This window comes from Amblyomma mixtum, chromosome 3 (assembly GCF_055824585.1).
Source record: "Amblyomma mixtum isolate Tamu chromosome 3, ASM5582458v1, whole genome shotgun sequence".
In the NCBI taxonomy this organism is placed as follows: Eukaryota; Metazoa; Arthropoda; class Arachnida; order Ixodida; family Ixodidae; genus Amblyomma; species Amblyomma mixtum.
The window spans coordinates 147772607-147833554 of NC_143014.1; the positions used below are offsets into that span (position 1 = coordinate 147772607).

The 60948-nt window shown below is 45.0% G+C and overlaps 1 protein-coding gene and 1 pseudogene across 2 annotated transcripts; one reads left to right on the plus strand and one right to left on the minus strand.

Moving 5' to 3' along the window:
* The first annotated feature begins 6024 nt into the window (after positions 1–6024).
* LOC149352335 (tRNA methyltransferase 10 homolog B-like) lies at positions 6025–43149 on the plus strand (annotated as a pseudogene). The gene is made up of 9 exons (XR_016290771.1): positions 6025–6058; positions 6578–6686; positions 8710–8851; positions 16699–16826; positions 26026–26178; positions 29172–29324; positions 33134–33248; positions 37642–37747; positions 41055–43149. The product of XR_016290771.1 is annotated as a tRNA methyltransferase 10 homolog B-like (transcript).
* Positions 43150–44743: 1594 nt separating this feature from the next.
* LOC149352336 (uncharacterized) lies at positions 44744–59166 on the minus strand. The gene is made up of 5 exons (XM_089581502.1): positions 58998–59166; positions 55303–55364; positions 54440–54523; positions 44920–44952; positions 44744–44825 (listed from the first exon to the last, which is right to left on the minus strand). The coding sequence occupies exons 1-5, from the start codon at positions 59158–59160 to the stop codon at positions 44760–44762; spliced, it is 408 nt and encodes a 135-aa protein (XP_089437628.1). The 5' UTR covers positions 59161–59166; the 3' UTR covers positions 44744–44759.
* Between the last annotated feature and the right edge of the window lie 1782 nt (positions 59167–60948).

Genomic DNA, 60948 nt, shown 5'->3' on the forward strand with positions numbered 1-60948 from the left:
AAAATGACGTCAGCAGCCGGGGGTTATCGTTGGTTCGCCGCGCCTAATTCTTTCAGACGCCACGCATCTACCACGGCCTTTGGCATTACCAAGGAGGATATATAAAACTTGGGCAGTACCAACACCCTCTAGTACCCGCGCGCCGGCAGGCGGCAGCCGGCGGAGTCTCGAGAGAGGTCGAGCGGGTGGGGCCGGCGGAGGAGCGCCATTGTTTTGGCGTGCGAAAATTGACGAAAGAGGTAAGGTGCGAAGACACGGAAGTTCGAATTTTGACTGCATGTAACTCAGCTTCCACAAAACGCATTTATAAAAATTCTTGCTGGAGTATATTTGTGAAGCGGCGCCCTTTAGTATCCAAGACATACCACAACTTTATTGAGAGCCCCTTTCTGGGACCCTTTAAGCTCCGCTGTAAGGGTATGACTCCAGAGCGTAATGTGTAAATTCCCATATATGCAAAAGATCATTCCCCACTTTACATTCATAGATCTCTGGGAGTCCTCGTACCCCTATTGGTGCAGGAGTGCAGCGATTAAGCGATCCGCCACTACCCTGCGATGGCAGGTGCTCCCAGTGCATGGTGGGCGCCCAAGTTGCTCTTCCCGAGCGAGCACTAGCTATGATGGGCAGTTTGCTCACTATCCGGTGGGCAGGTTGTGATGACGCCGCAAGGTCACGTGACCTGGACGGCCCACCTACCTCCTAGGTTGCTCTCAGGGGACCACCTACCAGAGTCATGCTCGTGATTTTTCGCTCACAACGCCGACGCAGGATTTTGTGTGTAGCGGGGCCTTTAACGCTATTGCGTTAAAAGCTTCTGATAAGGTGCGTCCCGATGTTTTCTTTGCACTCTTGGAGAGTGCAAACATTGACGATGTTTTGCCTATGGGCATAGAACTTTGTTACAAAGCGTTCGCTACAAGACTGATCGGTAATCAAAAGCTTACCAAAACTATTCCACTTAAATAATCGGTTCGACAGGGCTGCCTGCGATCGCCTTTGTTATTCGCTTTATATCCTGAGCACATATGCCTTAATATCATAAAAAACACAGCGGTTCGTGGCTTCTCCCAATCGAAATGTGAAATTAAATTTTTGGATTCTGCTGATGACGTTGCCCTTTTCTATTCTGATGAAAAGACTATGCTCGAGGTTTTGCGTGTGGCTGAGCAGTTTTGTGAGAGTTCGGACGCCGCTCTTAACCTCGATAAATCAAAGGGGTTATGGCTAGAACAGCGGGATACAAAATCAAGCCTTTTTGGAGGCATCAGGCATGACATTATCTGGTGGTTCATTTGCATCGGTATCACAATAGTGGGCGTCACTAGTATTTTCAAATCTCCTTCAGGCGACGAATCCAGGCTTGCATTGGTAGCGAGCTGTCTTTGTTTGCACGAGCACAGGTATGCAATATGTTCTTGTTTTCGAACCTCATCTACGTAATGCAAGTGTGGCACTGCGTAAGGGGAAAAAGTGCAGGCGATGCATATAATTTTTGCGACTTTTGTTTGGCGCCCTCAGTGGGTGCCTATGCGTCGAGACAATTTGTTTCTCCCTCTGGAGTGTGGTGGAGATAGCCTTCAGCACTTGTTTGTCACCAGCTTGCTTCAAGGTTTTCTTTTTTTAAAACGACAAACCATCCGTTCCTCATAGCTTTGCTTAACAGACGGTTAGTGCCTATTTGCCTATTCTGTCTGCGCCCACTGGTCATATAGATGTGAGGGGCCTTTGGGGTTTTTTTTTAAGGAAGCTGCTGACAAATTCCATTTCCTCGCTGTACGTTTTTCTTTACAGTATATATAAAGTCTCTCCAGGAAACAGGTGACAAAAGTTCTGATTGAGACGTTGTGTCCTGTACCGATGTGTCGGCAGCCTTACCTCGCCTTTTTAGGTAACTGTGCATAAAGCGGGTGCAACGAATGTGTGTTCTGTAGGCCGCAAAAACTTTCTTTAAACTTCACACGTCGACCTTACCTATCAGAATCTCTCTTCGTGCTAAGGGGACGTTTGTGGTATGGTCAGTGAACTGCCGCGTGCGTCATGCCGTGTTTTTTTTTTTTTCAGACATTCTTCAATGGACTTTCAAAAAGGACATTGAGATGACGCCCTATACTACAAGATTTTTGCCTACAGTGGAAGGATCGAAGTCTCTGTTCAGAGAGCAGTGTGCTTTGGTGCGGTTGAAGGGGGGGGGGGGGGGGGGGGGGAGGGAGGGGATTATGTATGCTGCGAAGATCGATCTCCTGTCTAGCTGCCTTTATTCGATGCATGTCTGTGTCTCCCGGAATTTTGATGTGTGGGCAGAGGCGCATTCTGGAAATAAACAGTAAAAACCAGCGACGTGCAGCGTCCGAAACAGCACGCAGCTATTTATAGGTTCCGCGTGCAGGCTGATACGCGGCCGATAGCCGGCGTTGCCAAGGGCTGGCGGTTAAAACGAAACTATATGGTCGGAGTGGTCAGAACGCAGTTTTCGTTTTTTGTTTAAGTGAATATTATTTCGTATGAATGAATTAGCTGTCTTTTTCGGTGATAAACATTGGCTTTTTTGTCAGCCTGATCATTCGGTTTACCAGTCATTAATATACAAATCGTCGCTAATTACTGGTAATGCAGTTATAGCTGCGCTTGCAGAAGGAAATGTTATCGCCAATAAAGAAAGTAACTGAAGTGAAATGATAGAACCGTTAGACAAAATCGCAAGTGGAAGTTGATTTGTAAAAGGTATATTTCCGATTATCGCGGCGTCATTTTGCTATAGTAGAACTTTTTGACGGGTTAGTTGGTACATCGATGTACATCATGAGATGGCGGGACAGCACGTGGTCTGTGTTGACTAAAGCCATGGACAGCCGCTAGACCGGCGCAATATCCAGAACATGACTCTTGTGCATGTTTCCGAGTGTCCTTACATGCAGTGGAGGAACCTGCTGTACCAAGAACTGCCCTAAGGGGGTGCTGACAGTGAACAGTGCTACGCTAGCAGACGACGTTTGGCGACGACGTCTAGCCTTCCAGTCCGCTGAGGCGTGTAGGGTAGCCGAGCAATACCTCAAAATGCGCAACTGCGCTATCTCATGCAACGGAACACCTCACCATGGATTCCCCTGGCCTTCGCACTAGGTTGGCTTTCTCCTTTGATTGAGTGTCACTCCTATACTCGTCAGCCAGCTAGTTTCTAAAAATGGATCCGGCGTACTGTTGCCGTTTTTTTATTTGGTTTAAAATTTTAAGTCCAATCTCTACACATCGCGTAGCGACCGAAGGAAGCAACTTTGAGGCGGCTTCATAAGGTGTTTCAAGTCGTTGCATAGGCGCTTTTTCTGCGGAGAACGCGTCGGTTCATCTAAAGCAGTGAGGGACGCACAAGTCACGGAGTGCGCATCTGCGTCTGGGTTATTATAGTAGCTATAAGGAGATAAAAGACCCAGCAGCAGTCTACTATAGGGTGGACACCTAGACTGTGCCGTGAAGGAAGGAGTTAAAGGGGCAGAACATCATGCAGAACAACGCTATAAATTAGGCGCGTCTCTCGTCGGCTCGCTTAATTATCGCGTCCTGTACCCCAGCCGGTCGCAACGCTGTAGGTCAGTCCCGGTAGCGGCGGCCGCGTTTCGCGAAATGCAAAAAGATGCATGTGCTGTGCGATGTCAGTGCATGTTAAACAACCTCAAGTGGTCAAAATTCACCCGGAGCCCTCCACACGACGTCTCTTTCTCTCTTCCTTCTTTTATTTCCTCTCTCTTCGCTTCTTTCACGGCGCTGTTGAAGTCCGAACACTTGATGTTGACAGTCCCGATTCACATAGGCCGGGAACCTTCGCTTGAGAAGATAGCCCTTAAAAAAAAAATTAAATAGGGAAGCGCGTTTTAGCGACGCCAAAGTTAGCAAAGCTTGCGCTACAGTGGAGATAGTGTTCTGCTGTGACACGCGTCCACGGCGTTCATTTAGGAAAGCAGGAGCGATAACGACACGACGTTTTGTCTGCGGCAAGGAAACAAAGGGCACAGCATGCATCGTAAAAGGCGGCAAAAAAAAAAGGAACAGGCAGCCAGTCCCCGTGACCCGACCACCTATAATTAGCCGTACCATACACGCAGCTGCGCCATAGAGTAACATGCTGCGCTATAAAGCGCCATCGAGCGACGCAACGAGAATCTTCGCCGCGGCTCCCGTTACTCCTTGGAGGGGCCAGACTGGCGGCGCACTGCCGTGTACACGACGATTGCGTTGCACGCGGCGCCTTTTACAGGTAGGCGCTCCTCTAATGAAGCGCAGAACAAAGACGGCCGGCGGACAAAGGGTCTTCCGACAGCTCGGGGAAAAGAAAACGGCGCCCGCGGGGTGCTGTGAGCCCTGCTCTTGCGAAGTCTATTACGCGTCGGCGGCCGAGGCAGCCGCCGATAATGCCGCGCGGCCCAGCACCACGGGTGCCCAGCGTGTGCGGCACCACCACCTCGGCCACGTTGCGCAGGCTGTGGGCTGCAGCGGCGGCAGACTGACTCTTCCGCTGGTTGCATCGTGCGGCCTTGCAACATGTGCGCCGGGCGATGCGCGCTCCCGGCTGGGCTCCGCGCGGACCTCATACGGCCGGCCGCGTGCAGGGTCGCGGAACACAATGACACGAACGCACTGGCGCAAGGCATCCTATCGATGACTGCCTAAGGAGGATGGAGACGCCTGATTGGTTCCGCACAAGGCCGCGTGGTGTCATAAGCAGCTCTTCTGGGCATCTTCCTCAAGGCGGCCGCTTATAATGCAAGCGCAGCGAATCTGTTGACAATGGCGAAAACTCTGTCTGCCACCGTCTGGTGGCCACACGCTGTGCGTGCGAAAGGAAGGAGCGGCACAACGGAATATAGTCGGAAACATTGTTCACGACCGCGAAGTTTCCGCGCTCGATCGTTCTTCTCACATCACGCATACTATTTTCCGCGCACGAGTAAGAAGCAGCTATCCCCTGAATGGTGATGAAGCAAGGCGCCGTCACTCTTTCAGCAGCTGTCCTAACACCATAATTGCAGAGTACGACATAAATGGTCGGCAGGATGTTTCCGCCCCCTTGAGGGTGTCTGAGTGACAATTTAGGTGTTAAGACTCAGACTGACTGCGTAAGATTGAGACCTGATGACTATTAAATGCAGTACGTGCTCGCCCACGCAGCAGCTTCAGTTCAATCAAGGGAGTTACTGGCATCCACTCGAGCGCAGCTATACATCGACAAACTAAAGCTACGCGGTTTTTTCAGGACCTTAGCTAACATACAAAATACTGTCCTGGGCTCGAACTTGGATCCACCACCCGACCGGGGCGCCAGTCTGGACGCCCGTCTCTGAAACGTTTGTGAAGACTGTATGCGTGATTTGTGCATTTATGCGCGTATTGTGCCTTGGGAACGTCACGTGCAGCCCTTTCCGTCATGAGATCGTCATTTCCAATCTTCGCTCCCCTTCCTCTGCCGCGGCGGCCGCGTTTCGATGGAGGCGAAATGCAAAAGATGCCCATGTGCTGTGCGATGTCAGTGCTTTTCTAAGATCTTCCGGTTACTAAAATTATTCTGGAGCCCTCCACTGCGGCACCTCTTGCTTCATTCACTCCCACTGTCCTCCCTTCCCTTCATTTACTCAATACCATTTTTCCTTGCCCATTATGGAGTTGCACTAGAGAGATGCATTTTATCCTTGCCGAAAAAAAAATGAAAATTCGTTTTGAGGAAAGGAAATGGCACAGTACTTGTCTCACACATCTCAGTGGACACCTGAACCGCGCCGTAAGGGAAGGGATAAAGGAGGGAGTAAAAGAAGAAAGGAAGAAAGAGGTGCCGTAGTGGAGGTCTTAGGTTAATTTCGACCACCTGGGGTTCTTTAACATGCACTGACATCGCACAGCACACGGGCGCCTTTTGCGTTTCGCTTCCACCGAAACAACCATAAAACGAATTTCGCAACCAGAAACCGAAACCGTCTAGAAAAATCAAGATTTAGCAAAGCCGTAGTGAACCAAGGCGATCCAATCCAGTTTCCTTTCAAAACAAGAAGAGGCGTGCGCGGCGTGGTCGGTGCGTCTTATAGCTTGTCTGCTGTGCTGTTCTTGTGCAGTGCCTAACCGCAGAAATTGCATTTGCTTCTCAGCATGTTCGCACACTTTATCTATCTTGCCCGGTCATTGTACTGGACCTTGCTCGCATTATCGATGAGCTCCTGTTTCTGTTCATACCCCCGCCCAGCTTGGTAGAGATGAACTGTGTCTAAATGTAGCTTCAGATGGTTCAGCTTTGAATGTCGTTTTGTTTAAAGTAGTCGCAGACTTTTGTTGACTTTGATGCATTGGTTTTGTACGTAGATAACTCTCATGTTTCCTTGTGTGAAGTTCAGGCAACTGTAAAAGGGCTGGAAACAGGAGACCTAACTTTTACTTCAAACACTTCAGTGAATTTGCCTGTAACCAACTAGGAAAATTAAGAAATGCATTTATATTTATTACCAGAAATGTGCTGCATGGAAGTACGCTGCCGAGAAACAGCGTATTGCCTTCGTTCACGCTTTGGTCAAGGAGTTCGCTTTCCTCTTTATTACAGCAAAATTATGGACGCCGCATCTTCGGCCCTCGAAGAAAAAACTTTGCCTGCCTGTGTTAGCGAGGCACAGAATCAGATCGTGCCAGTTACTGTTCTACAGACATTGTCGGTAAGCATTTTTGCGCGCGCAAGAAACATTTAGCAGTGATATCTTGCCGAAATCTGCTTTTCAGGGGTGTGAGTAATTTTTTTGTGAACGCAAGCAATTTTTAGAAGGCAGTGGCTAGAGTTCCGTCCTAACGAAATGGCGCCTGCCACTGAACTTCCGTCCAGACGTGGCAAAGCTGCTTTCAGAGTTGCGTCCGGGCAGAATAGGAACTGCCACCTGAGTTTCATGATGGCAGTGAACCTAACTTACCCTACTCAGCTACTCGAGGCATAGTGACAACGAAAACAAAACCATGCAGCAGTAAATCTACATACATTCCATGAGAATGTGCTCTGTTATGTCTGGTTGTACTGCTAACCACTCCGAAAATAACCTGCTCTTAGAGTTATAGTCAGACGGAACTGTAACTTCCACTTGAGTCCTGTAAAAACAATAAACTTGGCGTGGCCTAACCGCATCAGACACAATGAAGATGAGAGAAACACTACACAGCATGAAATTTTTGTATACATATCATAGTGGCATGTGCTACCACTGGTCAGGTAAAAATCTAATGGAGATTGTTTCTACCTTCCCAAAGAGACCCATGGCTCTGGGCATACTGTATGGACTGAATTTAGTAGCAGTAATTGTTATATCTAGATAAAACTATAGCAGCAGTTATTGATCTATGTGGATGAAACCGTAAACAGTATATTTAGAGAATGTGTTGTTCTGTATTCCCAGGTCATAACTGAGAGACGAAATTCAAAAGCGAACCCAACACAACATGAAATTCAGAAGTGCGCAGTGCATGAACCAAGTGTACCATAATTACTGTTGTGTGTATTTTTCTTTCTTATCATGCTTTTTCTCACAAAAGGCAGAAGCAGGCTAGCTGAATTAATTTTTTTCTAACTTCAGTATGAATCCCTGCAAAGGAATTGTTGAAATATTTTTTATGGTGCATTCACTCGCCGCAGTGGCCTAGTGTCTTTGGTATTTGGCTGCTGAACCCAAGGTTGCTGGATTGAATCCCTTCCTCGACAGGCGCATTTCGATAGAGGCAAAATGCATGTGCTGTGCGTTGTCGGTACACATTAAGAACCCCAAGTGTTCTAAGTTAATCTGGAGCCCTCCACTATGGCGTCCCTTGCAGCACATGTGTCACTTCAGGATGCCAAACCCCACTTACCACATACCACTTCATGATGCATTCATTCTGGGGGGCAGATGTGTGGTAAAGCAGTGTAGCAGTACATGGGTGCATCAGGAAGTGTACTGGGTTTGCAGCTGGTGTTCTATGCTGTTGAAGATAGTTTTCAGCCCAGATTCCTTGATTTGTTAGTCTAGTTCAAAAGGCATTTTTTATGCACACTGCACAATAGCCTTGCTGTCTTTGAATGTTTTTAGTTGTAGTTTGGGGTACGTGGGCAGCATAGTTTTTTCTTTTTTCTGTGCCATATAGGGTAACAGAGGTAAGTTCCATATTAACATACATGTAAATGCCTCTTTTTTTTTTTTTCAGATTGTGGGCCTTTGAACTAGGAAGCATGTATAAAGTGAAGTGTGCTTAGATTCAGACCTCTTTTTTCTGAAATGCACTTACCTAAAATTGAGGGTTGTTATTATTGTGGTCTGCTCTAATTACTGTTTGTGCATTTAGACGCACATACAGCTAGTTACTATTTTGAATATGGAGGGCTAGGAGTAACTTTCTTGCTGGCTTAAGTCATTTGATTTTATTACAAGGAGCAGATATTTGTTTATTGGAATGTTTCTGTGCCGGCTTAGTGTCAATGGTGAGCTAGGGAAAAGCAGAGCAACACATGGATTGAGGAAAAAAACGACACCACCGCCATCCTTGTCTTTCGTGCTGCCTTTTCCTTGTGGAAAATTAACCAACTAGCCCCGGCTGCTACTCTCACTCGGTGATTGGTCATGTTACTCCGTCGGCCAATTACAGAGGGCACTATTTTTCTGTAAGTTACCTTCTCACATGTGTACTCTATGGTCACAGTTAAATTTGTTTTGTGTCTTTCAGAAAAATGCAGCCAGGAAATTAGCCCGTTATGAGAGGGTGGTTACTGCACGGAGAGCGAAGCGCCGGGAGAAGAAATTAGCTCGCAAAACCAGGATAGCTGAAGCTAAAAAACTGGAGCAGTCTGATGCCGAGTCAATTTCTGGTACGTATAGCAGAATATTCTAATTTTTCCACTGGTAGTTGCAATAGCTAAGAATGATAGATTGCACTGATATCATGATGGCTGCTGTCTTGGAGACCATGAACCTTGTGAAAATCTGTTCATTTTTATAATCCACTCACTGCTACCTGCTGTGACTACCACTGCTGAAGCTGTGCCCATCATGAGGCCCTATGACGAAACTTCGAGCTGTGTATTTACTGCTTTAATTTTCATTCTTTAGCACATTCGTGGTGCAGACTTGAACTGATGAGAGAGTTCTAAATATATTTTAGGCTACTTGCTGCTTGTATTGTTATCAACTTAAGCAAGGGAGATGCACAAAAAAAAGACACGGACAAGGAGATCACAAGGACGGGCGCATACCCACTTTGTCTTTTTTTTGTGCATTTTCCTTGCTTAAGTATGTACGAACGACTCGTCCAACAATGTGCACTCTTAAATATTGTTATCAGCTTCTAAATGAACACTGAAGGAAACTTCTTTTGTGACTGTACATAGTAGTAGAATAAGCTGTATGAAACATTACTAGCTTATTCAGCTTTGGTCCTGAGCTTTTCCTTACTTTAATTTGTTTACGAAACACAGGAGGGGATAAAATCCCTGGTGTCTCTATCGACATTTGTGTGTACTACTTTTGTGGCACAGTTATAGATTGTATGTTTTTGTTCTGTTGGCTCAGGTATGTTGCTGTAACCAGCGAGCTATGCCGTGAGCTAAGCTTCCATGGCTAAGTTGGCCCAGACAGCTTCTTTAACAAAAAAATGCTGTCCAAAACTCACTCTTCAGGGCTTTTACAGGGACGTTACGGATGACGTCACCAGCTATGTTGAGAGCATGGGAAGCACAAATGGTTTTATTTGTATTTTTTGTGATCAGAATAGTTCATCTAAATGCACCTGAAATAATTTGACCCTGAGCTCCATTTTGTGAAAGTAAATGGATGGTGTGCACAGTCTGTTTAAGTATTAATTGACTAGTCTTTGAATAAAATATTAATAGTCTTGCAGTTTTTATTCAGAGAAAATTTTACAGCCAAAATATTGCTTTTGTAACCCTTCTGTTTGGTATTGCTAGAGCAGCAGTACTTGCTGAAATGGCTAGATGATAAGTTGGAATTTTGCAAAAGAGCAGTCAGTTTTGCAATGCCTGAATGGAAGTGCATGCATGTGAAAGAAAAATTTGATGTTACAGGGAGATATGTACAAAAAAGTGTCCATGGCCATCATGTCCCCTGGTGTTTGTGGGAAAAATTGCGCGTAAGAGTATGCATGGCATGCTTTTGTTGCATAGACACTACATACATGTAGCAGTATTATGCTTTTACATTTGTTTGCAACAGGATAATTGACTTATCTTGTAGGCTGAAAAAATGAACAAGCCTGACTGTGCTTGGTTATGATTAGACCGTGGACTTTCCTGTGTTTATTTCTGATAAAAATCTGCTCATGTTTTTTGGTATTTATTTGTTCTTGAAAAACTGATGGTTTTCGGCTAGTTGTATGGTGCAATCGCTAAATGTGGTGGTTGTTGGTGAAAATTATCCCTGATGTTTACTAACGGTGTGATAGAAACCAAAAGCACACTTTTTTTTGCCTGATCTTTGCATACGCAATGCATAGATGGCTGTAGTAGCAGGCTTGTAGTTGTAGGCTTGTTGGCCTTGCTTATTTAAATGGACTAGGATGCTTGTGTTCACAGCACCCAACTTCAAAAATGTGTGTTCAGCATTAGTACTTGAGATTTTAAAAGGTGCTTGGGACAATGCGGGCTTGTCGCGTGCATGTATTTCCCAGAATAACTGAGCTACGGCGCCAGCTCTCACCCCTAAAGAGCAGCTTTGGTGTGTTTTGTATCTGAATGGATTTTGCTGAAACTTTCAGGGTAAATTCTCCAGTTTTCTGGTCATTTGTGCAAGATGTCGCAGCCAGGTGATGTCTTGTTGCAGCACAAATTAATTTCAAAATTTTCCATTTCACGGCCTCAGCCAAGGTGATTTCTGTAGGCAACCTTGCGTCTGTGACGTCACAGTTTGGCACGCTCATTGATAGCTCTGCGTTTGCTGAAGGACACAATTTAGTTAGCTCTTGTTTTTGGTCACTTCGAAAAAATAATGACCCAAGCTTTCGCTTAAAGTCACCAATTTAGCTAGTCAAAGCGCACAATAAGTTCTAGGACAGTATCCGTGATGTCATAAGTTGGTATGTCGTGACATAGGTTGGTCCGAAGCACGGGTTTGGTTTCTTGGTTTCCGTGGTTTTAAAATACTTCCACTATGTAGTTTTCTGAAAAACGGTGTTTGTTCCGACGAGATGGGACTCTAAAGAATGTGATGTGATTGTAAACTCAAAATGTTCAAAAAATCCCTGGGGTAGCCCTTTAAAGGCGCAAGTTCAGGGCTGTGGCTGAAGCTTCTATAGGCTGCATTTGTCGCGCGCTACGAGTCTATAGGTCTGTTCGTGGTGCGCGAAATTCATCTAGCTACTCCGTTTTCAAAAGGGCTTGCAGTTTAGACGTTGGTCTAAGGGACAACTGGGAACTGCAAGTTATAGTGAGGGTTCGGCTTGTTGTTCTGAAGCAAATTGTCTGAACACCTTGTACCATGCTGTAAAAGGGCTGCTAGTTGCATTTTTAGGTCCTCGTCTACCATGTTCATTAGGCTGCCCACGCTTCGGGGGCCTTCTGCTGGTGCCTGATTTCTCTACTTTGGCAGGTCAACAAGTTTCACACCAAGTGAAAGGCACATCTCATATATGAGGTTCTTCTTTGCTTCGAGATTCTTCATAACCTCGAGTAATGATGCAGTTACGTCACAAAAAAAGGCCATTACCATTTTGCAAATAATCTAGAGCTTGGACAAGCGCTTTAAGTTGTGGCTCCCCTGTCAAATGTGGCAGTGCTCTTAATAAGAAAAGGCAAAATTGAGTGCCGATGCTTAACAACATTGGCGAGAGCTTATTGTAAACCAAGATGGGAGCTCGCTATGGAAGGGTGTTTTTGTTCAAGACCTAATAAATGTTAGAGAATGCTGAACTGAACGCTGCAGTTCCTGGCAGCTCTTGGCGAGAGGTATGATCCAGTACTCTCGATAGATATGGCTAATACTATTTGCAATATGTCTATCATATCTGAGCTTCCTTTGCCACAGATAAAAAAAACATGTTCCGCGGGAATACTAATAACGTACATACTAGTAATGACAAAAATGTTCCTACAGTAGAGTTGCCTGAGCATTTAGGTGCTCAGCCATGCCCACTGCACTCTTTGGAGGACGAAACAGTTAATTGTGTTGATGTTCTCATTGACAGGAGTTTAAAATATCAGTGGTACTGTTGTGAGTGCGTCCTAGAATTTCTGCACTTTGAAAAGGAAAGGAGCAGGAAAGTTTGTTTGCGAAAACGTTTTCGGCTAACCTAAGTATGCCCAGAAAGCGGTGCTTTTCGGTTTTTACTGATTTCAAACTTTTTTTGCTGACATATGTTTCTTGGCACTTTTGGGTGAAATTCGGAAAATACGTGGCCTAGTTATAGTATACTATCTGTACTTTCATTGCCTACATATTTTGCCTCAGTTTCTTACGTTAGCCATTATCATGGTGAAAAGTTTGGTTGTGCTTGGAAACATTATGGGCTGTAATGCATATTTATATCTTCAGGATTGTCTTCATTGCTTGTAAGAAAAGGCGTGATCTACGAGGATATAGTATTTTCAACCACAGCAGCTTTTGGCAGCACAGAACTCTCTGTTTATTGACTTGAACCACCGCATGCATGTTCGTTTTCTTACTGTACTGGCTTTGTTTTATTGCCTTAGCCAGCTGTTAGTGCAGTGTTCCGAGAATTAAAACATCCTGAAAGGAAGGTATGCTTCCTTGTTGTTATTTATTGCATAAATGCATTTTCGATTGTTGTAAGTGTTCTGTAGAAGAGTTAAATGTTTGCTTTACCCTCGGATCAATTGATTATTTTTTGCAAAGGTGTTCCTCTGGAATGTATGCGTGAGGAGCATTGGCTTTCTATGTGCTATAGAATGAAAAAGTGCTCAAAGGATAAGGACACAGAAAGATGGACAAACGGTGCACTTGCCGTCATTCAGTGTCCTTGTCTTTTGAGCGCCTTGTCATGCTACAGTGCATTACCAGACAGCCCGAACCGAGCCACTTCCTATGTGCACTATACCTGATAACTGCACGCACAGGTAATGGGCTTTTAATGTGGCAAACAGCATTGTTCTAATGACTTTATTCACAGTGCAAAGCTGCTGAAGTTATGGTTTGTATGCGGCCCATCACAGTTTATTTCTGTTCATGGTTGGAAATTCTGAATTAAATTAACAAAAAATGCAACTCTGTACATTATCTTCATGCAGTGTGAGTGGGTAAACTCTTGCTTTTGCTTCCCTAGTTAAAGGAGTATAGGCACCTAACTTTTGGGCGCATGTTTTCTTCATTGCAATGAGCCGTAAGGCATTATTATACACGGATTACCACATGGTATCCTCCAACGACCACTAAATAATTGACAACAGCCGTAAGGCATTATTATACACGGATTACCACATGGTATCCTCCAACGACCACTAAATAATTGACAACAGCCGTAAGACATTATTATACATGGATTACCACTTGGTATCCTCCTACGACCGCTAAATAATTTATAATCGAATTTCTTTCTCGTGCGGTATTGGTTTTAGGCTTCAACAGCCGAACGATGGCTGTGACATCTAAGAGAGGTTATAGGTCACGTGAGGCGTGAAGAACTGCAGTTTAATCGGTGCTTCTACATACGTTGCCATTCCGGCTCTTGAGGAAGGCTGGCTTCAGCACTGTAGTGAATTTAAACAATGAAGCAGCGATTATATCGCAGTTTTTCCATGTCTCACGTGACCTATAACCTCTCTTTCATGTCACAGCCACCGTTCAGCTGTTGAAACCGAAACAGCATGACAGAAAAATCCGATTATAAATTATTTACTGGTCGTAGGCAAATACCACATGGTGATGCATGCATAGTAGTGTTTTCCACATCATTATAGAGAAAAAAACATGCCACCAAAATTAGGTGTCTATACTCCTTTAAGCATTTATAGTGGAGATCATTGAGCTTGGGATGGTAATGCAAGCAGTGTATAAAGTACAAGGATACCAGAAAAAAAAATTGGCACAACACTGACTCGAAATTGATTTCAGTGCCTGCATACATCGTACACATGTGGTCATTAATATGTACTATATTATACTGAGACAGCTTCCATTGCAGTATACATTTGCTCAACTGCCCTTTCTCGAAGAATGCAGGATGACTAGTATTGTGTGCTGGAGATTTCTGCGCTTCTCTTTAATTTCATATTTCATCTTATGGTGGCTCTGGCATGCAGTTGCGCTAAATGCCATAAACTTGTTTATTTGTTGTGCTTTTCAAACGGAATCTTTGACTTGTTTCACAGGGGAGGACAGGTGCAGTTACAAGAGGTAACTTAAAGCTTATAATGGTGTAGTACTTGCTCAGGCTGTGGTTGAGGCAGTAGCCAGCTTTTCCTGCATCTATAATGTTGCCAGATGGAAGGATACACTCAAGTTCCTTTCGGTGTTGATTCGGTGGTCCGTACCGCAAAATGGTACTGGTGCGTTTCCTTGCAGGCATGTCTTTCATTTCTTGCAGGCATGTCTTTGCCTTTCTGAAGGTGCTAAGCACTGTGCAAGGGGTAATATTAACAGTGTCAGTGTTGGCAGGTTTGGTCAACTGTGTGAATTATGTGAAACCTTATAACCATGCCACTGTTGTGTTCTGTCTGGTAGAGCTAATGCTTTCAAATTTTCTTGATTTTTGCCGGCAGGCTTTCCGAAAGAAATGTGAATGAAAAAATGGTATTGGTGCTTTTCCTTGCAGGCATTTCTGTTAGTCTGCCTTTCTGAGGATGCTAAGCACTGGCAAGGGGTGATATGAACAGTGTCAGTGTTGGCTGGTTTGGTCAACCATGCGTGAATTACATGAAACCTTATAAGCATGGCACAGTTGTGTTCTATCTGGTAGAGCTAATGCTTTCAAATTTTCTTGATTTTTGCCGGCAGGCTTTCCCAAAGAAATGTGAATGAAAAAATGGTATTGGTGCTTTTCCATGCAGGCATTTCTGTTAGTCTGCCTTTCTGAGGATGCTAAGCACTGGCAAGGGGTGATATGAACAGTGCCAGTGTTGGCAGGTTTGGTCAACCATGCGTGAATTACATGAAACCTTATAAGCATGGCACAGTTGTGTTCTATCTGGTAGAGCTAATGCTTTCAAATTTTCTTGATTTTTGCCGGCAGGCTTTCCCAAAGAAATGTGAATGAAAAAATGGTATTGGTGCTTTTCCTTGCAGGCATTTCTGTTAGTCTGCCTTTCTGAGGATGCTAAGCACTGGCAAGGGGTGATATGAACAGTGTCAGTGTTGGCTGGTTTGGTCAACCATGCGTGAATTACATGAAACCTTATAAGCATGGCACAGTTGTGTTCTATCTGGTAGAGCTAATGCTTTCAAATTTTCTTGATTTTTGCCGGCAGGCTTTCCCAAAGAAATGTGAATGAAAAAATGGTATTGGTGCTTTTCCATGCAGGCATTTCTGTTAGTCTGCCTTTCTGAGGATGCTAAGCACTGGCAAGGGGTGATATGAGCAGTGTCAGTGTTGGCAGGTTTGGTCAACCATGCGTGAATTACATGAAACCTTATAAGCATGGCACAGTTGTCTAATGCTTTCAAATTTTCTTGATTTTTGCCGGCAGGCTTTCCCAAAGAAATGTGAATGAAAAAATGGTATTGGTGCTTTTCCTTGCAGGCATTTCTGTTAGTCTGCCTTTCTGAGGATGCTAAGCACTGGCAAGGGGTGATATGAACAGTGTCAGTGTTGGCAGGTTTGGTCAACCATGCGTGAATTACATGAAACCTTATAAGCATGGCACAGTTGTGTTCTATCTGGTAGAGCTAATGCTTTCAAATGTTCTTGATTTTTGCCAGCAGACTTTCCCAAAGAAATGTGATTAAGTGCATAGTGTAGCTTACTAGCAAAAGGTACAGTATTTCCTGCTTATGAGTGTTTTCTAGCTCGCAGATACATCATTTCACAAGTCCATGCTCGGATTTGTACACAGTGCCAGGGTTGCATTAAAATCTGGTGATATTGCTGTGTCTGTCTGTTTTTTCCTCTCCTATGTGATGCAAGTTTTTTTGTGCTGCCTGTGCCATCATATCGCACCAACTTGCCCAAGTTTCCTCATTGGTCAGTAAACAGGGCTGAGTGTGGATGTCGATTTGACAACTTTTTAAAGCCTTATTTCATTATGAACTTTCAAAAATGTAAAAGTGGTCTTAAACTCTGGTAGTAACTCAGGGAGGTTTCAAGTAGTGGGGTAATCCTGAAAGAGGGGCATTTGCATAATTTTTATGCTCTACCAATGACTGCTATGCATGAATATGATGATCTGATTGCTTATGTCATGCATTGCATTCATGAAGATTAAAATTGGTACTAAACCATGAGGTCTGAAATTGCACCTTGATGTGAGTACTCTTGGCTGACGATGTGACTATTTAGGGCAACTCAAAGAGCTCAGAGTTTGGTTGACTAAGATTAAACTAGATTCTGTGTGGAGAGCCTGCTATTTGCAACTATTTTGGTTTTAGTTGGTGCATGGTGTTCACAGTCATATACAGCTATACTGATGGCAGGTGTCTTGAAAAGCTAATGCTCTAACGAATGCAGCTTTATTTGTCATTCAGTACATCAAGATGTGTTGAGGGTTTTGTACTGTGCATTATGCTTCTCGGGCTGATTTCTGTTCCATCATTCCAGGTACGGAGCAAAGGTCTGATGGACAACTTCGGGAACAGGAACTGAACCACAATTCTTCAGCAGGTCGGGACGTGCCAGCGCCATGTGTCTGCATTGACATGGGGCACACAGATCACATGACTGATAAGGTACGTTCATGTTCTTTTTTCTAGAACTGCCTCTGATGCTGCAGGCCATTTTTGCCATGTTTGCAACATTCATTTTGACAGCGTTATCTTCTAGTTAATTTCACTGCATACATTTTTTTTGTAGGTAACTTCATAGCTACTGTACGATGTGTTGATGTTGGAATCTTGGTTCACTTGCTTATTATTACCTGTCTCCTGTAAGAGAAATGCTTAGCTTCTTGGACTGTGGTCCAACCATAAAGTGTGTTCTTATGAATATGCTCCTTGTGCTTAGACAGGCCTACTGGCCAGAGAGAGAAGCAAGCATGGTTGACTGAGAAGTTTCAATCTTTTACAACAGCCCAAGAATCCAGCATTCTTTGCAGAATTTTGTCGCATAGTCCTGTTGCACAAACCACTACCAGTGTTCATATGAGTCGGACTAGTTCACCATTTTGCCAATAATTTCTTCACCCTTAGGACTGTTTGATTGTTTCAGCCATTGCTTAAGGGGGGACAGGGCTTTGTATTCCCCAAAAATGGCCAAAAATATATATTTCTGAACAGTTGTTGTATTCACTTGTATGCTTTGTTTTTTTTTTATATTGTCCTTAAAGGTGCACTGAAGAGGATTCTGAACTTGTCTTTTTGCCGCGGGAACTCGATCTACACGTTCCTAGCATTCTTAGAAACTGCGACTTATTGCCCTCTGTGGCCGATTTCCCTAATTAAATCGAATTAACGTCCGGCTCCCGCCTTTATTTTTTGAATTCTCCGCGTACGGTGGGCGGAGTCGACCAACGCGTGAAGTGCCTTTCAGCCAGCTCCGTGGAGGCTTTGCTTTCGCTTTATTTTGTTTTTTAGGTTTCCATGAATAAATAGTTTAATTTGCAGATAATATAGCCACAAAATAAGCCCGCAGAAATAAAAATATGCGCGGACTATTTGCTGCTACGGACTACTACGTATTACTCCGCCGATGGCAGAGCGGCAAGCCGCCACGGGACTGGGTGAAAGGCACTCCACGCGTTGGTCGACTCCGCCCACCATACGCGGGAGAATTTAAAAAAAAATCTGCCTTTCCCGTAATCGAGAGTAGAGTACGCATGAAATGTTTACGGACATAACACATTGGTTGTAGATGGTACTAGTGAAAATCTTAAAAGGGGTCTAGTGTTCACCACACCAGACCACACTCTTCTTGTTGCGTCGAAGCGATCGCCTGCAATAGTGCAGCTTAGGTAGGCAGCCACGAACCGTGGCGGCCTGGTCGCTTTCGGGAGTGGCCGCATAATCATGGCGTGGTCGGCAGCGGCGAGCAGTCTTCTGCTATGGCGTATCACTCGCAAAGCGATGGCTTTCCGCGAGACGCTTCCTCCCTCCCCTTCATCTGGCTCCATTGCTCGGCTTAAACAGCTATGACGGTGGCGGCATTGAAATGTAGGACGATGCAGAAGCGTACGCGGACATGACGAGATGCAGGCTTGACAAGAATGTATGAGCAGCGCGTTCTAATACTCCGCGAGCGTGTATACATCTGCCTGCCAAAGAGGCAAACGTCATGAGCTGAAGGCCCAGCGGCCGGTCTTTTACATGCGTGAGTGTGGGACCGCAGCGCCATCCTTGGGGACGGCGCGGAAGCGGCCCCCCACGGCCCTCTCTCGTAGAGTCTCGTTAAATCTCGTACGGTGCCCGGATGCTCTCGTTTCAGTGCCCGGATGTTGTCTCTCGGTCTCGGCGTGACGTCACCACACTGCCGACAACGGGAGCTAAAAGCATTTCATGCTTAAAAAAGGCGGGAGCCGGACGTTAATTCGATTTAATTACGGAAATCGGCCACACAGGGCAATAAATCGCAGTTTCTAAGAAAGCTCGGAACGTGTAGATCGAGTTCCCGCGGCAAAAAGACAAGTTCAGATTCCTCTTCAGTGCACCTTTAAGTATCATTGCTGAAGTTGACCGGAAAGTACTGTAAAAAAATTTTTGTTCACTGTGGCGGCTGTGCATAGTGGGGAAACGCTTGAGCAACGGGCATTTTTCTCCATTATTTCTGCCTAGATACTCACCTTGCAGAACAGATTTCTTTTTGGCTGTTTTATCTATTTTGACCCAATTTGTTTTGTTGCTCACATAGGACCATTGTGCAGGTCAAGGGAAACCAAGGGAAGGTCAAGGGAAGGGTTAGGGGAAACTCCACCTTAGGGGTTTCCCCTAAATATTTGACCAAAATTATTTTTAATATGCTCAAAAATTGTCTTGTGAATAACAAGAAATAAAATCTTTTTTTGAAAGAGAAGTCAAACAAGAAGTGGACTACACAGTGTTGAAATTACTACCAGCTTTTATTTTGAAAAGAAAAAAAAGGGGGGGGGGGCATCTTAATGAAAATCCAGGCATAAACACACTCTTTAAGCCAGCTCTCCCTTGCTGCCCTGATGCACACGTCAGCACCACTTGGTGAGAGGCAGAGACAGTGTTCTGAAAAGCGAAGGTGTACTTGATGTTTGCCGCTGACACGTGCGTCAGGCAGGGAGCGAAAGCTGGCTTTGCATGTGTGTTCATTCCTGCTTTTTATTGTAAGATGCACATTTTTTTCCAAATAAAAGCTAGTAATAAGTTAGCGCTGTGTAGTCTGCCTTTCGATTTTCTTCTCTGTTGCACGTTGGTTGAAATAACTGAACTGCACCAACTGGCTTAGCCTGCAGTTTTATTTTCGCATTGTCTTTTGGGGGGGGGGAGGGAATTGAATTATTAAGCTGTGAAAGTATATAGTAGTAGTAGTAGTGAAAACATTTATTTTTTTTATTTTTTCAAAAGGAAGAGTTAGGGAGTAGGGGGATGGGGATAGATAGATGTGGAGCTTCAGTGGTCGGTATTCCCTAGTCCAGGATCCCGTTGGCCTCCGCCGCTGCCTTGGCCCTCGTCACCAGCATAAGCTGTGTGCTCGGGTCGGAGTCAGCCAGGAGGGCCTCCCACTGCTCTAGACTAGGGCTATTTACCTTTGGTAGTAAAGGGCTTTTTTCCGCAGCCCCAGGTGGCGTGGTACGTTGTGGCGTAGCCCCCACACCACACGCACTCTTTCGCGTATCTGTTCGGCCACATTTTGTGATACATGGCTCTGCTTGGGTAGGTGTCTGTTTGTAGTCGTCTGAGCGTGGTGGCCTGCTCTCTGTCGAGGATATCCGCCGGAGCCGAGTACTTCTTGCGCGCTCCCAACAACGCCTTCATTGCTTCCCCGTAAGATTCTGGCGTGCTGAAGGGTTCGACCGGCAAACCCGCCCTCCGGTTCGTGAACCCTCGGACAACGGTGTCTGCCATGAGATTTCCCTCAACCCCAGTGTCAGGGACCCAAATGATGGTGTGTTGAATGCTTGTGTTGTTTGATCCATGTCTGTGTTGTTTTTGTTCGAAGAGGATACTCGCGGCTTTTCGGCCGATCCTTCCATCTCTGTATGCCCTTGCTGCAGCCTGAGAATCCGTCGCTATCCAGTAACTCAGTCCCTGCCGATTGGCTTCAGTCAGGGCTAGAGCTATGGCGATCTCTTCCGCTGCTTGTGTTGTCCTTGTGCGCACTGATGCACCAGTAACTATATTCCCATTGGCGTTCACTACTGCTACCGCCCTAGCGTTTTCCTTCGTTCTGTACTTGGACGCGTCAACATACAGAACCATCTGTTTTTTCTTTAGGAACCTGTCCAACTCCAATGATCTCGCCGCCCGTCTTCCTTCGTGGTTCTTGGGGTCCATGTTTCTGGGCACTGGTTTAACCAAGAAAGTGCTCCTAATTTGGCTGTCAATGTCTGTCTTGTCTTCGCCCTCGTCTTCTGCCGGGTATCCTAGCTTGACCAGTAGTGCGCGGCCAGCGGCTGTTCTTTTAAGTCTTTCCATTTGAAATCTGAGCATGGTTTCGCTGTGCTCCTCATACGTGCCGTACACCCCCATGTTCATCAGCTTCTCTGTCGAGGCGCAGGTCATGACGCCTAAAGCTTGCTTATACGCCCTTCTGATGCATGTTTCCATTTTGTTCTTTTCCCCTTTGTTAGGTTGTAGGTACGGAAGCGCGTACGTCATCCTCGGTATGATGAGCGCAGAAGTGATCCGTAACGCATCTCGCTCCTTCACCCCTTTTCTCTTGTTCGTAATCCGGCTTAACATCCTGCATATCTGTTTCGTGGAGTGTTCCAAGAGCTGGATGGTATGGTCCCGTTTGCCTTTCTCCTGCAGCCACATTCCCAAGATGCGAAGCTTATTTGTCCTCCTTACGGGTTGTCCATCTATCTCTAATTCTATCGTTCCCCTGTCCTCTTTATTTTTGTGAAGTCTAATAAATTCTGATTTTTCTGGGGAGCACTGCATGCCGCTAAAGAAAGCAAATTGACCGATCTCATCCGCCGCTCTTTGCAATATTTCTTGCTTGTTTCCCGTCGATCCTTTTGTCGTCCACACTGTGATGTCGTCCGCATAAACTGAATGTTCGACATCTTTGATGTTTTTCAGTCTCCTAGTTAATCCAATCATTGCTATGTTAAAGAGCAAAGGTGAGATGATGGATCCTTGTGGCGTCCCTCTGTTTGGCGTCGTCTTCTTTTCTGACCTTATGTTGTTGATGCCGATCGTTGCTGTTCTGTTAGACAGGAAGGCCTTTACGTATGCGAAGATCCTCTCCCCACAGTTTGTTGCCGAGAGTTCTGTGAGAATGGCATTGTGGCCGATGTTGTCGAAGGCCCCCTTGAGGTCTACGGCCAAGATTACGCCTTCTCGAGTGCCCGATATTTGTTTTAGTGCCGTGTCTCTTAACTGGAGCATCACGTCTTGCGTGGAGAGCCCCGTTCTGAACCCGAACATGGTATCCGGAAACAGACCGTTGTCCTCCATGTAAATGCTCAGTCTAGTCTTGACCACTTTCTCATATAGTTTACCGAGGCATGAAGTTAGGGAAATGGGCCTAAGGTTCTCCAAACTGGGTGTTTTCCCTGGTTTAGGTATCACGATAATCTCAGCGTGTTTCCACTCCGCCGGGACCGTGCCCCTTTCCCAGTGCTCGTTGATTAGTCCAGTCAGGCTTTCGATTTGGTCATCACTGAGGTTTCTGATCATTGCATTTGTTACTTGATCTTTTCCCGGTGTTGTGTTACTTGTGAATGACCTGGCAGCCGCGTATACCTCGTAGTCTTTTATCGGTTCATCCAGCTTCGAGTTCCTTGTCCCTGAATATACCATGGTGCAGGGTGGCACCTGCGTGCTTCCGACGTACCTGGACCAAAGAAAATCTGTAATCTGGGCGTCCGTTCCCTGAAAATTGTGCGTGATACGTTCTATCGTTTTGCTGTTTTCTCTTTTCGATTTTGTCGGGTCTATGAGGTGCCTGAGCAGCGCCCATGTTTTAGCGCTACCCAAGTTGCCGTTTAGTTCATTGCAAATTTGGTGCCAATTATCTCTAAGTAAGTTTGCAGTGTGGTCTTCTATCTCCTTATTGATTTGAGCTATTCTGAGTCTCAATTTCCTGTTATGTTTTTGTTTCTTCCATCTTTTCGTCAGCCCCCTACGAGCCTCCCAAAGATGTAGCAATCGTTTATCCGCACGTGGAAATTCATCGGTGACCTCTAGCTCCGTAGTATTGTCTCTGTGGACCTCCCGTAGTCGTTTGGTCCACTTTTCGATGTCCGTTATCGCAGTTCTTCCGGCTTCATTCTCCAACTGTTCACGGAATTTTTTCCAATCTGTGATTTTTGTCTTTCTCTGGATTGTGCTGAACCTTGTAAGTTTAATTTGAGTTTGAATTACGTAGTGGTCACTTCCGAACTGCTCCCCGGTGTTAGACCATTCGTAGTCTAGGATATTTCCTATGATGGTCAAATCAGGGCTAGTGTCTCTTGAAACGCTGTTTCCGACCCTAGTAGGGTATCTGCTATCGGTAACGATTTCCAGCCCGTGCGTGTCCACTCCATCTAGGATGGTTTTTCCTTTCTTTGTATTCATCTTGTAGCCCCACTCTTTGTGCGGAGCATTGAAATCTCCCGCAATCACAAGGTGGTTTTGTTTTACCAGGCCGATCACCGCTCTAATGATTTCTCTGAAGTCATGTCTCTTCTTGCGCGGTGGTGAATATATGTTAAGTACGAATAGGCTCTTCTCCCCGCGCTTCTTAGGTATTACCTCTATTAAAAGGTGTTCTATATCTTCTTCTGGTGTCGTGTGCTTGTGCGTGTATATAGATCAGGTCACAACTTAATAGATTTTTTTCAATACTGTCACAATTCTGTCAGTTCAGTACTGTCACAATGATTTTGGTGGGAGCTCATCTTCAAGTGGAGCTGCAGAAATGTGGATGAACTCTATAGTTTTCCCACAGAAATGGTCAATTTTCTTGTGACCATATGGAATGTCTTGGTAGGAATTAGCTTCTATAGTTGCTAACAACTTGCATTCTTGGACTGTTAATATACATTAGTAAGTGGACATCTTTGTCTTTTATCACCAGCATTTGTTATTGAGGTCAGGTATTGGTTGTGCAGTCAAACCCGATTATATCGAATTTGGTTAGATCGAATTGCCCGCTATATCGAATAATTTCTGGCACTGTAATGCTACAACATGAACTTATAGGAAAATTTACGGCTGCATTGTACAAAAATTAGCAGTCACATCCGATAGATCGAACTTCGGGCAATGCCGGGCAACTCAAGAAACTGTCTTTCCTTCAGCACATCTCAGAAGGTTAGCTTGCCTGCAGAGACCTGCGGGTGCTGTATGTAGCACGCACAGACCAATGATTATGCAAATTTTCCATGACGTAAGCAGCAGGCGCATAGCCAGCCAGCCAGAGTATGCGTTCTCAGCGCGTCGTGCTAATTGTGCCCACATTGTCAGGCAGTTTACACACACGGTGCGTTGTGCTACCATCGTTGATTTTGCGTGGTTTTCGTTCTTTCTCTGTGCGCGCAATGGCTGCCGCGAAATAGCATAACCTCCCCTTTTTCATGAAACTGGAAATTATCAGGCAAGTTGAATGAGGTGAGAAGAAATGCGAAGTCGTCGCAGCGTACAAGATTCTGAGAAGCATGCTGAGCACCATTTGGAAGAACAGGGCTGATGTTCGGTCTAAAGCGAAGAAGTGAGCCAGCACTCGGGGTGCCAGACATGTACACACAGCTGCGTATGAAGATGTTGAGGCAGAAGTGTACAAATGGTTCCTCGACATCTGCCTCACCATAGACAACGGGTGTGCCTACCTCTGCAGTGCTAGTTTCAGCAACATTGTACTTTGGTTCCTGCTGCCACACATTCCGTTGGTGCTTCAACCCTTGGACCAAGGGATAATCCGTGCCGTGAAGGTTAGTTGCAGGAAGCATCTGACTGAACAGCTCCTGCAGAACCTGAGGACTGGAAGAGACTTAAAAATAGACCTCTTAGGTGCCTTGTTGGTGTTGAGTGGGTCGTGGAATGATGTCAAAAAACGAAACTATACAGAACTGCTTCCAACATTCTGCTCTCTGCTTTGCCGGAGAAGACGGAGCAAATTCTTTGACGGGTGAGCTCAGCAAAGCTGTCGCGGATGTTTATGATTTGTAGAACTAATTGTCCGAATTTCCTGGTGCTATTTGTGATGGGGTAGCCATGGGCGACTTTGTTTCCACAGACGACAACATTGACACTGCAGGAGAGTTTGCGGATAAAGACGTGTTTGCCGACGTCGGGGATAATTAGGACGCCACTGATGCGAATTGTGACGATGACTTGAGATAACCTGTGCCCACATGATGTGCTCCGTGTGCTCAGCTGTTTTGTTGCTATTGCATATCAGTAGAAGGCTACATTCTTAGCTTTTTGGAGTCTGTTAGTGACATTGGAAGGTATGTTCTCTCTGAGGCAATAAAGATGGAGAAGCATGAAAAATTCATGACTATTTCGCACTGTAATCTGCATGCAGTAAGTGGCTATCCTAGAAGTACATTTTTTTTTCCATCTGAATGTTTTTCTATGTTGTTAAATTCAGTGCTACACTTTTATATCAAATTACTTGTTATATTGAACTCATAGGAATTTTTTGTGAGTTCGATATATGCAGGTTCGACTGTATAAGAACTGACAAACAGATCATTTCGTTTAATTTTTATGCCATGGAAGAGCCATGCCTTAGGCTGAAACAGTATGATATTGCTCTTTGATTTCCTTTTGTATGTCTTTTGCTTTGTTTGGTAGTGCGAAATTTAGTTTGTCCCTGGTATGTACAAAGCTAAATCTTAGGACAATCTAGGAGGTGGGTGGATGTTTAGTTCATTCTTATCATAAATTTCTCTTCTATTATTCTGAGATACCCCGCCGCAGTGGCTCAGTGGTTACGGCGCTCGGCTGCTGACCCGTGTACTGTGCAATGTCAGTGCACGTTAAAGAACCCCAAGTGGTCGAAATTTCCAGAGCCCTCCACTACGGCGTCCCTCATAGCCAGAGTTGCTTTGGGACGTTAAACCCCAATAACCCAAACCTGTTGTTTTGAGGTACATAGCAAACAATGCGAGCTGCACACTAATCCGTTCTGGTCGCCGCGGTGGCTCGGTGGTTATGGTCCTTGGCTGCTGACCCAAAAGACACGGTTCGATCCCTGCCGCGGTAGCCATATTTCGATGGAGAAGTGCTAGAGACCTGTGTACTGTGCGATATCAGTGCACACAAAAGAACCTCAGGTGGTCAAAATTACTGGAGCCCTCCACTACAGCGTCCCTCATAACCTGATCTGCTTTGGGACGTTAAACCTCATAAACCAAGCCACTAATCTGTTTTACCACAACTGTCACGTGCCTGCCCTGTTGACAAATAAATCATTACCATTGCATGAAAGTACTGTTTACTCTATACTGGTTAGGGTGCTTCACCTGGGTCTGCTTTTTTCGTCTGTATTTTTTTTTGTTATTGCATGTATTACATTTTTCTTTATCTTATCCATTAATGTTGGTCTTAGTGCACTGAATTTTCTTAGTGAAGGCACTTTTGGTTTGCCTTACTTGTATGTTAGGGTCGGTGCACTACATAGTTTTGATCGTAGCATAGGAAACGTCGCTATAGTTTTTGCCATGTTGTCCACTTGCGTCTGCTTTTATGATGCAAGATTAATGAAGATGTTTTTTTTTGCATACAAGGGGAACAGTGTTGTTATATATCTTGAACATTGTTCCCTTTTCTGAGTGTATTTCGGTGAAACTTCATAATGACATTTTTGCAGGAGCTAAACAAGCTGTCATCACAACTGCGGAGGCTGTATGGTTCTAATCGCCATAGCTGCAATCCACTGAGGCTCTACTTCACCCGTTTCCCAACGTCTTGCCGGCTGTACCAGTTGTGTGTGGAAAAGCATCAGGGATTTGAAAGATATTCGGTTAGTTTACTTTTCTGCTTAATTTGTTCTTATGTGGCTGTGGAGAGAACTTCATCAAAATAGCATGTCTGCAATGGGAACTCCCCAGTAATTGTATTATAGTGACCAAAAATTGTGCTACTAAGTCATCATGACCTGTTTCTCTTTTGTTGAGGCATGTGTGAAATGTGCACAAAAGAATGGGCAGTGATATGCGATTAGTGTCATGTACAGCAGTAATGTCGCAAACACATTAGCAATGGTAAAATGTTCTGTAAAGGAAAGGTTGTCTGAATAAATCTCAGTTTTACTTGCTGATTATGAACAAAGAGTACAGAGAGGAAACAGAACTTTGACCCTAGCAAGCAAGTTGTCGCGAGCATTTACATAAGATCTAAGGCTAACTCTCCAAGTTTTGTTTGGCAGTACAGTGAAACTTTGTAATACTAGGCACGAAAATCCAGAATGGGCACATGGTGGAGTAGTCCCTTGCTTGGTCCGACATCCGATCATTCAAGATGGCGGCCACCGGGTCGGAAGGGGGGGGGGGGGGGGGGAGACTCGGGAAAAATGCCCTATCAAGCTTTTCTTCAGAAACAGCTTGAGCTTCGGCGTATCATCTGAATGATCTCATTGCCGTGTTCCCTTCCCTTCCCCCTCACTCCACGATAAGTGTCGGGAGGATACTAAACAATGGGTGCTTGATGTCTTTGGCGTGTTCTTGAACTTGTCCCAGACATGGGACGTAATCGCATGGGCGCTTGCTCGGTTTTTTAGAAAAATTCAAGATCTCAAGAAAAAGGAGGGTGAACGTTGATTTGAGCTTGGGCGGGTGCTCTGTATTTTACACTGCAAAGGCATTTATTAACAATTTCACGTCATGAAAATTTTTTATGAGCATTTCTTAACACCAGGTGTGAACAGCGCCTTTTTTAGGGCTTGCACAATTTAGCCTGCATTTGCATTGTCTTGAGTGCAGGAGGAACTTAGGAACATATCCCATCCGTCGACGGCAATGGCAAAAGTAGCCGAAGTCTTTTTCTCATGGTTTTTGGATGCTCCGCCTCCTTGCATCTATGTGCTGCGGGAAAGCCATGCTGCAGTTGACTGTCGCAGTAATTTTGCTTTTCTCGTTATGGTGTGCGTATGAAGGAAACCAACATTCTCTGAAACCAAGGAAAACATTGGGAAATTTCCCCTTTTTTTTTCGGTGTTGGTCAATGTTAAACGGGTACATTAGGTGTTTACTGTAATTTGTGAATGCATTGTCTCAGTGGCAGTAGGTGCAGCATCAACTTGATTACTTGGGAGTTGTGCAGTAATCTCTGCTGTCTTCTGTGCATTAATATGTAAACATGTCAGTTGCTGTGACTGCATTGCCTTCATTTGCACCTGGGGTAAGCACTGTACTAGGATGGTCCCAATTCTGTTATGAGTGTAAGTGGAGCAGATATGCTTTTTATGCGAGCAGCTATAACTGGTTTGGTGCATGTATATCTGGAAAGGAAATATGTCAGTGTTGTCAGTTTTTTAAAATATCAGCATTCCAAGGCTTGTGCAGCAGCATGCTATGCTTTTGGGCGAGTATTGAGACGAAGTACATTCGTTGTGTTCTTTCGAGCTTTTCAAAAACACTGGGGCTTGGTAGCTGCGTATCACTCTTTGTCTGCTGTCTTATGGTACTTCGTTGTTATTTTTTTCCTTGCTTTTCTTGAGATTTACTTTGTGTGAACATTTTCTGTTGTCTTTCTTCTCTCTTATCTTTTCCTGTGTATTTTTCCTGTGGCTCCATCTCCATGCGCTTTATTTCCTTTCTTCTGAGACCTGTAGGCATTATACACCTTCATGTACTAGTAGTTTCCAACCCATATCTTTTATTGTTTTCTTTTTCCTGTTTTTAATGCTAGAATTAATTCGTTGCTTCTCATTCCACTGCCCCGGAACAACCTGCTGTTCTTGGTGCTAATCCACTAATAGCATCAAAAAAACAGTAAACAAAGATCAAAGAGACATGCAGTTAGCTACATGTACTAACAGCAACAAACGAAGTGCGAACACGAGAACTGAAGTTTCAACATAAAAGCAGAAATACATTGGCTTCTGGAGAGGAAATACCAGTGAGGTTGATTGACACTTCTAAAGAACAGTCTTCACACGTACAAAGTGAATATAAGCTGCGCTAGTATTTAGCTGATTGGGGTATTCAAATAGGAGGTGGAGCACAGGGGGCCGCAGCTGGCACAGGACAGGATTAATTGGGAGCGATACGGAAGGAGCCTTTGTCTTTTCAGTGGACTGCTCATGTTTCAGTTGTCTTGTTTTCATTTTATTTATTGCTGTTACTGCTCATGTTTCAGTTGTCTTGTTTTCATTTTATTTGTTGCTGTTAATAGCCGCCGCGGTGGCTCAGTGGCTATGGTGCTCGGCTGCTGGCCCGGAAGACGCGGGTTTGATCCTGGCCATGGCGGTTGAATTTCTTTGGAGGAGAAATTCGAGGCCCTTGTACTGTGCGATGTCAGTGCACGTTAAAGAACCCCAGGTGGTCGAAATTTCCGGAGCCCTCCACTACGGCGTCTCTCATAGCCTTAGTCGCTTTGGGACGTTAAACCCCATAAACCAACCATAAACCAACCTTGTTGCTGTTAATACAAGTATTGTTAAAAGACAAATATATTAGCATCGAAATATAAAGGGCTATAAAATTCACTGTAGAAGTGGGGTCAAAAACATAGGACACACAACACAGTAGTGAGCATGCATAGAGATGCTAGAAACAGAAGCGGTGTCTAACTCGTGTAACGAACCAGGTCTATTTGAGGAAAAAAATAGAATGCTATAAGGTAATATATTTACATCACAAGTTTAAAAGATAGTTTTTTTTTTTACCATGCCTGCAGCAAATTGTCTTTATTCAGTTTTGGTCCTTGTGTACGCAACAATATACAAACCCTTCTATCACCTTTCACACTGCACTTGAAGGCATGCATTTTGAGTGAGATTTTTCCTTTCTGAAGGTGGAAATGACGGCTGAGAGCCACGCAAAGCTGTTCCCCAAGGAGTCTATGATCTACTTGAGTCCAGATGCTCCAGATGCTCTACCTGCTACACCTTTGGGATCTGACACAGTTTATGTTATTGGTGGCCTTGTTGACGAAACTATTCATAAGGTATTTGTTATTTGGCTTTTTTTCTATACTGAGAGTTTAAGTGTAAGTTGTAAAGTGTAAATTGTAAGTCATAAACAAACCCTAAAAATTGGCCTCTTTGGGTAATTGTAAAACTTCACAGGTGTGTTATCATGCAGTGTGTAAACTGGCCGGCCAGAACTTGTTACATGGACATACAATTATCATAACATGTGTAAGCTACTCGGCCTGAAAGAGCTTGTCGGTAGCGTTGTAGGGTTGGAACGATTAAATTTTTATTCTCTGCATCTTCCCCACGAGCTACCCCATTTTCTTGCTTCTTCTTTGTCTTGAACATCCTCCCTAAGGCTGTCAACGAATTCTAGGGGATGCAGCTTTGAAAGCACCGTGGGATGTACTTGTTGCAGAAAAGCTTCAGCTTGCGAGTTCGCAGATTCCATCCTGGCTAGGGTAGACTTTTCCCACCCTTGATCTTTATCTGACTTGTGGATCGGTAGCTGCAGTCCTGTACCGTAGTGTCACTCCCCACATTTCCAGTGATTCTGAGCTAGTGCAGGGATCGCTTCTTATTCCTGCATACAATAGTTACTCGCATAATAAATTCATTTTTGTTCCCAAAAATTTTCAGAAAATTTAGTGGGCGCATTCATCATGTGGCTGTGGACCATGGCCCTTCCTTCTCTAATAGGCTGTAGCCTTATTCATGGTAGGTTGTGGTGCAGTTGCCAGATATTCTCTTGCTGGTCATGGCTCAGGTTCTGCCACTGTATGCACCTGTTGAGGACAGCTGGCGCAGCTCCTGGGCAGCCGGCTTGTGTGATTTCTGCTAATGCTTAGTGGCTCACTATCTTCCTGCTCTCTGGCTTGAATCAGGAAAGACATATGCTGGAGGACATCCTCTCCTGTGGTGCCGAAAGACATGTCTGATTCATTATCAGACCGTTTCCCTTCAATGCCAGCTATTATGTTTTCATGCATAGACCAAGACGTTGTGATCATGACTTCTGAGACAGTGATATCTGGCCTATGAAGGCTGTGTCCGTTCTCACCAAAGCTTTCTTGTCCCATATGCTGCTCGCAGAGCAGTGTAAAACACCGACCACGCGCTTTGTCTCTTAGGAGAGGACTAATTCTGCAGTATCGCCTTGAAACATCCAGCCAAAGATCATGTTTATGGCAACAAGCTTGTTATTGCACTGGAGAATAATCTCAGTGGCCACAGCTGTCCACATTTGGCCAGTTCATACAGAAAAGAGGTACGGCCATCGTCACCCTTCCAACCAAGTGCATTTGTGTCCTCAGTGTTCGATCCTTCTGACTACACTTGTTTCACTAGGGTTAAGTCAGTCATGTTACAATGAGGTGCCTCCACAACATTGAGGCAGGAACCAGCGTCATTGAACTGACTCTGCAGCTGGAGTGAAAGGTCAACTTCTCTCATGACAAGCAACTTCAGCTTGTGGGAAACATCCTGTTGAATAAAGCTTCTCTGACTCCAACCACCAATGATCCCTCGAACGAGAGTCCTCATCTGCTTTGAGATGGCCCTTGCATGAAAGATCTGCAGGAAGACTGTGTTAGCGGGCTGCAGGGCATCGTATTTTTTGCAAGCGTTCACATAAAATGGTCTTGTTTGTGCGCCACTCTGCTGAATTGACGTTGGATTATCTCCGGCACACACAGATGTCGCATGTCGTCTTTTGCATGGTACACACTGAACATGCGTTCTACAAGTAGCCCACTTGTGCTCTTGCTTGGTGCAGCGAAAACAGCATGCTTCATGGTGCAGCATGTAGGTATTTCTTTTGTGCCAGAATCAGTCTTGAAGGACACTCTTTTGCATTGTTATGAGACGTTTTGCAGAAACAGCAAGGCTTTCGATCGCTTTCCTTCAATGCTTGGGAAAATAGACTGTTGGTAGCCTCATGGGTCGTGTATTCTGACTCGGCAGTCCATTGCAGCTTGAAGGATCAAAAAAGTTTGTTCTCTCTTTGCGCTGTTGAAATAATGTGGAGCACCTGTCTATGCTGTAAACTTAAGAATGAAATAAAGGCCATCAAGTCCACCCAGCAGTTATCAACTGAATGGCCAGCTTCGCTCAATGAGGGCATTGCATCCTAATGTGCGCATTTCAACAGTGAAAGTCAATAACAGCGTCCGTGGAAGTCTTCATAACAGGATATTGGGTAGCATTGAAGCGTAAGAGGCAACAGTGTTGAAATGTTGTGAGCCTCGAGGCTTCAAACATGTGCTTGTGCAGAGTCATATAGATGTTGGAGCTGTATTACGTTAGAAGAGGATTGAACTGCAGGCAACATTCGCAGTCTGAACAGATGTTCTTGTTTAATCTGCAAGATGTCTGTGAGGCAATGTTTCAGAATGCTGACAGCGTAGTAAGCCTGGGTAGTTTGAAGGCTGGATGTGGCTGATGCCATGTCGCCTTCCAGGTACTTCTGGTGGTAGTGAAATTTTTCCTTCAGCGTCAGTGTCGGGTTGTCGTGAATAGCATACTTGAATTGCTCGTAAAGCTTGCACCACTTGCTAATGTCCCCTTTAAAAAGGCTGATCTAACGGAAGGGAACCTTAGGACCTGAAAGGCATGAGTGTCTCAGCAGCAGGCCTTACAGCATCTAGGTTTGGATCTCAAATATTTTTGCATTGTTTCCAGCAGGAATGTTTGCATACAATTACTGAAAGAATAATCAGATTCCACAGAATTTTATTCAACTTGGTGTAGGGAACCAAACTAGTGATTTTGCGAAATCGTAAAATCAATGTTTTCCATGTAGCATTACATGTGATCTTTTTTCCAAAAAACTACAGTGTTTCTTGCAAAACTGAGCACAATTCTCATGTGTTGACACGTTTTCCCATCAAATACAAAACTTTCATTGAAAGCAAAAACTAGTCATGGGTCCTCGATTATACGTAGTTCTTATCTGAACACACCCGTATGTATTCATTCATATATGTCGTTTGGCCATCGACATTTGTGATTCTCAGTATTCTTGTAGAGGCATTTCAGGATCTTCAAACTCGGATGAACTTGAAAGAGTTGAGTCACTGCTGCTTCACTAAGTTTGTTGCCCTCAAGAGGTCCAGCAATCTTACACCAAATACTTGTGGTGCCACCAATCATTGTGCATTAGCAGAAACAGTCAGCCTAAGAGTTTGATCTAAAAGGGTAAACAGCGGAACTTCACCCGTTGTAAACAATCTTAATTGCTTTTAAAATCGATGCCACTGCCTCAAATGCACTGTGGATACACTTGTGCAATTTTTAGCGAACACTTGTTGGGTACCTTTACATGGTTAGTACATTGTGATTCCGCTGGCTTCGGCGTTTTCAGAGCCAGTATGTTTTGTTTCTGCGAAACAAGTTACCTTTTTAGTGAAGTATATAGTTCAGAAATGACATTGCTCTTTTTTTATTTTATTATTATTATAAAGCATGTAGCTGTGCGCATCTCACATCTGAGGATGCACACTTTTGTCACTCGCCTGCTTTCAAAGTGTCAGTGGAGTTTTATGCTGCTTCACTGACTTGATAGCAGACTTGACCACCACTGGATCTGGCTGTGTAGTAGCTCTGACTTCGCTTTTCAGTTGATAAGCTACTATTTGAAATGTTTTCAAAATACCTGTGTGATGCAGATAAGAGCCTTCACTTTGGTTTTGACTGAGTGTTGAAGCATAATTGTCATAAAAAATGAAACCAGGTGTTTGTAGAAGTAGTCATTTTGTGTGTCAGACCCCGTGCTGTTCGAATTACCGTTAGAATAATTTCAATTGCATAGCATCTTATTTGCTTGGTGTCTGTTTATGTGTAGAATATCAGCCTGAGTACTGCCCGTGCTGAAGATATCCGGTGTGCACAACTGCCAATTGACGAATTTATGGAGCGTTGTGGGGGTACAGGTTGCAAGATCCTTACTGTCAACCAGGGTAAGTATAGCCCGACATCTCTGGCCGCCATTTGTTCATTTGTCTGTTGGTTCTTGACAGTGGCACTGAGCAGAAACCACTCTTTAAAAATGCTTTCTTTCTTACCTTATTTTTCTGGCGTTTCTATAATTACCTGCTGTTTCACACTTAGTACAGGGTGCCTTGAAAGTAATTCCTTGTCTTAAACCTAAATTTGTAGTATAATTACTAGTAATTAGATATTTTAAAAGAACCAAATGCTATTTTTAACCACATGGTTGGCACATTTGTCTCTGCCTCCAATACACTTATCCCTCACCACAAGAAAGTTGAACAGGTGGCAAAACTTTTACTTTGTAAGCCGTATGAGTGCCATTAGGCATAAATACTGGCTTGTATCTCTATGTGGCCGCTGGGTGAAGCCTCCGGCGCCTGCAGCGAGTGGTGCGTGAGTGAGCCGAATGCAAGGACCACCTCCTGACAAGAGGCAAGAGGAAAAAAAATTGGCTGGCGGTTTAGCATTCCTAAGCATGAAATATTGTGTGAAAGCGCAGTTTTTTGCAGGTGGACACCACTGCCACGTACTTGGAAGCACGATTTAGGTGTCTGCTGACTCAGGGAGCCAGTTATATGCGTATTCAACTTTTTTTCGTCGGTGCCAATTTACCCATGTACGCTGGCAGTCTATCTTTTCAGTGCTGCGTTTCTCTAGCAGTGTTGTCAATGCCAACACACATTGCTCTGTACCCCATCTCAGTAGTTCCTTGCGGCACTACCAAAGCTGTGATGAGTGCACAGGCGATGTTCCAATGCTGCAGAATGTAGCGCCAGTATAAAATAGGGATATAGGTATATGGGATAGTGCACATGTGCCAAACGCTATTTTGTATCTTGCATTAACGTACACTCGCATTACGTACACAATTTCTTGAGTTTAGCATGCGTGACTCTTGCGTACGTTTAAAGAACGTTCAAACATCCACTGGGCTTTCGCTTTGTCTCATCTTGCCTATAAACATATGAGCGATAAATTCGCTTTATTTCTTTATTTAGAATGATGATTCTGCCGCTTGTAGTCCTAAGAGGAGTGTTGGTTTGTTGACAATGAATGGTTCCTGTTCTAACAACCTGATGGCGCCACTAGGCCGAGCTTATCATTGCGTCTCCGTTTGCATGCGCTGAAATAAAAATATGAATGTGACTAATGGCGTAACCTCCCATAAGATGTATGCGTTTAGCATACGTAAGCGTGCATACGTGTATGGTACATAGCGTCGATTGAGGATCTTTTCTAACCGTATCTGTGTATGCTGCGAGCAGATATGACTAGTCATGGAGGAGCACATTTAACGCATTCTCCTGACTGGCTGAGGTGGTCTCCACCGTCCATAGCGCTGCAAGGAGCATATGAGACAGAGTATGGTGCCATGTTTCGGCCACAACGTTGTCCACATCAGTGCATGCAGCGCACATCTCTGTCACTACCGTTACGTAGCTCAAAGTGCGAATACTAGTTTGATAGTAGTATTAGTTGATGAAGAAGACGATGTGCAATGCACAGCATGCGTATGTGTTGCAGTTTAACACGAGGCTTGATTGGCTGTGGTGATAGCCTAGTGCTGTCGGGAAGCAGCCAGCGAAGCTGATCTGTTCACACCACTGCAGGTTCGAATCCCAGTCACAGCAATATTTATTTATTTTATTTATTTATTTATTTATGGTTTGCCCAAGGTGTCACCCTCAAGGTCAAGCTTCACGCAAACCGGGGAGCCGGTTTGACCTCGTGAAGCAGTGCTTTTGCACTAAAAGCAGCGCCCTCAAGCAAGTGGCGAGTGCGGAGAGAGGGAAAGTGGCGCTGAAAGCGAGCGTGCGTCAGTGGATAATGTCAGCAAGTGCGCATCATTGCTGATCCAATGCAGCGCGCCAAGTAATAATTTAAGAAATGTAAAAACAAAGTAAAGTGAAGTGTAAATGCAGCAAATGTAAAGCATAAAACCTTCAGCGAGCCATAAAAGCTAGCCAAAGTAAAGTGAAAATAATTGGCACTGCATTCAGGCAATGGGATGCACCGAAAGAAAAAAGCATCAAATGAAAAAGCATCATCCTGAAAGCACATTCTACTCATGCAGTTCATTACATGAGACCATGTGAGCATCTGTAAATTTTTTTTCTTGTAACCTTCTCCTTCTCATCAGAATTGCAACCTTCACCACTAATGTTTAGAAGGAGACCTGCGCTATCTAGCATTAAACCAAACCTGACTAGCATAAACCAAAGCTTTTAGAAGACTGAGTGACAGTGCATATGATGAAATGTTAAGGGACCTCAACGGTCATGCATTCCTCAGGAAGGAAATGTAAGCATTAGTATTTACCCTGGGGAAAGAAACAGTGCTACTTAAGTCACTGAATGCACTATTATGAGCAATATGAGCAAGAACGCGGGAGCGCGTGGCAAATAGCCTCAAACCGTCCTTGTGGCAACACACCTATGCGCACCTTTCTGCAAACATAGGAAATTACGTCTGCATGTGAACGTCATAACGCTTAAGCATGGCAGGGTCTGGCAATGCGCCTTATGCAGTTATAAAGGAAGGTGCTTTTCCGCATTGTCATCAAGCCGCGTGTGAAAAGCCCGCAGCCAATCCTTGGAACGTGAATTGTCATGGCCATTCATCGCACCTGCAAAGATGCTGCGTTCTGCGGTCGCATGCGGTCCATTTATGAATAGCTGCGTAAGGCGCATTGCCAAATCCTACAATGAATAAACGTTATCACGTTCAGGTGCAGACGTTATGTTCCACGTTTGCAGAAAGATGCGCGTGGCAGGGGGTGTAGGCAGAATGCCCTACGGGCAGACCCTCTCCACTTATTTTCTGAAAGCGTCCGCCGTGTGTTCCACAAGGAGGGTTTGAGGCTATTTGCCTTGCGCTCCTGCGTTCTTGCTCATATCGCTCATGATAGTACAGTTTAGTGGTTGTCCTTATGGAAATCTTGCCATAGAAGGGACCATGATGGTACTTTCTCAGTACTTCTAGTTTGGCTGTGTGGTGTATTATTTTCAGTTACGCTAAGTGTGGCACTGAGGTGTAACCGCATTTGTGGGTACTGTTGGGTTTGGGATGCCCCCCCCCCCCCCCCCCCCCCCCCCCCTCTGCCTGTGTGGATTAAGGCAGCTCGCGCTTCCCTCCTGCCTAAGTGGATTAAGGCAGCGACCTTCCAGGACCGTGGGACCATGGTCGCAGCGGCGAAGGTCAAAGATCGCCGAAGGCCGAAGATGCGGCGACGATGGCGGCGTTCCGTGGCCGAGTCGACCCTCGGGTCAACAAACAGAGTGGTGGTGTGCTTAGTGAAAAACAGCAGTGTTCAATTACTGAGCCTCTACCCTCTCCCATCAACCGAGCAGCGAGAGAGCCCCACGGCCCAGCGCCGCCCTGCCGTGGGCGGTATCAACAGTATCCACAACGGTCCGTCTGATTGGACGCCATTTTTCGAACTATTTCCCCAGACAGGGATCTGGGGAATCCGTGCGTTATTTAACGGGTGTTGTTTTGAGACTCCAGAGCACTCCTATTGACTCCTGAAGACGTTCTCTTTCACTGAGGTTCATTCTCAGTTGCTCTCTTTTTGTAAATAATGTAAATATTCCTGCATAAAGTTCTTCCTTCCTTGCTTCTCCTCGTAACCCCGTCTCCCGCCTTCCTCGTCCCTTCTCCGGCCCGACCACACTCACCCGATCCTAATAGTACACTTTATTCTGTGATTGATGCAGTTAGTTGCTAACTTTGCACTATTGGGAGGATTTCCGCAACTGGTTATGGAACTTATGTAAAATAAAATAAGACACTTCACGGCCACGAGTGGGTTTTTAACCTGCAGTGGTGTGAACAGATCAGCTTCGCTGGCCACTGCATTAAACGACTATGTCATCGCCGCAGCCAAACATTCTGGGTGTTTGACTGCCAGTCTCTCGCTCTATGCCTTGCGTACTGTCGTCACCAAGTTCCATCTGTGCGCAATGGACCCAGAGCACACTGCTGTCGCGTTGCCCTCTTAAAGTGTGTTAAGTGGCCCCATAATTTTTTCGTGTGCTAGCACTCACCGATTTTGCCTATCTTTGTCTAAAGTTTGCTTGACCTTGAAAACCGAGCCTCGAACCAAACTGAAGAGAAAACCCCCCTGTGTATCACACAGCAAGTTGTACATAAAGCCCTTCATGTCTCTGCTCTGTAGATCTAGTGTGCAAGTGTTAGTGTGCACATAGCAAATTGGGCATAACGTCCTTTATGCCTTTGCTCTGTAGTTCTAGTGTGCGTAGTGTTAGTACGCTGGGTATCAGGTGGTGTTACATTTGATTGCTTGATAATATTTATTCTTCTCATTGCAATTCTGGTCATCTTGTGCTCTTTCTACAGTGTTTGACATCCTGTTGAGTGTCCATGAGACAAAAGGCGACTGGGCTGATTCTTTAGCGAAAGTAATACCAAAAAGGACGGGTCTTAGGAAGAAGCACTGTCATGGGTAAGTGTCTCTTGATGTCTTTATTTTTACCATGGGCAGGTATGCTGTAGCCTGTCGTTCCATGCTCATATGAAGAAGGCAGGCCTTTCATTCATTTTTGATAAAACTCATGTATTTCTTTGTAATGGCATAGGGTTTTTGTATTCATGTAGTCTTTTTGCTTACTTTTTGGTCACCAAATCTACAAACTTTGTCAAAAGTTTACGGCCCATGAGGTTTCCTCTTGGCCATGCTGTGTGGCTCGTTGTGCATCCCTAGTGTTATAAATCTCTTGAAGATAAAAGGAACACTGGTCCTCACCCTCGGAAGGTTTGGACTTCCACAGATGCTACTAGAGCCTCACTACTCAGCATAGATTCAAATCCCCCTGTGCTCTAAACTTTTGACAAAGGCCGCACTTGTATTTTACACTTTGCTTTAGTGGCCATGTTTTGTTTCTGGTATTTGTTTCATTGGTATTTCTTGTGTTTCTCTCAGAGTAAATTTTATGCTGAGAACTGTGTTATTGTTGCTTTTACTTGGAAATACTTCCTCTAGAAGCTTGGTGTATAGACTGGTGTAGTAAAAATAATAAGGGGGCTTAACCAGAACAAAATGCAATTTGTATGCAAGCCTTCTGTTCATTGAAATCCACCCAAGCGCAGCCTTACGGCTACAAAGGAAAGCTATACAGCTTTCTCAGAAACTTCATAGTTAAAGAAAAATTCGTCCTGATCCCGGACAAGGACGAATTTTTCTTTAATTACGAAGTTTCTGAGAAAGCTGTATAGCTTTCCATTGTAGCCGTATGGCTGCGCTCGGGTGGATGTCAATGAGTAATTACTCCCTTATTACAAATCTACTCCACCTTGGGGGTTTCCCCTAAAACATTTGACCAAGCCTTCTGTTCGCTTGTGTAATAAGTAAGGTTTTGCGAATATTGAAATTTTCGAATACGAATCGAATACGAATTTGAAGAAAATCTGGCTTTGAATATCGAATCAAATATCGAATATCTGTTCAGTAAGAAAAATATAAACAGGCAAATGTTGTTGCCCTTACTTTTTTTTTCTTTTTTTCAAAATAGTGTATGGTCTTTGCAACTGAAATAAAAACTAGACTGACTCTGCATCATACAGCAAAACATCACGTGCACCTATGTACCACCTGATTAGACAGCATAACAATATGCCACCTGTAACGTGGTCATGCAAAATGAGTGACAAAATGAAATCCATTTATTCACATGACAGGCACCTGAAAGTAACATGATTGCTAGTAAAACCTCATTCATTTGGATTTCGAAGAACTGAAAGAAATGCCCGGATTATCCGAAGGTCGATTTAAAAAATGCCTCGTGCACCCGAAAGAAAAATGAACTGCTGAAAATGCTAAAATGCTTCACTGTGAAGCCTTGTGAGGAGGCTCCATCGCACAGAAACCGAAAAGCTCGTGACGAGCGCGCAGTTTCGGTGAGCTGGTAGAAGAATGCGGACGTAATCGAAGGGAACGCGCACTGGCGTCGGAACGGTGAGGCTACTTTTAAAAATTGCTGGTGGTTAGCATTGCTAAGCACGGAATATTGAGCGAAAGCAGGTTTTTGCAGATGGACACCAACGCCACATACATGAAAGCGAGTTTGAGGTATCCACTGGCTCAGAGAGCCAGTTTTGCGCCTTTCCTTTTGTCAGAATTGACGGACTCTACTATGTTGTTAACGCCAATGCCAATGAACCCAGTGAGGGCCGGCGGCCCACTTGTTTTGTTTAGTTTTTGAGGAAAGGAAATGGCACAGTAACTGTCACATCTTGGTGGACACCCGAACCACGCCGTAATGGAAGGGAGGAAGGTGGGAATGAAAGAAGAAAGGAAGAAAAAGGAAATTGAAAATTGGTTTTGAGGAAAGGAAATGGCCTAGTATCAGTATTTGTCTCACATCTTGGTGAACACCTGAACCGTGCCTTAAGGGAAGGGGTTAAGGAAGGAATGAGAGAAGATATGTCACGTGGCTGCCACACACCTCCACCGCTCCTCCACTTGAAGTTTAAATTGCGGCACTGATGACCTTGGCTTGACTAGGCCAGTAAAGCTTTCGCTTTAAAAGGAAAAAGAAATGGCCAGCAATGCGCCAGTCAGCGTCCAAAAGCAGCGCAGCGCTGGGTTTGAACAACCGGCGAATGTGCGTGCCTACAGTTGCCGTCGCCATCGGCTAGCGGCGATGCTCAGAAACAGGAACTACGCGCCCAGGCTATTTTTTTGGCCTGGCGACAGGGGCCCTCCTATCGTCGTTAAGCGCATTTAAGAGGGGCATGGGTAACAATGCAGCATTCAATGGGTGGGATTTTTACATGATCACTTGTTCTGTTGTGATGCCACGACTTGCCCCTTTGGGAGCCACATGCGAAGTTCCGCAAGTTGGCTTTCCTACATATCGCAGTTGATGAAAACGAGGCGGCGGCGCCCACACTAGGAGAGTTATAAAGGCGACAGGGCGAATACCACATATGTGGGCGTTGAGTATAACACATTATGAAAAGATCAAAGAAAAAAACTGCACATTTTTGCGCTGTGATTGTCGAAGGGGGAGGTCGGCCAGCTTGTTCACATGAGGTGTCTTATTTGGGAAAGCCCACTTGCGGAATTTCGGATGAGGTCAAGCCTGGCAGCATCCAAATGCGATCAATCCACGCGATAATTATCGGAGAAGAAAGCGAAGAGAATGCATTTTTGTTATTTTCCTGGCACTTTAAACTCGGTAGTCAAATAAATTTGCAGATATTGTGGTTTTGCCATGGTCGAATTTATGAAAGTCAGCGGGGTAACGACTGCTGACGAATATTTGGAAATTCTCGATTATCAGTTTCTTGAATACGATTATGAATTGAATATCAAACTAATTCGATTTGTATTCAAAATTTCCAGTGTTCGCACACCTCTAGTAATAAGGGCTCTTCAAAGTACACATTTTTGAAAATTTCCTCTGTTGTGTATTTTCTCTGAGGACCACTTAAAGGAACCTAGGTGGAATTGAAAGGAATAGATGAATTAAGAGATTGCCTCACGGTAGGATTTTAGAAGGAAATTATGTGAGACATTGTTCACCTTGCAAGGCTTAACATGAGTTCCAAGAATGTTTTTTGTTTGAAAACTGGCCAGCACTGATTGCATTACTGGTGGCAAGAGCTAGGAATTTTTCAAAATAGCTAGCACTTAAGGCGAGTTATGGCAAGCTTGTTCATCTGCATATTGAGCATATCGTTGCATTGTTTTTTCTGAAAATATTGTTGGAGCAGTAACAAGAGGTTGCATTCTTTTTCTCTCATTTCAGATACTAACTGTAAAACAGAACTTGAAGGCCTATGAAAGGGTGGTTCTGATTGTGTGCCTGTTTCCATCTGGGAACTTACTTTTGACATTTGTAGTGTCGACTTCGAGTATAGACAAATAGTACTGCTGAAGTCCTTCTTTTTTTGCAAAGGACTGAGAGATAGCCAAAAATATCTTATACAGTGTTAACTTTTCCTCCTATAATGTATTTAAAACTAGGCAGACACCTAGTGCAGAGCACCTGCGTGCTGTTTATAAAGTCCATTTTTGATATTAAGATGTTGTGAAGTGTTTGAGGAGCTCATTCTAATGATGAGATTTCAGTTATGTTTTAGTCGAGATAATATAGAGGTTAGAGGTAGAATAAGGAGCTGATACATTTAGATATGTGTAGCTAGCAGCTTCTGCCCTTATTTTTTTATCGGTCATGGTATAAGGCCCCTAACTTTCTGTGGCAGAAAATTTTAAATTCTGCGAATTGAGCAAATTGAGAACGAAGAATCTGTGATATTCTGCAGGAGATATCAAATAATGCTTTTTTTTTTTAAATCCCTAAATACTTCGGGCAGCGCTCTCCAGCTACTAGGAGATGCGAGCGTTTCAATGGCCTTGGGGCAAAGCGTGTGATGCACAAAGCGGAAGAGGCAGTGACTGTAAATGTAAAGGAGGTGGCACGAGCCGTTGGCAAAGAAAAGGCAGTAAAAGAGTTCAGAGGTGTAGGGAAAAGAAAGAACAATGGACAAGCGCAGGACTTAGCAGCATGAATTACCAAGCAGAGGTGGCAGGGCGGTGACGGTGGCGGCCGCTGCTGCATGGGAGGCTGCGTGCGGTAGTGCATCGGAGGCATCGGAGGCTTCGCTGCTCTCGATTGTGTCGTGTGCATCCGAAGTGCTGCCTCTCATAAACATCAACGTATCCATAACATTCGTATTGTGGCGCGCTGTTTCTGTTTGTTTTCTTTTTTGGTGGAGGGTGTGTCAGCTTTTGTTGGCGTGCACAGTTTGGATCTGGTTATTTTCAGAACAATATTTCTTTAAAAAAATTTTGTTGAGGTTTGAAACTCCCCTTCTCACATTATGTTCGTGCAGATACGGTAAATTAGCCATTTCCCCATCATTCGGCCGTTTTGAATTATGCTCTAACAACAGTAACATAAAAAAGATAAAATGTGGCTGTAAACACGCAATTCTGCCAAAAATGCTCAAGCTTGTGATTTTTCGCAGAATCGCAGAAAACTGGGGGCCTTATTCATGGCAGTAGTATTTGGGTTTTAATGGAACAGCAGCAGCTGAGGCCATAAGGCAGTGAACACATATATGTAGATATATATTTTTTTCCAAGTCATACCTAAGCTATACAGTTCACCTCACTTATTCTGTGCTCTGTTGCCCAAACTTTGAAAGGGAACCGTTCTTCTTCTTTATTTCTCTGCAGTTTGCAGTCGCATTTGTTGCAGCAGTGTGCAACTTTGAGTTCTTATCTTTTTTTTTCCCTCGCATGTTAATGGTGGTGAAACTTTGGAGTGCTCATATCTGATATTGTAGCATCCAAACGATGCAGCTACTGCTTTGAACGACTGTCTGAATAAGGCGTTGGCACACACGACTGCCCTTACACACGGGTTTCTCAGTGTTTCATGACACAGTACGAGTAACAGGAGTAATGTTGTATGAATACTGATGGTGGGATGCAATGGCTTTATGCACTCCCATCACCCATTTAGAGGAAGCTTTCTTTGACTTAGCAGTCTGCTCCCAATTTTAGTAACTTATTTTTAGCGAAGTGCCTTTTGCTAATGTGTACTAATAATTCCTGCTGATATTTTTATGGTTGGTTGTCTTATTTCTTTTTTTGTTGTTCCACTGAGTGAGAGAGGGAGCATCTAAGCCTCCTTCTATAAATGAGAAACTTGTTTTGTTAATCTTGTGATATAGGCTCAGTTGTGCACTTGAATATGTGTGCCTGGCACCTTGAGAGAAATGTTGCTGACCATGCTGATTGCTTGAACTATTTACTAATATAATTCTTCAAGACTTGACGAATGTTTGCATAGCATAGTCTGAAAAGATGTGCAATAAAGTTTTTGCTTTCTTGGCCATCCTTGTTGTGGGCATTTCTGATGTTCCACTTGTGTTAATGGGGCTAACAATGAGTCCCTCAAAATGTTTTATTTTTGATGGAGATTGTTGCTTTTGTCTGTAGTGTAGCATTAGGAATTTGGCCTCACTCCTGTTTAAAACCCAACACATTACTGAATATATTACGAGCAAAACTCGGCTTTTTTTTCTGTTCACTGAAATTGTTGTGCTATTGTACAAGAGCCCCTACAAAAGTTTTTGGAACATGAAATCCCTCAAAAAGCATGGTTTCTTGGCAGTCTGTGAATGGAGCTATGAACTGAACAGTGTGCTCTGTGTGACGTGCATGATGTACCCCGCAGTGCCTGGTGTTGTCCTCGGGTAGCAAAGAAATTCAGCTTTTTTTTTCATAGCTATCTTGCTCCAAAAACTTCTGTGAGCACTTGTACAGGCACAGCCAACAGTAAATGGAGCATGCTGTGGCTTTATAAACCTAGGTTACACGTTAGTTGCTGGTAGCAGAAAGTATAGCATGTGCCTGCGGATTAGGTTGCAATTCTGTGGTCAGCTCAGACACATGCCTCTTGATTTGTATTGGGGTACTCGTCAATGCTTTTAGAGGAGAGTAGTGGGCTTTGTTTACTTCTCTGTGCACATGTACAGCATCCTAGGTTCTAGCTGTAGTACAGAATGGTGATGTCTGAAATCAAGCACTCACATGCATTAACATATTCTGTTGCAGCTTTTTTTCTGATGTCTTCTGAGTAGTATATTATGTTTCCTGATTTTTATTGTACACTTCAATTACAGTATAATGTAGGTGATGTCAGTGGCTGGTTAAGAGAGAGAGAATGAAATTTCACCGCAAAAAAGGAGACTGGAGTGGATTGTGGGTGCAGTCCGCAGTCCAGTGCTACAGTAGCTTCATTAGCAACAAAGCTGTAATTGTGTGCATGGCACCTCTCCTTTCTTTTCCTATTGTCACAAATAGGTTGCATGTTATAGTGTGGGGAATGTTGAAATGTGGTTTATGTGCTTTGCTGAATTCCACCAGAACTAGATAGCTTCTTCACTTCTACATGTTGCTTCTAGGGAAGACAGTTTTTCACATAGCGGCATGTCCACGTGACATTTCATCCAGTATTTTGCTTTTTGCAAACTGAAGTTCAGTGCTGTATGTAGAATTTGGTCCAGAATACAGCAACTCAGTGAAATTGTTTGGTCCTAGCACCTTGAGTGACTTCTATTTCACTATTTGGACTTGATGTTCCTGACTTAAATTCTTAGTGTGCAGTGCATGCTTTTCCTGCTCTTACATTTTGACATCAAGGTAAGGATCTACTTCTGCATTACATGAAATGTTATTTTGCACAGTTTGCCAATGGCACTGATTGTCAGTACTTGTGGTGACAGAAAGCACACAATGCTAATGATGCCATGTTCATCTTGCTCTTGGCCGCCGTGGTGGCTTAGTGGTTGTGGTGCTCAGCTGCTGACCCGAAAAACGCGGGTTCAATCCTGGCCGCGACCGTGGAATTTCGATGGAGGCGAAATTCTAGAGGCCCATGCCCCATAAACCAAACCAAACCAATCACTTTGCTCTTGGTAATTTTTTTTTTATTACAGTACTATCCATTATAGAAGTGTCTCCCACACTTGACAGCATGGCGTAGAACATTTTGCAGGTCTTTTTTCTGCAAGAGAACAAAACAAAAAAGGCAGCCAGTAAGGGTGATTGCCAGTGTAGCTGTACCGATATGGACATGATATAAAGAAATACCAACTCACAGTGAAAGTTTTCCGAAGGGCAGGAAGCAGACTCTGTAAGAACAGCGCACAGTAGCATTAATTTTAATTCTCCAGCCCACTTGTGAGACTTGCAATTGCTATCTTCTTCTATATACTTTACAAAGTGCTGTATATTCTTCGGTTAAAAAAAAAAATCTTAGTTAAAATGCCTGATTCCAGTCATTAGAAGGTTTCAAGGTTGTGTGGCCATTACATTAACACTCGCTCAATATTTCACATCTACTCCAGGTAGGGAGTGGCAGTTGTCATGGCCTCTCTGTGCTTGTATATTTAGCTCTAAATTGTGCATGTAGTGGGGTTGATATTTATTAGCTACCTGAAAATGGTTACTTCTCTGAGCATGAGAGGTTTCTGCCATTTATTAAATAGTGGCATAAGGTGGATAACTTCCCATTCATTTTGTAAGATAGTGGGCAGTGTGAGCGTGTGTTACAGAGATTGGATCCCAACAGGACATCCACATGGCATGCGTGCAATTCATTATTTTGTACATGTTGCTTATGGACATTCTGCTCAAAGAGGTCTTCGAGTACATGCAGCCTACGCACTTTTGTTACATCGCTGGACCACGGCATGTCCTAAATTGGCCTTAAAACGCCCATCAGCCTTTTGCGGCATTACTGTCGTCAGTTTTCATCTTTTGTGCACTTGTTCCATAGTATTTCATCCCTGAACACGAAATTCTGGTATTGTCTGTTTTTCTTGTACAGAATTATAGAGAGTCATCAAAAGCATGTCATGAAAGAGAAGGTTCGAAAACTACATTACGCTTTCTTGTATGATTGCTTAAGTGTTGTGGGTGCATCATGTCTGCATCGAAATTTGTGCACATGCACTGCCTGTTCCCCCATACAGCCCATGCTGTCCTGTACAGTTGTGGACTAAAGTTTACAGAATGCAGTTCATTAAAAAATAATAATTTCTACATTGCTTCTCTACCCAGTCGACTAGTATTAGCGACAAGAAATGCAGCATTCATGTCCTCTTATGCTTCTAAGCTTGCAGTAAAGTGGTTTGGACAACCAGTCAGGCAGAAATAATTCTTTTTCTGTGAACCCGCATCTCGTAAACTTCTGCCAATTGTTATACATTTTTGATATGCTAGAAATGCTCGGAAGAAAACATGACTCACACAAAAATATAGCAACATAAAAATCATCTCTGGTTCCATTAGGAGTCATCTGGCTTCACTGTACAGTGAAATCTTTGCTGAACTGACTGTGGCAAACCTTAGTGTAGTTAAGTGGCTTCTATTGTGTATGATTGTTGTGCGGCAGGTAGTGAACTGTGATTAGCTTGCATCAGTTTGCTTGCTTTATGAATAGGCTTTTTTTCTTCTCTGTTGTTTAATCTGAGTGTGCTATTTAATATTTTAGACTGCTAAATAATGCAAGTCGCCCGTGTACAGTGCAATATTGGTGCACGTTAAAGAACCCCAGGTGGCCGAAATTTATTCCGAGCTCTCCACTGTGGTGTCTCTCGCTCCCCTTTTTCACTTCCTCTTTTTCCCCTTCCCTCACGGCGCTACTGAGGTGTCAGTGTCCTCTGAAAAGTGAGACAGTTACCGTGCTTTTCCTTTCAACAAAACCAATTTTTGTCGCTAGCAGGTGCAAGGTGATAATCCACAATGTCATGACAGTTGGTTGGCAACATTGTCTGAAGGACTCTTTTGAGTAGCATTTGCTGCTGTGTTCATGAGTTGTATCCGTCTATAGATTCTTGGCCCAAATAGTAGCTGCGACACAGAGATTGATCAAAACAACACTGTCTTTGAACAGAAATTAGCAGTATCTCATTATTTTATATGAGCTTTTTCTAAAGCGGTGAACTTAGCTTCCGTGCTTGAAAACGTGTCATGTTTCCTACCAGACCTTCCTGGTTCGCCTCTTCCCATCGTAATAATTGCATGCACCACCTGCATGAACGGATGCGTTTTTAAAAAATTTTATTTGAGATGGTTGCCATTAGGCATAATGAGAAGGAGAGAAAGTTAGAAGATGGAGTGTAAACAAGCCTCGCTTAAAAAGTGGCAAAAGTTCTCGATAAAGTGATTATCATATGTCCACTTGCGATAGTTGCCTGCAATGTCCCATTGCAGGCCTACCTTCCTTAGGAAACGTTGTCTCACGGAGGCTGTAGCCGGGCAAGTCGACAGCAAGTGTTTTTTGTCACACAGGAGGGTATTGGTGAGCACTAGCAAAATATGGAGAGGGACGAAACACCCTCTTCATATTTTGCTAGTGCTCACCAAAACCCTCAAGGATGTATTTCCAACTAGCCCCATTAGTAGCTCTTTTGGCTTTTTTGTTTTGCAGTCTGTTCCATTTATCTTGTATCCACACCCCCAAGATAACGCCATTGGATGTGTACTGCAGCTCGCACAACGCAGAGTAATACTAGGTTCCCTAAGAAAACCTGAAGCACAGCTGCATGCAGTGGAGTGGAAATGCATAGCCTTGCTGGTAGTATAACTCAAGGAATAGTAGTACATTTTGAAGTACGAGCATCTGCGCTCTGCTGGAGCCACATATAGCCTGCGTGTATGTGATTATGCTGTGTTGGAAACAAGCGAGGAACGCTGATAGTCAGGTGTGCAGGTCTTGTAGTTCAGAATGGGGTCTTTGGCCACGGCCGTAACGGTTGGCAGTAGCCTTTGGGTACTGTAAAAAGAGCGTTACCGTAAACGAAGGATGGCATGGCGAGAACGCAGGAAGGCATAACTGGAGGGTGGTTACCATGGAAACCGTTCATAAGGTAGTTACCGTGGAAGGAGAAGGATGTGGCCAGAGTGGAGGAATCGCCATTTGGAGGTTGGTTACCGTGGAAGGAGGAGGATGTGGCGAGCGCTTAGGAATGCGTAACTGGAGGGTGGTTACCATGGGAACCTATCCGGTTGGTGGTTATCGTGCGAGAAAGAAGGAGAGTATGACGAGGACGGAGAATTGTAGCACAGTCCATCTGCGGCAGCTGCTGCGAAACGCACCACCCAAGGAGAGGGTCGTCGATGCGCCGTGTGTCTAGAGCGGCGGACTAGAGAGCTAGTTGAAAAGCTAGTATGTGGGGAAAATTAAAAAGAGCGCTCTAGAATTATACAGATAAGAAATCGTTCTCATGTTCTCAACCTCAATATGTAAAATACAAATATACCATAGCAGCTGTCGCTGAATCGCGCATTACACTATGGTAACCGTCCTGTCAATTTTTTAACTTTTTTTTTAGTATTCCTGTGAGGAAGATTGCAAATTTGGATGAAATGGGTGAAGGGGGAATCTAAGGAGGTGGACTAGATACTTTGTCTCGGAGAAGGCATGGGTCCCTGGTATTGCATGCGAATTAGTGTTCACCTGCGGGAGCATATACGGACTCAGATTTGGATCACAATCCGAGTCATGAGTCGGGGCTCGGATTCAGATCATGAGCTGAATCGTGATGAGTCAGCTCAAGTCAGCCGCCCATATCAAATAAGTTTGTGTTGGAATTTGAACGAGCCCATGATGCTGATGGGGCACACAAGTCCATGACGAAAGTGATACGGTAGCCCCTAGCGGATCCAAGTGTCTGTGTGCACGCGTGATTGAAAATCGGTTTTTAGGAAAGGAAATGACACAGTAGCTGTCTCACATATCTTGGTGGACATTCGAACCGCGCCATAAGGGAAGGTATAAAGGAGGATGTGAAAGAAGGAAGGAAGAGGTGCCGTAGTGGAGGGCTCCGGAGTAATTTCGACCACCTGGGGATCTATAACGTGCACTGACATCATACAGCACTCGGGTGTCTTTTGCGTTTCGCCTCCATCGAAACACGTCCGCCGCGATCGGGTTCGCACCTGGGTACTCCGGCTCAATAGACGTGAGCCACCACAGCGGGTTGCGCGTGATCCGTAATGCTAATTACGATCGTGGTCGAGCTAAGGATCTGGAGTGACTGGTTTTTGCTGGCGTAAAATTTTCTGTGGCATTGGTATTGCCAGAACTTCAGCTGTTAAAAAAAAAAAAAACAAAACAATTAGTCGGCTTGCAGTCCCATGCACTCGGTGCAGAGTTCTTAGGAGAGGCTGCCCAGAAGACATGGTGACATTAGTCGTGAGCATTGCTCTCTTTGTCCGTCGTCTTTTAAAACGAAAACTTTACTGTTCCGCGAGTTTCGCCGACTCAGTCGCTTTGACCTTCAGCGACCTTCAGCCGCTCCGCAGCGGCGCTTACTCAACCATGTGACTAGCACTGCCACTCGCCGCGGTGGTTCCGCCGCCGGCTGAGAAGCGTTTGGCCCGCTGACACGGCAACTAAACTCACAGCCCTTCCCATAGGCACTCGTATGAAGCTCAAGGTCAAACATTTAGCCAAAAACATTTGCCAAATTTGTGACGAAAACCTTAACGCAGATAATGACCATATTCTCTGGGGATGCGAGGGAAATCCTCCCCTCAGAAAGCTTCTGCCATATTTCTCAGCTGACAGCTGGGAAAAGCTTATACGCGATGAAAACTAAGAAATATACGAGGGAACATCGCAGATTGGATCCTAGAGGTTGTCCCTTCATGGAGGCCACCTGGGGCGACAGTGGCTTAATGATGACAATACATGCCTAATAAAGTTTATTCCTCCTCCCGTATCCGCCGCCGGCGCACGCGCTCTCTCCGCCGCCGCAGCTGGAGCCGCCGCGCATTGGCTCTCCCGCTGTCAGACCGCGTGACTGGTCGCGCGCTTGGCCATGGTTCAAAGGGAAGCGCACCGCTCGCCTAGGCAGTGCACGCTTCGCCATGGATCCGAGCGAAGCTAGGCCATCTAGGAACGTAACGCAGAGGTCCTTACAACGTCGTCAGCAAGCGACGTCTGACCACTCCTCTGATATCGCCCGCTTTCGCTTTGTATAACTAGGCTTAGAAGATGAGAGAAGCCAACAACCACAGAAACCAAGGGGCACGGCCCCACGGGGATTTTTTTTTTATAATTTATTTATTTTGTGGTGTTGACCAATTTATATCAATTCATAATATTACTGAATATGTTATCGCTTAAAGGTAATTGATTAGAAAAGCAGAAGAAAAAACAACCACATGCTGCCGGTGGGATCCGAACCCACGACCTCCGAATTACGCGTCCGGTGCTCTACCTCTGAGCTACGGCGACGGCTGTCAAATCTTCTGCTTTCGGGGGTATTTATGTTTACAAATAACCTAACCTTGAGAGTGTTCACTAGCGCCACCCACGTTCGTAAGCGGCGGACATAGAATGTCCTGAGTTACCGCTGCTGTGACGTAGAACGTCATCGAACGGCGCGGGTGGAAGCTGTGTGAGAAGAGTTGAACGTTCGTTTAACAGTACCTTTTGCTGGGCTAGTTGGTGTGACATTGTGTTCAGGAAAGAAAAAACAGCGCTAAATTTTACACAAACCACACAGAAAGACGGACAGGACGGGCGCTGTCCGGTCCTGAGCGCTCGTCCTGTCCGTCTTTCTGTGGGGTTTGTGTAAAATTTAGCGCTGTTTTTACTTTCCTGAACACAAAGAATTGAACCTCCAGCATTTTTTTTACTGTTTTTTCTTTAATAAGTATGCACCAACCGGCCCAGATTTCGACGTAGTAATCATAGCGCGGGAAGATCGCAGGACAAAGACGAGACGGGACAAGCGCTAACTTTCAACACAGCGGATTTATGGCAGATCAGGAGCATGTATACACAACTGATACAGCCGATAGAACGATGAAAAGACAAAACAAAATGCCACATGCTGTCATGCCATGAAATCGAGCTCTTTCCTTGAATATGCCACAGACGGCCTGCTGACGCATTGATCTCCTGTCCGTGCTATTGCACACGCTTCTTTGATTTCTCTAGTCAAGTCGTTATGGTGCCGATACAAAATGACGGTCTTATCGAACAGGGGATGGCAAAGTGGTACTGCGTCACATTTTTTGCAATGGGCCGCGAGATGGCTGTCTATGGTGATGTTTCCAACTTTATTGTTGTGCTCTAGGATGCGCACATTCAAACACCTACCCGTTTGCCCTATGTAATGCCGACCACACGAAAGCAGAATTTTGTATACCACTCCCCAAGGCACGTAGGCATTTCTATGCTTAATTCTGCACTGAGGACCACAAAGATGTCTGTTTTTAGCTTATTGTGAGAAGGCTCTTTTTGAGCGGCTAGATGACCTTAGGATGTTAAAAATTTTTACGTGCGTTGATGATTTTTTAATTGTTTTAGGTGGACCGGTTTTTACTGACCCTGATGTATCGCGCATTTTAGACTATTTTAGTGTGTGCTTTAGGCCCCTAACGTTTACTCATGAGTTGCCCGCGCAGGACAGCATTAGGTTTTTAGATCTGCGGCTGCGTTTCAACCACGATCATACCTGCTGGTTGTATGAGCCTAGAACCAACAAGCCTCCTTTTCAATACAGCTCTGCTCATTCAAAGTTGGTAAAGAGAAGCATTGTTCTTTCCTTCTTGCCGAGCGCTCTCTGCATGTCATACGGACATGCTGTGGAAGAAAGTGTACAAAAGCAGGTAGAACGTTTGGAGGCGGCTAGTTATCCCAAACATGTCATTGTCTCAGTTGTAGAAGGCTTGCATCGCAGAAGAAAAGTTGTCACACATGAGCGACGAACAGTGAGCAGAGGAGAGAAGGAAAATGGAAGAAAAAAGTTGGTTTGGTTTATGGGATTTAACGTCCCAAAGCGGCTCAGGCTGTGAGAGACGCCGTAGTGAATGGCTCCGGAAATTTCGACCACCTGGGGTTTTTTAACGTGCACTAACATCGCACAGTGCACGGGCCTCTAGAATTTCGCCTCCATCGAAATTCGACTGCCGCGGCCGGGATCGAACCCGCGTCTTTCGGGGCAGTAGCCGAGCACTATAACCTCTGAGCCACCGTGGCGGACGGAAGGAAAAAGAACGAAAGAAAAGGTAGCCGTGATTCCCTTCCTGCATAAGGTCTTGCACAATCTAAGGAACGTAGGGCAACGTTCTGGAGTAAAAGTAGCATTCACGGCACCTAAAAAGCTTTTCAGTGCGAGCAAAAAGAGCTGCCCTACCCGAACGCGGAAACCTCAGTTCAGAATTAACCACAGAAATGCCTACGTGCCTTGCAGGAAGGGAGTAGTACACAAAATTCCGCTTTCGTGTGGTCGGCACTACATAGGACAAACGGGTAGGTGTTTGAATGTGCGCATCCTAGAGCACAGCAGTAAAGTTGGAAACATCACCATAGACAGCCATCTGGCGGCCCATTGCAAAAAATGTGACGCAGTACCACTTTGCCATCCTCTGTTCGATAAGACCGTCGTTTTGTATCGGCACCATAACGACTTGACTAGAGAAATCAAAGAAGCGTGTGAAATAGCACGGACAGGAGATCAATGCGTCAGCAGGCCGTCTGTGTCATTATCAAGGAAAGAGCTCGATTTCATGGCATGACGGCATGTGGCATTTTGTTTTGTCTTTTCATCTTTCTATCGGCTGTATCAGTTGTGTATACATGCTCCTGATCTGCATAAGTCCGCTGGGTTGAAAGTTAGCGCTTGTCCCGTCTCGTCTTTGTCCTGCGTTCTTCCCGCGCTATGATTACTGTGTTACAATGAATTACCAACCTGCCCAAGCCTATTCTGTTCTGTCCCCAGATTTCGACTCTCAGACATTAGACGGTTGGGCTAAAACAACGCCCCGTTTAAAAGCTAGATAACATATATTGTCTAGACTAGATGGCGGCAAGAAACGGGAAAATATAAAGAACCGTGCAAGTGGTGAGTTAAGGTCTGTGAGGTGGCTCAAAATATTTCGTGATTTTAATGAGTAGAACAAAAGGCATAAATGCAAGTAAGATGCGTGAAGAAAAAGGTGTCATGTTACAGCTTGCCGCCTGTTCACCTATAAAAATTATATTCTGTACCCCGTTCACACCTCAGTGTTCACTTATAGACGTGCAACTTAGATGCAGAAGAGATTCAGCACTCCAATGATTGAGCCCAGATGAGTTGTGAGTCGGGTGTTGTTAGTAAACCTTTACTTTCTGTCCTTCGGAGGACTCCAAAAGTCGTACCCCCAGCTCGATGCCCTGATGAATAAGATGAATGAGCGAGTCCAGAGGATGAGTCATAAGTTGGAGTGATGCCTGAAGAGTTGTCAGCCAGGCCTAAATGAGTTTGAGGTGGCCTCTATAGGTGAACCAAACTTTTGTGAACAGCCTGAGGAGCAGTCGGGATTTTGCCGAGGGAGTACCGTCCAGCTTTGATTTGTCAGGTTAGGCCCGTTTTGCAGCGGGTCTGCTTGCAGCAAGTCTCGATTCATAGACGGTACCTAAAACGGTACGTAAGAACGTTGTTCCTTCTCCGAACTTCCGGCCGTTCAAGTGCTTGGAAGGAACTTAACGGAAACGATGGCATTCGATTCGATCAGTCTATGTGCACTTGTAAAGTACGTCACTTGAGATTGACCTTGTTAAAACCTGCCGCGAATAATTTCTCCGCGTACAGCTCCTCTGCTGCAGCCATTCTGTGGACACTCAAAACGGTGTCACCGAAATTGTTTTTACGAAATACTCTCCGTGCACGTGGATGCGGTTCTTACATGTATCGTGTTCTCTGCATGCTTGTTTGCATCTTCAGAAGTTCTGATTGATAAAAAACATAGGGTCACTGACCAAGTCAAAATTTTAATGAAACGTACTGACGTTTCGGAAGCCCTACGGCTTCCTTGTTCACAATGGGTGAAACTAGGCAAAAGCATGCGTTTATATCTTATTCAAAATGTGTCGTAATGATCTTGCGTAGTCAGCAGGCAGATTTCCTTGCGTCCGATTTAGTGTACCGGGAGTGGTTTGTATCATCAAAGACTCTAGATACAAGCGTCTAGAAGTGATTCGTTCTCTGGCAAGCACACGTGCCCCGTCCCAATTGATGACCCGACCAGACGATGTTTCGTCGAACTCTTGACTACAAGTTCTGATTGACAAGCAATTTTGGAATATTTCCTAAGCTGAACATTACTCCATGTGCAGAAGCTGCATTTTGTTGGCGTTTTTCTTAGCGTTACTAACTTGCTCCGTCCATTACGTTATGTTGCGTGTCAAGTTTCTTGTTGATGCACTAAGCAGTAGGGCGTCGGGAAAGCTTTAACACTATTCGCTGAAATTCGAAGACACACTTGCAGAGAGCAGCGCATATGCGGGAGCAGGGCAGGGAAGGGGGTGCCCTCCCGTGCTTGCAAATGCGAAAAAGCAGTCCCTCTGCACTCACAAAAACGGGCTGGGGTTGCCCTGTGTACAAATAAGCCATCCTCAGGTGGAAGGTTGTCCTTGTACGTGTTTTCATTGGTGTATGTTAAGCGTTTAAACGTACTTATAAACCATAAAGGTTGCGGGACAAAGCGCCCTTTCGCATAGCACGTATTTGCTGGTCACGGGCAGAGCGGAAACGCCACCTCTCCCGCGCCCTCCGGTCCTCTCCGAATTTCAAGGCCGGTGCGAGAGCAGGTGAATCACTTGGCGTGCAACCTTACCATGTTTGGTGAACACAAAGTTCTTATGAACTGCCTTTCGCTCATGTGTCGTGCCTCGCGGAAGGTCTTCACTTTGAGCTGAAACTGTGAAGCGCTTATTAAGCATCTCAAAGTGTCACATCACTAAGCTGTAAACTTTAATAATAATAATAATAATAATAATAATAATAATAATAATAATAATAATAATAATAATAATAATAATAATAATAATAATAATAATAATGATGATGTTTATTTCACAAAATTCACATACACCTTCACAAAGAGGCGGGCCCGTCAAAGCCAGCGTGAGGCTTGTTGAACTTGGCCCAAAATAAAACCATTTCAGATGCAATAATAATAAGGCTTCGTTACGACTTGTTTAGAGTAGTATAAGTCATCTCTGCTCGGCATCATTCAGTCTATATGTCGAATAGCAAAACAACGAAACTCGGTCATTCTAATTGCAGCAAACGAGACGGCGGGGAAGTTTCAGTAGCAGCAGTCTTTAGAAGCATCATTTCAAGTGCAGGATTAGAGCGTTATTCTGACACCAAGGGTTTTTCAAAAAACTCGAGTTCCGCGACGCGTTGCCGCTGTTTGCTTCCCCGAAAGCTCCTATTGTGCCCAAGCCCTGGTAGGAAGCAACGGATCGCTGTAGCGGACTGCGGGACGCGGTTCCGGGACAAGAATAAAATGAACAAAGCACTTTTACCAAGCGTTGTCTTTGTAGCGACAGCTCTACTACTTTTTCTTATTGACATCAAAAATACAGTCGAACCTGGTTAACTTAAACCCGAAAAACGTCAGTTTGTGTCCCCTGACGCGAAATTATTGTAGGAGCTCAAGAATTTGCGGCCCTGAACAATGCCCCTGCGTACCTTGCGCCTCGAACGACGAAGAACGCAGCGGTACGTTTTCAGTTGGGTCTTTCGGCTTTGTGCTGAAAGAGAGGAGAACAAAATGGTTGTATTAAGTTGACCTGCAGTTCTGCTCCAAAGTAATGCAGATATGATCGGTTAAGGTGTGCTAATATGAAGTTTTTCAAAGAGTCAAATACGAAGGGAATATCGAATTATAAAGCGCTGGTGCATTTGTTGACAATAATGCATTTTTATCTTCACACGTTTGACCGTTTAACTCTACTGAATAATGCACGAGTATTATGCCTTCACACTATAGGCATGGCTCCATCAGTAAAATCCCCGGTTGAAACATTATCGTTCTTTACAAGAACAAAATGGCTACCATGTCATAATCGCAAAAGGCCCTGATGCAGTACGAAAAGGTTTTGCAGTGTGAAGTACTATAATTATGTTTGAAATAAGAAATCTTACCTAATCCTTATCAAAGAAAGTCTAAAACATACCGCACTTAGCCGCCATGTTACTGTGTCGCTGTCGGTGAAGCTTGCCAAGCCTCGCCCACGAGCAAGAAAACTAGTTCATGTGGATGCTTTCAGGATTTTCGATTTGTATCATATATTCGGGTCTCTTCAAATATTCGAAGTACGTGGAGACTCACCTTTCGAATCGAATGCGAACATTAAATGTTTAATATTCTAATCGTGTCCGAAAATGTTTATTCGCAAACCCCTAGTTAAAATGTATATTTAAGAGAGCACTTTGTTGGGCGAGTCGGTCGTACATACTTAAACAAGGGAATTGCGCTAAAAGAGACATGGATGAGAAGAGGGAAAGGACGGGCGCCCATCCTTGTCCTCTTCTCGTCCGTGTCTTTTTTAGCGCAATTCCCTTGTTTAAAATGTATATACTTTCGGCGTGAGTCATAACGTTAAGAGCTCAGACCAAAAGAGCGCGGAATTTTTTTTTTCACCAACACCACTAGTTACAGCCCCTGCTCTAACAGTGATAGCGTTAGTGTAGATAATGTAATCAAACAAGTAACTACAGCTGCGCCGTACAGTTCAATCGACACTCGTGACCGTGACGTAGACAAAGGAGGCTTACGCTATAGGACTTTCCTATCAGGACGTCGCCGTATTACTATATACGAGGTCTGTTAGAAAAGTATCCGACTTTATTTTTTTTGCGAACACCTGATGGATATGAAACAAGCGCGCTTACAGCAGCCGACCTTGAACCCTCGTGCGCATGCACGAATTTTTTCCCGCCTGCCGATAGCGTCAGTCGCTGGGAAGCAGCGTTTGAGTGAGGGAGTGCGCAGTGTTCTCGTCGGTTTTTTGTTGCAAGGAAAATGGCGGAGCGAGAGGAGCAGCGCTACTACCTCAAATTTTGCCACTTGGCTTTCGCCAAGTGGTTGGTTGGTTGGTTTATGGGGTTTAACGTCCCAAAGCGACTAAGGCTATGAGAGACGCCGTAGTGGAGGGCTCCGGAAATTTCGACCACCTGGGGTTCTTTAACGTGCACTGACATCGCACAGTACACGGGCCTCGAATTTCTCCTCCAAAGAAATTCAGCCGCCGCGGCCGGGATCGAACCCGCGTCTTTCGGGCCAGCAGCGGAGCACCATAGCCACTGAGCCACCGCGGCGGCCTTCGCCAAGTGGAGATTATTGGAAATGTTCAGACGGCTTTCGGTGATGATGCTATGAGCAGCACATAGATTAAGCAGTGGTGCAACTGGTTTAAAGACGGCCGCACATCCGTGGAGAGAGAGCCACGCTCCGGCCGGCCATCAACATGCCGAAATGACCAGGTAATTGCCGAAGTGAACGCTGTGGTGATGCGGGACTGTTGTGTGACTATCCGAGAAATTGCGGAAGAGGTGGACATCAGCAATTTTTCTGCACATTCCATTATCACCGAATATTTGGCCATGGACAGAGTTGCGGCGAAATTCGTGCCGAAGCTGCTGACGGTGGAGAAAAAGCAGCTTCCTGTTGAAGTCTCACAGGAGATGCTGGATTCCACAAACAGTTACCCTGACTTCACCGACGCCGTAATCACTAGTGACGAGTCTTGGGTGTACGGGTACGACCCGGAAACCAAATCCCAGTCGTCACAGAGGACGCATTCCACGTCACCAAGACCAAAGAAGGCCCGACAAGTGCGCAGCAATGTCAAAGTGATGCTGACTGCTTTTTTGACTCCCTCTGTGTGGCACACCACGAGTACGCACCCCACAGGGTCAAAGAATGACTAAACAGTACTACAGGGATCTCCTCCATCGCCTACGTGGTGCTGTGCGGCGCAAGAGACCGGAATTAAGGTCAACAAGAAATTGGCGCATCCCTCGCGGCATTGCTCCTGCACATTCCTCGCATTTGATTCAGACTTTTCTGGCGAAATACCAGACTCCTGTAGTTCAACAAGCTCCTTACTCTCCTGATATGTCCCCCTACGGCTTCCGGCTGTTTCTTAAAATCAAGAGGTCATTGAAAGGAGCGCGGTTTCAGAAAAGAAAGGACATTATGGCTGCAACGACAGCAGAGCTAAATTCCATTCCGAAAAGGGTCTTTTCGGAATACTTCCAACAATGGCAGCACCGCTGGGAAATGCATATGGAGCCCCAAGGAGACTACTTTGTAGGTTATTAGGTTTCTAACGCTCCAGTTATGCCAGTTTTTTTTTTATTCGGCCAAAGGTCGGATACTTTTCTAACAGACCTCGTATGTGGTATTACTATAGCTGGACTACTTTGTGCCCCTAGCGCTACCAGGCGCACTCATGGGCGTCGCCTTACTGACATGCTCAGTGCTGCGTCACTGCGCATGTGCTTGAAAGATCAGAACTTTGAGTTCAGCAGTTTTGCTTTGTATTTTTGTATTTTTGTTGACATTAGAAAAAAATAAATTTCTCTTTCCACGCTTTACTGCCGTTGGGCTGCTGGGCTGGTGTGCACTAAGCACAAGCACGTGGAAGGGGTATCTCCAGGTGCACACAACAGTCCGGTGAGCAATATGGCGACACCCTGGTTGGAAATTTCTATGTTGTGGTACACTGAACGGTGTTTTGCTTACGCACGGTTGGCGGTCTCTGTGTTGGCCTGCCTGAGCCTCGTTTTGACCGGAAACAGAACTAGGCCTGACTCGACATGTTTATGCCATAAATTTAACATTCCCAAGTAATGCACGTGTACGCTGCGTATCGTGTCCGTCTGGGTGCACAACGTTATGTGCCTGTAACCACGCTCTGAACGCATCTGAGTGGCTCATTATGCCAGTGTGGCTGCGTGGCACACTATGATCTCACATCTAGTCGACACGCGTTCAATAATTAAGTACGTTATTTGGCAGCTTGGACGCAGCGTTCGCGGTTGTCCATTTGATCGCCCTGAAGACATTTCGTTCTCCCATCGTTGAAAGAGTTCGGGCGGCTCGCATGTGAGCGCTACGTGTCCTTTCTCGTGCAACGTAGCAAGGTCTTAAGAATAGGCTGAAGGCAGTGAGTGGAACACCGCGGCTAAAGGCGATCATTTTTAAACCGCTTAACGCGCTAGCCATTCAAGCACCACATAGCACCTCGCGAACTGTTCGCGTTTCGACCTCTACGCGACTCCTCGCCCTCATCCTCCAGAATACTTTTTGTAGCTTCCCTCGAGATCGAAGTGTTGACCAGTGCACAGCATGTCATTCTGTAGGGCTGCGTACTCACTGCAAAAGCTGGGAGCTGTGCTTGATGGTGTCTTGGTTGTTTTCGCCTTTGCGCACTCCGCTATCGCAACGAGCACGCACAGCAACAGGAGCACCTTCATGATAGTTTTCCCGGGGTGACCTCGATGAAAGGCGCCCCCGTGTAGGCCGGGTTTTTCAGCCATGTCCTGGCCGGCTATTTTTGTACGGGCTGTGACGCCAGCGGCTGTGCGTTGCACCTGCGTTAGTCGGCTGGCCATTGTTCCCCCATCTGACGGTAGGCAATCACAACATTGCATTTATTGAAGGATGCAGCAGCTTGCCTACAAGGACACCACGGGCAAGTGTTGTCACCGGGGCCGAGCTCAGTGGATCAATCCGCTGACAATGCGGTAGTAGATATGCGCTGAAACCGTCATAGACGCTCGTTCGACCGATTAGTGAAGAGCGCGTTGCCCATCGGCAGTCGTCGTATTGTCCTGATGGTGAACGCACTGCTTTGTTGAGCGCAAGGAACTATACTTTACTCGGAGACAGATTGACAAAGGCCCCAGCTAGTTGTTCCCAATCCCGTGGCAGTAAAAGTGAAGACGTTCAGGCGTGAGCAAAAATAAGCCCAAACGACGGGTCGCGCGACGAACTGTTAAGTCACTGGAGGATATTTCCAATGACCAAATACTAGACAGAGCACCTGGTGCCGAGAAGGATGCAGTGCGCATGCGTATCCTATCTTGCTTGCATGTTTGTTGGCTCGGGATAACGCGGTAGACGGTCGCTCGTCGGAAAGTCTACGAGGTGCCGCTACGACAGCTATTTTAGAATCTGCACGGTTCCTCAACCTTGGCGAGTGACGTGGCTTCCCACATGCATTGGTGATTACTGTTTCATCACAAAATCCAAAGGAAAAGGGGAGATAGAAAGAAGTGCAGGCACATGCCACGCACATGTCTTGGTTCTGCGTGGGGGGGGGGGGGGGGGGGGGGGGGTTTCCAGCCCACGTGCACTCGGCACCGTGGCGCCGCAACTCACCTTACGGTTGCGCTTTGCTAATGACCCTCCATGCCATGAGCGCAGCATGCCTTCTCCACGTGTCGTTGTCTGTGCGCATCATCATCATCGCGGCTTTTCCTCCTCGTTTGTGGTTTGCCCCTGGGTTGTAGCTGCACCCTTTTGGTCGTTCGATCGCGCATGCCTAGCGAAAACTTATAAGTGCACCAGTGGCTGTACGCTGGCTTTTGGGCTTGAAGTAGTAATAGGATGTGTGTGTTGTTGCTGTCGCAAGCGTGTTAATCCTTGTAAAACATTATACGAGGTCTGTTAGAAAAGTATCCGACTTTATTTTTTTTTGCGAACACCTGATGGATATGAGACAAGCGCGCTTGCATCAGGCGACCTTGAACCTTCATGCGCATGCATGAATTTTTTCCCGCCTGCCGATAGCGTCAGTCGCTGGGAAGCAGCGTTTGAGTGAGGCAGTGTGCAGTGCTCTCGTCGGTTTTTTATTGCAAGGAAAATGGCGGAGTGAAAGGAGCAGCGCTACTGCAACAAATTTTGCCATAAACTTGGCGACAGCCGAGTGGAAACCATTCGAAATATTCAGACGGCTTTCGGTGAAGATGCTATGAGCAGCACACAGTTTAAGCAGTGTTACAATTGTTTTAAAGATGGCCGCACATCGGTGGAGAGCGAGCCACGCTTCGGTCAGTCATCAACATGCCGAAATGACCAGATCATTGCCGAAGTGAACGCGGTGGGGATGTGGGACCGTCGCGTGACTATCCGAGAAATTGAGGAAGAGGTGGACATGAGTAATTTCTCCGCACATTCCATTATCACCGAAGATTTGGCCATGGAGAGAGTTGCGGCGAAATTCGTGCCGAAGCTGCTCACGGTGGAGCAAAAGCAGCTTCGTGTTGAAGTCTCACAGGACATGCTGGATTCCGCAAACAGTGACCCCGACTTCATCAACATCA

Bases quoted from the DNA above. Each gene is read 5' to 3' on its own strand.
- LOC149352336 (XM_089581502.1), bottom strand. From the start codon at position 59,160: ATGGCTGAAAAACCCGGCCTACACGGGGGCGCCTTTCATCGAGGTCAC. The intron at 54,524-55,302 runs GTACGCAGGGGC...AGCGCTTCACAG, and splicing joins TTCGTCGTTCGAGGCGCAAG to TTTCAGCTCAAAGTGAAGAC. The intron at 44,826-44,919 runs GTGAGTTGGTAT...GTTCTCTTGCAG, and splicing joins CCCTTCGGAAAACTTTCACT to AAAAAAGACCTGCAAAATGT.